The sequence below is a fragment of the Macaca thibetana genome, chromosome 4 (genome assembly GCF_024542745.1).
Source record: "Macaca thibetana thibetana isolate TM-01 chromosome 4, ASM2454274v1, whole genome shotgun sequence".
NCBI lineage: Eukaryota > Metazoa > Chordata > Mammalia > Primates > Cercopithecidae > Macaca > Macaca thibetana.
Window position 1 is genome coordinate 29,307,452 of NC_065581.1, and position 71,081 is coordinate 29,378,532.

The following is a 71,081-nucleotide window of genomic DNA, read 5'->3' on the forward strand; positions in this document are numbered from 1 at the left end:
AGGGGGCGGCGAGGAGGCTGCTGTGGAGTCTGGGGAGAGGCCAGGCTGTACAGTGAGTAGGTTGGGGAGGGGAGAAAGTATTAAGCCAGAACCCAAGGATGGAAATACCCATTAGTGAGTCAGTTTAGACTTCAGACTCTTCATTTTTGTATGATAATCTGCAAGATTTGTCCTAAGGAGTCCAATGGGGGAAATGTTTTCCTCCCGTGTGGAAATGTTTAGTTCTTGAGGGAAAATTCCTAAATCCTCTATATACACAGGTTTAAGGAAGGAAAACCTACCCCTCACGACTCCACGTGCAGGTAAGATGATGGACGTGATGACTGCCTTTAGCTTCCTCCCTATCTGATGGAAGACCGTGGAAGACCTCTTGATCTCTGCCATCAGAAGTCTCAAGTTGACAAGAAAACTCATAGTCCCTACTCTGCAGGAGAGGGTCATCCAGAAAAAGAGGCCATGGACTCTCTTCTCGGAAACCAGTCCAACCTAGTGCAGACCTTGCCAGGGGACCAGTGCCCTCCCCAGGGCATTTCACCCATAAGTGTGATGAGGAAAGCCCATAAGTGGTGGTGAATTTTGTTGAGTGGGGTTAAGATGGGAAACCCTCCTGCAGGAGTTGGTTCTTGAACAAGTTTTAAAGAAACAAGGAACTAGGACGAGTGTGGAAGAAGGCGGGCATGTCTCAGGCTGTGAAAAAAACTCACAGGTGATCAATAGTGAGACATGAGAGAGAGAGAGAGCAAGAGAGTCAGAAAGAGGAGTAAATGGAGGGAGGAAGATGGAGGAAGTTCTCAAGACAGGAACAGGGATCTACTCATGAAAAAAAGCAGAGAGAAAAATGCTCAATCAGCAGAACCTGAGCAGAATATTGAGGTCAATCCAGAAGCCAGCTCCTCACCCACCCTCGCCCAGACCAGCACCCTTATCATACGGAAGACCTGCTAGACCCTATGGCAGGTAGGAGAGAGGGTGGTCCACAGTCCCCCAGCTTCAGAAAGTTTGTTCTCTCCCGGTGTCCATCTACCCCTAGGAACCCCCACTAGTTACACACAATCACTAGATCCCTGTGGAAAATACCTTTCCTTGCCCACCAACATCCCCATAAATAATAACTATTTTAGTTGGGTGTGGGACATAGAGAGTGGGAGGGGGCATGGTGCCAGACTTCATTTCATACCAAATAGCCTTAAAGGAGAAGAGGGGGAAAGGAGCTCAATTTAGTTTCTAAAATGTTTAGTAATTTGATTATGATCATGTCAGAGCAACTAATTCATTTTAAAATAAATCATTTCACTATGCTCTGTAAGTAGAAATTCATTTTGATTCAACCATTATTGAGTGATATAAATAAAGCACTGGGCTTAACAAACACAGAAATTCAGAAATCAGTAGAACATGGATCCCAACCTAAAACTCTCTTGTCAAAAAGGAAAGGAGATAGGAGTTTTTCCATAAATAACAAGGTATCAAGAAAGAATTAAATTGCAAGCTGGCTTTGAATGCTCTATTTTGCCTTAAAATTTTATTTACTAGTCTCAGTAATACATTATTAAAAATCCTGCCACTTAATTAATTGTGTTAGAATCAAAGAAACAGAGTTGGACAATATTCTTCATCCTACCCATCCCACCCAAATCTTACTCTACTCATCTCATTCTCACGTTGATTACAAGATTAAAAGAAATAAGCTTTTTGGCCCTTGCCAACACCCCATCCCCAGGGTGGTCACCCTGCAATACAATAAGATGTCAGGAAGAGTAAGTTGCCCTTTCTGATTCCATAATCTGCCATCATCTTCCCATCTTCCAGTCTCTTTCCATTGCAATTCACAATCTGGGTCTCAGGGGTTACACCCGTCTTGGTCTCGATCATTGCTTTCACTTGTACCACTGAGCTGGACCTTCGCACCTGGAGGAGGTGCCTCTGCCCCTCATCAACTGACTCCACAAGATACAAGGGCAGCTCCTCATCACTGGGCTTCACCACTTTCAGGGTAAGGTGGATGGTCTTCTCCTTGTCAATGCCATAAGATGAGAGCCTTCTCCGTGGCTTTAGGATCTTGGAGCCCAGCAAAAGAACCTGGTCCTGCACAGGAACCTTGGTCTTAGACCGGACGTGTTCATTGATTTTTTTCACGCTGTCCTCTGGGTTGGCATCAAAGGTCATTAAATCCCATTCCTCAGAAAGAACATGCACCTGGGAAGTGAAAGCCACAAGACAGTTGCCTAGGATGCCTGCCTCACTTTACATTTCTGCTCCCCACCACAATGGCTCCCACCCTTCCGCTATCTATCTGGTCTCCTAGCTCCTGTTCAGTAGCCAGTGTCCCTCTCTTTCTTGGAACTTCTCCTTTGGAATTACCAAGTTGCAACACAAATAAGAAAATTTGTCCCATTCCTTTATAATCATACCTTTTTTTCAATCTTGAGAATGAAAAATAAAATCCTGAGCCCCCAACCAATTGAACGGACCCTCTCTTGCTCAGGGGGACCCTAGAGAAATTTTAAGAACTTAGTCATTGGGCCAAGGGCAGTGGCTTATACCTGTAATCCAAGAACTTTGGGAAGCTGAGGCAAGCTGATCACTTGAGGCTGGGAGTTCGAGACCAGCCTGGCCAACTTGGTGAAACCTCATCTCTACTAAAAATACAAAAATTAACCAGGCGTGGTGGTGAGTCCCTGTAATCCCAGCTACTCAGGAGGCTGAGGCATGAGAATCATTTGAACCCAGAAGGCAGAGGTTGCAGTAAGTGGAGATGGCACCACTGCACTCCAGCTGGGGTAACAGAGTGAGACTCTGTCTCAAAAAGATAAATAAATAAAATACCTCAGTCATGATGAAACAGGAGGCTGGACATGCCTCATTATATCTTCTCCCTTTTGCAGTTTAGACACAACTGACTAGCAACGTTAGAGATTATAAGACTGAAAGAATGGATTATTGGTGGCAATAAGATTTTTGTAGCAAATTTTAAACAAGACCTAAGGCTATAATAGGCAAGAGTTAAGTCATGCATCCCTACACTTAAAGAATAAACTATGTTCTAACTGCCACAAAGTATTTTTCTTTTTTCTGTAGCAGCTAAACAAGCACTGGCCTCGAGAGGAACAATATTAAAACAATTACAGTTCATCCACAGGCTAACTGACCCCCTGTTCCTCAAGCCATAACTACAGTTTTAATTGGACAAATGACTGATTTCAGTAATTTTCTCCTGATGAGAGACCACTGACCATGGACTGGTTCTGGCTAGTCTACAGAAGCTGCACATTTGAATGCCTTTGTGTCCCTGCTTCACCTTTTCATGTATAAGGCCTAACTGTAATGCAATTAAATGTTAAGTCTCCACCTCAGAGTGACCATGGGTGGTATATAACATGCAAGCTTATTCAACATGCATGCATTAGGACCCCCTTCATGAATATTCATTGCCTCTGCCATAACCTATTGGATATGTATACTTAGCAAACCCCTTCAGCATAAATTCCTGTGTCACTTTCCTCCTACAAAGCTTGCTTTTGGTTTTCAACCAGAAGCTGAGCTTCTCAGCTTGTCAGAATGGCTACCTTGCAGACTATAACCCTTCATAAGAAATAAAGTCTCCTTTCTAAATTTATAAATTGTGTGATTTTTTTTAGTTGACAATTTTTTATTTTGCTTTTCTGTGCATTTCAATAGATGTAAAAAACATACCTTTTATTCATCTCGAGATGTAATTAAAGATTTTCCACCTTATTTACCTGCCTCTCCTATCCAGATAAAGTTTGTCAAATGTCAAAAAAGTAAATACAGAGCTTCAAAAGATGTACACCAGACTCTAAAAACAACTGTCAAAGAGAATTTCTAAAATATGACAGCCTCATAAGATACAGCAATAGGATACCCTCTGTCAATACTTCAGAAGGAAATCCTGGGTAGGGCACATAATCACTGAACTGTTATTTTTTTTTCAAATCTCCCACTGCTTTACAATAATAACTTACATATTACAGTGACACTACGTTCAATGTTTCTTGTTAATTTATATTTCTTGTATTTTTATATCTATCTAATATAGAATACGATCTCCTTTGATTAGACCAGGGCCTCACTCACAGAAGGTAGGGACTATGTCTAAGTCTTACTTCAATAGCTGGAAAACCCTAAAAGACTGGAAAACTCACTCCTAATGGCCACTTGAAAGCCTGAGAAGACCTCCCTCATACTCCATTCAGAAATATTTTCCCAATCTAGATATTGCAGACATTTCTTCACTGGAGGATCTGTGTTAAGCATTGCCTTAATTCCAGGTTCTCTCCATAGTGCATACTTTCTTATATAATGTAATGTGTTAGATCATTAACAACTTCAGATAAATGAGTTTTGTGAAGCTCTCCTTTGAGAGGAAAGAGAAGATTAAGTTTAAGAACCCTAAAAAATGTTTCCGTAATTTCAAATCTCACCAGCCCTGTGGAACTCAAAGCTCACCCCCACTTTTTTTTTCTACCATTTATCCCTAAGAGTAGCTAGTCCAATGTTTGATTAAAAAAAGAACACAGAAGCCAGATAACCAGCTTCTCTTCAGACAATCCCTCTTCCCATTCTGCAAATGTCAATGCCAGCCTCTTCCCCTTAAGGATGCCTGCCCAGCCACCCAGAGCCCTGAGTACTGTCCATCCCCCGTTTCTAAGATCTCTCCCCAACTCTTGAAAGTGCTTTTCCTTTCCCCATCCCCTTTATCAAATCCCAACTTACAGAGAGGCAGGAAGCATTGGGAGCCATCTTTGCAGTCAAGGGGCCAGAAACCAGAGACAGAAAAAGGATTTTAACTCCAGCTTATATACCAGCGTTGAATTGGAAATCCCCTCCTGGATTGCTGTGTTTGTCCAGCTTTGCTGTGCCCTTTGTTCTTGCATGCTCCCATGAATTTTCTTTCACTTTTGCTGGGCAGGAGTTAATAAACAAAGAATGCTTTCTGATTACGTACTTCTCCCCTCAGGCAATCTATTTGCAATCCTCATTCCAAAAGGGATGGTCTTTCTGTGTTGAAAACTTTTCCCTGATTAAAAATCCACTCCTCCTCTCCCAGTTCTGACTTATTACTGTCCGTCCTGTGGCCTGGGCCCTCACTGGCGTGAAGACCTGTAATGCTTGCTGAACCTCTCATGCTGCCTTTAAGAGCACCCCATTACTCAGGGGCCGTCCTAAGAACGAGAGCACCCAGGCAGGATATGGCAGTCAGCATTGTGTGGAGTGCTGTGACTGTGAGCCTGACATGACTAGTCTGGCAGAAGGTGTAAAACATGCCTTAAGAAGACATAGGAGAAATAACCTCAGACTGAGAGGAGATACGAGTTAGAGTCCCAGGAGGGCCACTTGCTACATTACCTTGGGCAAATCCATTCATCTCCTTAGATGTTGGTTTCCCCGTCTATAAAATGAGATGACTGGAAAAGATTCCTAAGTGTCTTCCAGGCTCAGAAAACTTTGCTTGTAAAATTCCCTTTGCAAAATAACATTGGATTTCTGGGTCTTGAGCTCTCCAACATACGTCCTACCCTGTCCCAGAACCTGCAAACCAAATCCACTACTTGAGAACAATCCTAAGCCAACAATTAAATGCTGACTCCTCACTTCAACACACAAAGCAATCAACATCCACTCTCACACTGCGGGGCCTCTATTTCTCTACCTTTACTCCTGGATGCACCTCACCACTGTGATCTCAGACAAACCTAAAGGTGCCGCTCTCTCCCTCGCCCTTGAGACTTAGATGAAGACAAGAAAGGTGTGCCTGTCCCGGGGAAGTTTACTCCATCACTCTGATCCTCCTCGTATCCCAAATTAACTACTGCCCCCTCCCAAACTCTCAGGGCATTGCTATGGAACCAGTTTTTAAAAGCTTTTTTTTTTTTTTTTTGAAATGGAGTCTCACTTTGTTGCCCAGGCTGGAGTGCAATGGTGCGATCTCAGCTCACTGCAAGCTCCGCCTCCAGACTTCAAGTGATTCTCCTGCCTCAGCTTCCCGAGTAGCTGGGATAATAGGCACCTGCTAATTTTTGTATTTTTAGTAGAGACATGGTTTCACCATGCTGTCCAAGCTGGTCTCGAACTCCTGATCTCAGGCAACCTGCCCGCCTTGGCCTCCCAAAGTGCTGGGATTACAGATGTGAGACACCGTGTCCAGCCTAAAAGTATGTTTTCAAGTGCTTCAAATCTTTTCAAAGTAGGAAGCTCTTTAAAATGCCAAGTTATCATCTCTGTTTGCAGAGGCATTTACTGTACCTTCACTCACTGACAGATCGCAAATGACCCCATCTTATTCTAGGAGGTTCTGTCCTGGAGAATCGAATTTACAGAAGTACTGGATTGATGTAGAGTAATGAAATGCAACAGCTCATTTCTCTACTTCAAAAGCTTACTATAAATCATGTTCTTCTATATGAAGCTTTTATTAGATAGCTAATAAAATTGAAAACATTAATTATTATTTAAATGTATTTTGTGGAGTAGACATAATTTTTTTTTTTTTTTTTTTTTTTTTTTGAGATGGAGTCTCGCTCTGTCGCCCAGGCTGGAGTGCAGTGGCCGGATCTCAGCTCACTGCAAGCTCCGCCTCCCGGGTTCACGCCATTCACCAGCCTCAGCCTCCCGAGTAGCTGGGACTACAGGCGCCCGCCACCTCGCCCGGCTAGTTTTTTTTTTTTTTTTTTTTGGTATTTCTTAGTAGAGACGGGGTTTCTCTGTGTTAGCCAGGATAGTCTCAATCTCCTGACCTGGTGATCCACCCGTCTCGGCCTCCCAAAGTGCTGGGATTACAGGCTTGAGCCACCGTGCCCGGCCCTATTGTCTGTAATCTTTAGAAAACAGTAGGAATCTTGAGGGTCGTGATTGTGTCTTAATTAACTTGTATCTTTAGCACTGCTCCAGCATGCTGTCTGGCACAGGAAATAATTTATAAATGTTTACTAAATGAACAAATGAATTAATAAATGAATGAAAAGTACATAAATAACAAAAAAGGAAAAGTAATATTTAGTGAGTACTTAAATTTCAAGAACTGAACAATTTATTATTAAATATTACCTTATTTACTGTTTCAGCATTTTAATGAAGTAAGTACAGGTGCTCCTTAACTTATGATGGGGTTACATCCCAGTAAACCCATTGTACACTGAAAATATCCAAAATCAGAAATGCATTTAATACACTTAAACCACCAAACATCATAGCTTAACCTAACCTGCCTTAAACATGCTCAGAACACTTACATTAGCATACAGTTGGACAAAATTATCTAACAAAAAGCCTATTTTCTACTGAAGTGTGAAATATCTCATTTAAGTTATTAAATACTGTACTGAAAGTGAAAAGCAGACTGATTTATGGGAACTTGAAGTAGGTTTCTACTGAATATGTATTGCTTTGGCATCACTATTAAATAAAAAAATAGTAAGTGGAATCATTGTAAGTAAGGAACCACCTGTATTAGTATCCCCATCCACAATCATAGTAGTAGTAGCTGGTAAGCAAGGGTTCAAACGCTAATCTGTATTTCTATAGTCCTCGTATTCTTCCCATATTATTATATTCTTTCAGTGGGAAAAGGCGAGGAGAAAAGTGCTACTGGAGTTGGGTATTTCCAGCATGGGGTTACTGTGAGGGCAAATCTAATATACTCTCAGAAAAAACTAGTTCAGGGGATTTCCTACCCAGAGAGGACCTGGATTCCGGGAAATAGTGCCCTTTCAAGAAGACATATGAACAACAAATCTGAACTCTGACCTCTCTCTCTCTACTCTTCCCTTCCTATGAGAAATTCCCTCCCTGCCCAAAGCCAGGGCCAAGACTGTCCCAGACACCCTGGTGCCCCTTTGCTGACCACAGGCAGGATTTCTTCTTGGGACCTGGCCTCCTTGCTTCTTACCCAGTGTCAATCTGACTTTTTTCTCTCTCTCTATGTTACAATAAGTTCTTTCAGAGACAGATCTCTTTTAATTTGCTGTATTAGTCTGTTTTGCATACTATAAAGGAGTACTTGAGGCTGGGTAATTTATAAGGAAAAAAAGTTTAATTGGTTCATAGTTCCACCAACTGTACAAGAAGTATGGCACCAGCATCTGCTTCTGGTGAGGCCTCAAGAAGCTTCTACTCACGGTGGAAGGTGAAAGACAGCAGGCGTGTCATGTGGCGAGAGAGGGAGGTAAGAGACAGTGGGAAAAATGCCAGGCTCTTTTAAACAACCAACTCTCATGTGAGCTAATGGAGTGAGAACTCATTCATTACAATGATGACAGCCCCAAGCCATTCATGAGGGATCTGCCACCACAAGCCAAACACCTCCCAGTAGGTCCATTTCCAACACTGGGGGTCACATTTCAACATGAGATCTGGAGAGTACAAACATCCAAACTACATCATTTACCCCTCTGACAAGTTCAGAAAACCAGCTAAAGTGTCAGAGATGTTTGAACCAGAGCAACTCCATCTTGAATAGGGGCTGGGTAAAATAAGGCTGACACCTACTAGGCTGCATTCCCAGGAAGTTAGGCATTCTAAGTCACAGGATGAGAGAGGAGATCAGCACAAAGTACAGGTTATAAAGACCTTGCAAATAAAAGGAAGCAGTAAAGAAGCCAGCCAAAACCCACCAAAACCAAGATGGCAACGAAAGTGACCTCTGGTCATTCTCACTGCTCATTATATGCTAAATAAAACATTAACATGCTAAAAAATATTCCCACCAGGACATGACAGTTTACAGATGCCATGGCAATGTCCAGAAGTTACTCTATATAGTCTGAAAAGAGGAGGAGCCCTCAGTTCCAGGAATTGCCCACTTGTTTCCTGGAAAACTCATGAATAAGCCATCCCTTGTTTAGTGAAATAACCATAAAAATAGTCAATGAGCAGCACTCAGGGTTGCTCTGCCTATAAAGTAGCCATTCTTTTTTTCCCTTTACTTTCTTAATATCCTTGCTTTCCATTTACTCTATGGATTCACCCTGAATTCTTTCTTGTGCAAGATCCAGTAACGCTCTCTTGGGGTCTGGATCAGGATCCCTTTCCAGTAACAAAAGTAAAAGATGATGGTATGGAGATCTTGCCAAGTTATAAAACAATTGTTGCAGTTATGTACGAGTGTCCCACTGTGGCCCTGGCTGACGGGACGCTCTTGGGCCTGTCACTGCCCCCATTGAGGCCTACTTGGAACAGAGGTCTCTTTCTAGTCTCTTTAATAACTTCCATGAAAGAGTTTCTAAACTGCTTTGAGATCTGGAATATCGCTTCAAAAATGCCAACCAAACTCAGTCACAAAGTTACTGTGAATTCTCATTTATTGGTGATTGGGAAAAAAAGTCTACACTCAAAGAAGAACAGTTTGAAAATACCTATCGAAATTTAAAATGGACATACCAAACCAAGACAACCAAATGCCTATCAGTGTTAGGGAAATAGGTAACCAAATTGTAGAATATCATAAGCAGCATAAATAGAAGAATTATCCGTGAACAACAATGTGGATGAATGTGCTAGAACGTATTGAGTGAAAAAAGTTTTAGAAACAAATGCGTATTCCGCAGTGCTGCAAAGAAATAGCACTCAGACATAAATTTAATTTTCTCAGCAAGGAATTTTTACTTCTATAGAAGGGTGAGACTCGCAAATTGAGTAATGGCAAGAGCACACCTGGACAAGGGAGGGGAAGGAGTTCTTATTCCTGAGGCAGGTAGCCCCTACTGCTGTGTCGTTCCCCTATTGGCTAGGTTTGGACCGCACAATCTAAGCTAATTCCGATTGGCTATTTTAAAGAGCGCAGGGGTATGAGCCGGAGTGGCATGGTGGGTAGTTTGGCGGGAAGGGCGGTTACAGAACAGGTAACTCAGGATGATTCACGTCAAAGCAGGTGGCCAGGGGTGACTCACGATGGAGCAGGTGACCAGGGGAACAGATGTGAACTACTGATTAGAACTGACAGGAAAGTTGTTTACTGAAACTAGAGGCAAGAGGGTGAAGAGAACCCGGAAGTTCAACTTTAAAATCGAGAATCAAAGAGTAAAGAGCACCTTGGAGTTCACTATATCTAATAAAAGCAAGATGAATAAGACTACATAAAGTATGATACTCCCCATAAATCTCAAAAGCAAGCAAAACTACATAGTGAGACGAGAAAAAGAGGAACTACTTTGAAATTCAGGATATGTCTGCTTTTTAACAAAAATGAAGTCCAATCTAAATGCTGATACGAGCTACTTGAAGGAGATTTTCAACAGGAAGTAAGAGGGCATTAGAAGCCCTGATATTATTTCATCTTGCCATATTCAGAATCTGAAATTTAACCAAGAGAACTTAATGTTTGTTAAAGAAATGTATTACTTGACAGACATATTGTATATTCACTTTATTAAAGGTAAAGTAATATTATCTAAAACAAATGTTCCAAAGAAAAATAAACATAAGCAAAACTGAATATAGTATCTAAAACTACATATGTAAGCAATACGGCTGCTATAAAAATGTAAAAACCGTAAGTGTTCATTATGCTACTATTACGCTTTATAGTGTTACATTATATTATTCTATATGCATTATATTTATTTATCTGTGGTATCAAAGATTATAATAAAATATAATTTAAAACTTTTCATGTTCATATTCTCTAGCTCAGCAATTCTGCTTCTAGGAACTTATCCTATTAGTACACTTTTTTTTTTTAGAAGGAGTTTCACTCTTGCCTCCCAGCCTGGAGTGCAATGGCACGATCTCGCCTCTCTGCAACCTCCACCTCCTGGGTTCAAGCGATTCTCCTCCCTCAGCCTTCTGAGTAACTGGGATTGCAGGCATGTGCCACCATGCCTGACTATAATTTATTATTTATTTATTATTTTTATTTTTAGTAGAGATGGGGTTTCAGCATGTTGGTCAGGCTAGTCTCGAACTCCTGACCTCAGGTGATCTGCCTGCCTCAGCCTCCCAAAGTGCTAGCATTACAGGTATGAGCCACCATGCCTGGCCCTATTAGTACACTTATGTATGTGTGGAATAAGCCATGTACGAGAATATTCATGTGAAATAACTATTGGCAATCGAAATAAATGGGAACAACACTTATCAATAGACAAATAAATGCTGGTGTATACGGTTGAATTAAATTTAAAAGCCAAGTTGCAAAATATATGTATAATATTTTGTTATTTAGAAAGGAAGAAAATATACACATATGCTAACATGTGCATACAACATCTCTGTGAGGAGACACTGACTCTGCAAAGAGTAACTGAGTTGCCTGAGGAACAGGAATGAGAGGCGGACTATTTATTATACTTCTTATCTTATTATTGCTGTTATTTTCTAGTTTTGCAACCGTGCTTGTTTTACACATTCAGATAGGCAGATAGTATGGGAAGGGATAGTATTTTTTTTATATAGTCATCAGCTCAGAATGGAGCTGGCTATAAGCTATACACCAATGGGAACCAGTTTCAGTGCTCATCACTAGTTGACAGGCAAAGGGCCATGAAAAGTTGGTGGCTATAGTAAGTTAACTATCGTGATTCTGTGCCTTCCCTACTCCCCAGAATTTAATTTCCACTAATATTTTACATACCGCAAAACTTGGAAACATTGATAATATAGCCCATAATATATCTGAAAGCAAAGAAATTTATAATTAGCTAAAATCAGAGACCAAACCTAACGGAAAAAAAAAGTAATTCTGAGACAATTGCTGAGTCTGGTACTTGGGTCTGATGTCAATGTGCAAAAATTGTCTGACCTGACAAAGCAACTGGAATAACTAATGCAGTCATAGGTGCAGGATGATGTGTTGACCCATATCCACTTTGTAGCAGTCACGCCAACTTGGAGTGAATCCAGGCTCTGCCTCCTACTTCCCATGCAACTTATTTGGTACTTTCTTCTGTCAGCTGGGGATTTTGGATTTCACTTAGGATTAGGCTGTGCTACCATTAACAGAGACCTGAAAATAATGTGGCTTTAACTGAAACCCCAAAAGGACCAGATTTTAGAAGTCAAAATCACAACCAAGGCTTAAGGAATTCACCCTAGAACCAAGGAAAAACTGCAATGATCCATTCCAGCAAAATGTAAAGCCAGTTTTTCAGAAGTTCAAAGTGATCAGTGGGTAATATATCTGCTTATTATACAAGATTCAATATGCTTCAGAGAAAGATAATAGAATACGAAATAGATAAAGATAATAGAATACGAAATCTCTGTAACATATTACATCATCAAGTGTAAAACAGGAAATTACCAATCATGTGAAGAAACAGAAATATTAGACAAATAGTTTTAAATCCTCAATAAAAACAAACCCAAACGCCACCCAAATGTTAGAATTATCAGATGGAGACTTTAAGATCACTATAGTATTTTAAAGAATCTACAGGGAAAAATTTATACAATGGGTAACAAAATGACGAATTTTAGGAGAGAGATGTAGAAACTGCCATTTTAAAAGCCAAACGGAAACGCTGGAACTGAAAAATACAATAGAGTTGACCCTTGAACAACAAGGGTTTGAACTGCATGGGTCCATTAAATGTAGATTTTTTTTTCAGTAAATATACTGGAAAATTTTTTGTACATTTGTGACAGTTTGAAAAAACTCACAAACTTCATAGCTTAGAAATATCAAAATAATTAAGAAACATTAGGTATATCATAAATGCATAAAATACATGTAGATACTAGCATACTTTATCATTTACTATAAAATATACACAAATCTATTATAAAAAGTTAAAATTTATTAAAACACACACAAATACTTATAAACAATCATAAAATGCAGTATTAAATCAAAACTGCATAAAATTAGTCATAGTACATATTGTCCTACTATAATAATTGTGTAGCCAGCTCCTGTTACTAAGGGTGAGCTCAAGTGTTGGGAGTATGGGATTAAAATACCATGTAATACTAATCATTCCCATGTGAGTAGTTCATCTTCTCTTTAGGAAAAAGTGATGTCTCACAGTTCTTGTGGTTGTTCTGTTTTTGTTTTGTTTGTTTGTTTGTTACAGAGTTTTGCTCTGTCATCTAGGCTGGAGTGCAGTGGCACGATCTCGGCTCACTGCAACCTCTGCCTCCTGGGTTCAAGTGGTTATCCTGCCTCAGCCTCCCAAGTAGCTGGGATTAGAAGCATGCACCACCACGCCTGGCTAATTTTTGTATTTTTAGTAGAGACGGGGTTTCACCATGTTGGCCAGGCTGGTCTTGAACTCCTGACCTCAAGTGATCCACTCCCGTCGGCCTCCCAAAGTGCTGGGATTACAAGTGTGAGCCACCGCACCCAGGATCTTGTGTATTTTTAATTGTGTTTAGTGCAATTCCATAAAGCTTGAATAACACCATGAGACCCATATAGTGATGCTGGAAGTTCTCCCAGGAGACAAAGTCACAACATTACAGGAAAAAGTTGAATTGCTTGATATGTGCTGTAGATTGAGGTCTGCTGCTGCAGTTTCCTGCCATTTCTGACTGATGATTCATCTTCTTAAGAGATGACACAAACTTACATAATTGATACAGTATTGTACTGTCAGTGTATTTTCTCTTCCTTATAATTTTCTTAATAACATTTTATTTTCTCTCTCACGTTATTGTAAGAATACAGCATGTAATACATACAACATACAAAATATGTGTTAGTCAATTGTTTATATGATCAGTAAGGCTTCTGGTCAACAGTAGGTTATTAGTAGTTAAGGTTTACGTGAGTCAAAAGTTATTCATGGATTTCCAAATGTATGAGGGGGTCAGCACCTCTAACCCACACATTGTTCAAGGGTCGACTGTATATGATTTTCTGGTAAAAAGAACCAGGAGTCCTTGGAGAGATGGTTGATCCCAGAGAGAGGAAAGAGAACATACAAGATAACCCTGGAATACTGTATAGTGCTGGAAACTAAAGAAGTGATTTTAAAAAAAATGAGGACATATCAACAAATTCACAGTAATCAAGTTAAAGGATTTCCCCATAGCCAAATCTGGGAAAATTTAAGCAGCAAAGAAAATAATGAGAATAATGGAGAAAGAATAAAATAAATATCCAGGAGTCATTACTGGATATGAATAAAGAAAATAAACAGTAAACGAATAGGAGGAGAGGAACAGCTCTTACAGAATTCAAAATAACAAACATACGAGAAATGATGAAAGTTATCACTAGGCAAACAGCCCAATAGTAATTGTTACAGTCAAAACTCATTTGTGGATGCTAAAATTAGTAGGCAAAACTATAATGTGTAAAAGATACTTGCATAATCTCAAAGTATTACCATAAATACTTATTATATTACTTTATTATATTATTATAAGATATGACTACAGTTTTAATAAGACAAATAACACAGTTTAAAAAATGAAAAATAATTTGAATAAAAGACAGGTAAGGATCAATAAAGCACATGATAAGATGTTTAGCTGGGCGCGGTGGCTCAAGCCTGTAATCCCAGAACTTTGGGAGGCCGAGACGGGCGGATCACGAGGTCAGGAGATCGAGACCATCCTGACTAACACGGTGAAACCCCGTCTCTACTAAAAAATACAAAAAAAAAAAAAACTAGCTGGGCGCCTGTAGTCCCAGCTACTCGGGAGGCTGAGGCAGGAGAATGGCGTAAACCCGGGAGGCGGAGCTTGCAGTGAGCCTAGATCTGGTCACTGCACTCCAGCCTGGGCGACAGAGGGAGATTCTGTCTCAAAAATAAAAATAAAAATAAAAGATAAGATGTTTAACACCATTAACTATCGCAGAGCAAACTGAAACGACTTGAGGGAGCACTTCGCAGCCGACAGAATGCCTAAAACCAAGAGATTGACAATTCCAAGCATTACCAAGGATGTGGAACATCTGGAACTCTCATTGCTGTAGGGAGCGTAAATGGCACAATCACTCTGGAAAGCAGTTTAGCAGTTTCTTATAAAGATAAACAGACATCAAATGACTCAGAAATTCCAATTCTAGGTATTTACCCAAAATAAAGAGCACATGTGTTCACACAAAGATCAAAGAACTGTATACAACACAACTAACTGCTCACTTCTTCTTTTTTTTTTTTTTTTTTTTTTTTTTGTGTGACCCAGGCTATTGTGCAGTGGCATGATCATGGCTCACTATAGCCTCGACTTCCTGGGCTCAAGTGATCCTCCCATCTCAGCCCCACAAGTAGCTGAGACTACAGGATGCACCACCATGCCCGGTCAATATTTTGTATTTTTTTGTAGAGACAGGGTTTTATCATGTTTCCCAGGCTGGTCTCAAACTCCTGGGCTCAAGTGTCCTCCCACCTTGGCCTCCCAAAGTTCTGGGATTACAGGTGTGAGCCACCACACCCAACAATTGTGGCTTCTTTCATAGCAGCCCAAAACTAGACACAATCCAAATGCCCATCAATGAATGGATAAACTGTGGTATATTTACACAGTGAAATATTATTAGCAATAAAAAAGAGCAAATTACTAATATATGAAACACTATGAATAAGTTTCCATAACAAGTTGGATAACAGAAGCCAGAAATAAAGCATGAAGGCCAGGCACAATGGCTCATGCCTGTAATTCTAGAACTTTGGGAGTCTGAGGTGGGTGAATCACTTGAGCCCAAGAGTTCAAGACCAGTCCAGGCAACATAGCAAGACCCTGTCTCTACAAAAAGTACAAAAACTTAGCCATGTGTTGTGGCCTGCACCTGTAGTCCCAGCTACACGGGGGTTGAGTTGGGAAGATAATGTGCCCAGGAGGTTGAGCTGCAGTGAACTGTGATCATGCCACTGCACTCTAGCCTGGGTGACAGAGTAAGACCTTGTCTCAAAAAACATAAAAAAAGTAAACTTCATTGAAGTAAAAATTACAGGTAATAAAATGCACACATTTTAAGTATATCGTTCAACAAGTTTTGACAAGTGCATACACCTGGATAACCAATACCCAATTCAATATATAGAGCACGCATTTTTATTATTCTAGAAAATTCTCCTATGCCCTGTCCCAGACAACCAGTTGTCTGATTTTTATCTTGCTACATTTGTTTTTCCTGTTGTAGGAAAGTTATGTCAATGAAATCAGCTGGCATGAACGTATGAATGCTTTGTTTGTTTCTTTCTTTCTTTCTTTTTTTTTTTCTTTCTTTCTTTTTTTTTTTTTTTTTTGAGACAGGGTCTCACTCTGTCACCCAGGCTGGAGTGCAGTAGTGCAGTGGTGCAATCACGGCTCCCTACAGTCTTGACCTCCTAAGTATATTGAACAATATACTTAAAATATGTGCATTTTATTACATGTAAATTGTACGTTAAAGAAGTTTATTTTATGTTTTTTTGAAACAAGGTCTCACTCTGTCACCCAGGCTAGAGTGCAGTGGCATGATCACAGCTCACTGCAGCCTCAACCTCCTGGGCTTAGATTATTTTCCCAACTCAGCTCCCCAAGGAGCTGGGACTATAGGTACAGGCCACCACACACAGCTACGTTTTTGTACATTTTGTAGAGACACGGTCTCGCTATGTTGCTCAGGCTGGTCTCAAACTCCTGGCCTCAAGTGATCCACTCCTCTTGGCCTCTCAAAGTGCTGGGATTACAGATGTGAGCCACCATGCCCAGACTCAAGTTGATTTTAAAAGCGGAAATGAGCTACTGATACATGAAACAACATTAATAAATTGCAAAAGAATTACTCCTAGTGAAAGAATTCTGACTCAAAGGAGTACATATTGTATTATTCCATTTGTATGAAGTCCTAGAAGAGCCAAAACTGGTGATAGCAATCTTAATAGCAGTTGGCCTTGGGCAAAAATGGCAGGTATCAAGGAAAGAGGCAAGGGGAAGGTTTGTAGGATGATGGAAATCTTCTGTTTCTTCATTGAAGTCATCAAAATTCATCAAAGTGTATATCTCAAATCTGTGCATTTTATTGCATGTAAATTATATACAAATTTCAACAAGTAGAGAAGAAACAAGAAATAACGAAGTCTTAGATGGGTTCAAATGAGGCTTGAGAGAAAAGAATGGGACACACTCAGGAGAGGTGGCAATGAGAAAACATGACCTTGTGCTCCTCAATGACACAGAAGAGCAGAAAGTGACCCTTTTACTTACCACAGGGAGCACCAATACTGGCACGTTTCCTCTGAATCATCTCCTCCTTTCTTAATCATCATTAGCACCAGCGGCTAATTAACTGTCTGTGGGCTGTGAGGCTCTGGAGTCTTGAGAGAATTAACAAGCCATTTCTTTCCATGGGATGGGAGTCCTGGGATCCCCCCTCCATCACTTCACCACGTTTCCTTTTCTATCTCCACTACCACTAAAAGAGAGGTTAATTTACTGGACTGAAGAGGAGAGGTTGTGGGCATAGAGCAACCTCCTGCCTCATGGGTCCAGAAGATGGATGGTGATGGGGTATAGTTTGTGCCTGACTCTAGAGCCAGCCCACCTGGGTTCAAGTCTCAGCTCTGGCTATATAATTTTGAGCTAATTATTTAACCTGTCTATGTTTTAGTTTCTTCATCTGAAAATAAAAATAGAATATAGAAATAATATCTGGGTCATACAAAGGTTGTGAAGTGCTCTGAAAGGTGTGGCAGCAGCACTAGCAGTCAACATTACTACCTAAGCCCTAATCCACAACCTTTTCAAAGGTCCCAACACTCCTGACTTTGCTTGTAGATTTCATTGTGAGGATTAAGTAGAGGCTTACTCAGTCCAGAAGCTCCTTGTCAGGGAGAAGCTCCAGCAGCAGGCAATGGGGAGATTCTGACATGATTGAGGAAAAGTTATAAGTTTATTCTTCTCCTACTGCCCATTAATGTCCACATATCATCAATGGTAGAGCTACCCCATTAGCACCAGATTGGTAATCAAACAGGACTCAGACTCCAGGCATGGTCTTTATCAGCTATGTAACCTTGGGCAAGCTACTTAACCTCTCCTGCGACTGTTTCTTCTTCTGTAAAAGGAAGATGACACAACTACCTCAAAGAGTTATGAGAACCAGGTATTCAGAAAATGTTTAGCACAGTGCCTGGTGTATAGGAAGTACACAACAGATGGTAGCTGCCGAAGTATTAACATGGTTTTCACTAATGAATTGAGAAAAGAATTGATATTTCATTCCCTTGTAGCACCTAGTACACAACTAGGTCTTTGGTGATTAATAAAGAAATACATCCGTGAATATGAAATTAATAGGTAGAGAGTAAAGTTGTACTGGACTTTTGTCGGTGTCCAAGAAAACTAAAAAAGACCAGAAGAAAGAGAGTGAGAATAAAGACATGTTGCAAAACGCAAAACAAGAGAGAACAGAGAGTCAAAGAATTATGTAAATTGAAGAGACTGAAAAATGACACAGAGTTAAGCAATGAATTACCAAGAGTATAAGAGTGTAAAAGCAGGATGCAGAAAGCATATTAGAATGATGGTTGACAGATGAATAAGGAGCAGTTGGCTATTTTTTACCAACACAAAGGATGTAATGTTATAAGACAATACAGGAATGATTTTATAAAAATAATAATGGAAATAGTCAGTGCCTCTTCAGGAGTAGGTAGTGGGTATGATTAGGAAAGGGCACACAGAAGGCTTTTAAGATTTAAATAATCTTTTGTTAAAATATTTAACAATATTTTAAAGGAAAACTTTTTCTTAGAGTAAAAAGAATATAGGAGGAAGGAAAAGAAAAAAAGAGACAAATATAAACAGATTGAACAAATAAAAAGATGAGATGGGGCTTTTAAACACACAAAAAAGAGACACTGCAATGGGGAGACACTGCCAACCTATAGCCTTTCCAGCCACCTCCCCAACAACTTGCCCAGTTCCTGCCTCTCAGCTGCCACCATCCACCCACATCTGAGTTGGCCCTGTATGCTGAAACTCTCCTTCCCTTCTCAAAAGCACAGTCCCCTCCTCCAGGAAGCATTCCCTGATTCACTCAACCACCCTACTCATTTTCTTTACAGATCTGTTTCTCATCTCTACCCCGCTACCCCAATATTTTTGCCTTATTTGCCCGCAATGTTTCAAGTTTTCTGCTGATGCTGAATGTACTAGCCAGGGTTTTTCAACCCTGGGGAAGAAAGAAAGACTACTCTTTCTTCCAGGCCATAAGCTCCTCAACCTTGAATGACCACATTGTTCAGTAATTTGAAGTAGACTCCTTAGTTCAGTGACTTAGGATAGGCTACTAAAGAGGACAGTCAGACCTGACATCTAAGTACAATATGTGACTCTCGACTGGATCCTATGTGAAAAAAAATAAATAAATACTACAAAGAATATTATTGGGACATAGAGAAAATAGGAATATGGAATGTATGTTATAACAATATATAACAATACTGTATCAATTTTAAGTTTATTGAATTTAATTGCTGAATAGTGTTAATTAAGATCATCTTGTAGAAAATGCATACTAAGACAATAAGGAGAAAGAGGCATGATGTCCACAAGTTATTCCCAAGTGACTCAGAGTAAAAATGATGATACATAAACATATTGAGCATAATGATAGTGAAAATGAGTAAAAATACTAAAAATTGATGCATTTGATAAAGGTTATGTAGAAGTTCTTGGAACTACACTTGCAACTTTTCTCTAAGTTTCGACTTATTTCAAAATCAAACGTTTTTAATTGCATGTGAATAAAATTAACCAAGCATTGTCAAAACAAAATTTTATTTACATGTCCCAAACTCAACATGGTATGTTTTTACTACTATATTTTATCTTACATGAAAAGGAGAGGATATTGAAATCTATTTCAGCTTTCTATCGCCAAACATCAGTTCTTCAGGATTTTTTTGCATTTATAGAACCAGAAAATAATCTTTCTGACTGACATTATATTTTTTCTTATTTTTACATATTACACATAATGGAACATTTAGGTAGGACGTTTCATTTGCAGAAGAAATGTTTGTTCTTAGTTTAATAAGTCATCATTTTTTTGCAAGACCTAAATCACCAGACTGATCTTTCTAGCGGTTGAGTCATTTCACATACAGAAGAAATCTCCACAGTCCACATTTCTATCATTGGTCAAATCTCTTGCAAAAGTGTAAAGTAGATAGAATGTGAATGATTTGAGAAAATTTATGCCAACCACTAGAAAACATGATGAATTCTCTAGTAATGTTGACAATCAGGAAACTCACTGAACACACATTTCTTTATATTTCCTTCCACACATAACAAAGGGAAAATTCAGTAGTAGCATAGTGATTAGAACATATAGGTGCTTAATAAATTTTTTCAAAATTAATGAAAACTAACTAGTTAGCTGATCTATGGTTTACATCAGCCGTTTTGCATTCAACCAGGAAGTCAGAGGCACCAGTGTGAGGCTCCATCCGTTGTCGAGCACATTAATGGTTTCCTCACTCCCACTAGACAATGTTTGATCAGAAGGAACAGGGGATGAGAAGGAGCTGCTGGATGGTGATGAGCCTGGGAAAGGAAGGCTGGGTGAGCAGAGACAGAAGAGAAACACCCACCTACTGTGACATCACAAACACTCAGGCTGAGTTTTAATAAGACCATAGGCAGGTGGATGATTTTGTCTATGAGGTCCCAGTGCTAATTCGACTGTCCTGTGAAGACACCTCCTACAATGAGATCCAGTTGGCTGTTGCCAGTGTCTTCATCTTGGCTGTGCCTCAGCCTCATCCTTGTCTCTTATGGAGCCATTGCCTGGGCAGTGCTGAGGACTAACTCTGAAAAAGGGCGGAGGAAAGCTTATGGGACCTACTCCTCCCATCTCACTGTGGTCACCCTCTTCTACAGCTCAGTCATTGCTGTTTACCTCCAGCCCAAAACTCCCTATGCCCAAGAGAGGGGCAAGTTCTTTGGTCTCTTCTATGCAGTGGGCACTCCTTCACTGAACCCTCTCATATACACCCTGAGGAACAAGGAGGTAACCAGGGCATTCAGGAGATTGCTGGGGAAGGAAATGCGGCCCACACAAAGCTGGGGGAGAGCTGCTTAATGTGCTTTCTAAATTAAGAAGAAATTATGTATCCTTTGGTGAACAAGTTTGAACTCCCAAGTATACTACCTTTCATACACCCATCAAAGCCTTTACAATGGGTCACAGTACATTAGTGTGTGTGTGAGAGAGAAAGAGACAGAGAAAGACTAAGAGTCAGGTAAGAGGAGGTAGGTATCTTTAATTAACATCTAAAACTCAAAAAGATTATCATACTTGCCCATTTTAATATTTAATTTCTATATTTTTATTTTCTTTTCGATTTTTTAACTGTCTTCTCCATTACAGGTTCTCCAGATACACCACGCCTATTTCTGGTTATGTAACCTCTCTCTGATTCTTATATTATCATCATCACTTTACCATCACTTTTGATTTTTTTTTGGTTTTTTTTGTTTTGTTTTGTTTTGTTTTTGAGACAGAGTCTCACTCTGTCACCCAGGCTGGAGTGCAGTGGCGTGATCTCGGCTCACTGCAACCTCCGCTTCCCAGGTTTAAGCAATTCTCCTGCCTCAGCTTCCTGAGTAGCTGGGACTACAGGCGTGCGCCACCACGCCCAGCTAATTTTTATTTCAAGTAGAGACGGGGTTTCACCATGTTGGCCAGGCTGTTCTCAAACTCCTGACCTCAGGTGATCCACCCGCCTCGGCCTCCCAAAGTGCTGGGATTACAGGAGTGAACCATGGTGCCCAGCCACTTCTGATTCTTACAATCTTATTTCCTTTGACATCAGGATGGTTCATCTCCACTTGCTTGAGGTGGACTGACAGAAAGTGAAGCTCAGAGAATGTAGTAATTTCACCGAAGAACACACAGCAGTTTGTTAGACCTAAATTGAGATGCATATCTGTTAACTTACCAAGTGCATGCAGTTGCTTTTACACCATTATAAATATACCAACATCATTAGGATTTATACCCAAATGGGTTATCAGGCAGAAAACTCTATTTTTCCAGTCCTAGTAGGTTTCCTGATTATCCAGCTTTCCAGGGATCACAACACTAATCTCCTGCCAAACCCTGAAAATGTGTTCCCATTTCTGGAGATGATTTTCCTTTACCTCTTCTCAACCTCTGTATAACAGTGACCATGAGAAGGTGTGAGTCTGCTCTGCAGTGGCTATACAGTGGTAACAGCTGTCCTGCACCCATTTCCTAGTGCGGTTCTGAAATTCTGACCAACCTCTACTGGCCAGGCACAAAAATGAAATCCAGTTGTAAGTAATAAAGTGCTGCAGTGGAGCCTGGATGGAGCAAAGGCCTCAGAAGAAAGGGAGCAGCAGTGTAAGCCCCAACTTCTATGAAATCTTATTTCCTTTTTCAAGTTGATCTACGTTCATTACTTTCTCAAAGCCTCACATGAATGGAATGGAGAGTGTGATGGAAAATCTGTTTAGAATGGAACCATTCTCTCCTCTTTCCTCTTCTCATTGCCTTTATCCCCTCAGTAGCCTACACCATCTAGATGCTAATGCCTCCTTCAGAAGGAAAGAGCAGAGAATCTTGACCTTCAGGTCAAGGAAGAGGAGTGCAGGAATGTGTTAATCTACTGATGCTTCTAATCTTCATCTGTAACCCAGCTCTCTTGAGTTGCACACTTGTAAGTCCAGCTGTCCACCGGACACCTCCACCTGAACTTCAAATCCAGAATGTTCCACATTAAAGTCAGCATCTTTCTCTACCTGAACCTGTTTCTTCTCCTGCATTTCAGTCACTTTATCTGGTCAATTTTATCTCAACAGCCCTCACATCTATCCATTCCCCCCATTCCCACTGCTTCTACCTTACCTGCAGTCCACGTGCTGCTTATTTTTATTGCAATAGCTGCATTTCAGGTGTACCAGTCAGTATATACCAGGTTATACTGTGATAACAATACCAATCCTCAGTGACTTGAAACAGCATAGGTTTATTTCTTGCTGCTGCTGCATGCCCATTGTCATCCAACCAGAGATTCTGCCTTGTCATCCTCACCCCAAGATGTGGACTGACAGAACACCCACCATCTCAAACACTCCTAGGTGCTGGGAAAGAAGGAAATAATAAGCATGACAAATAGCAAACTAGCACTTAGTTTCCGATCAGAAGTGGCATAACACTTTGACTCATTGGTCATCTGCCAAAGCAAATCTCATGGCTACATATAACTTCAAGGTGAGGGGAAATAAACCAATCATGTGGCAGGAAAGGGAACCAGAAATATCTGGTGGATGATAGGAATGACTACTAACTGCCTCTTTGCCTGCAGTCTTGACCGATTCAAATTGATTATCCATGTTGAATCAGAGTAATCATTCTAAAACACAAATTTGACTATGTTACTCCCTTAGCCAAAAATAATATATAGCTTCCCCCTGCAATAAAATGTGGAGCCCAAACTCCTAGATCGGGTTCCTGTTTTCCAGACTTTACCATCCCCACTTCCTAAGGCTCAACCGCCTAGAATCCTGCAAGTTCACAGAACTATCTGCAAGTGCAAGTGTTTGAGCCACACCAGGCTCTTTGCCACCTTTAGCCTTTGAACGTGCTCCTCCCTCTTTTTGGAAGACTCTCCCCTCCAGCTCCTCTCTACCACCAACAAAAAGCACTTCCCATGAAGTAACAAGATCTTTTTAATTGTCTACCTCTCAAAGCACACAGTAAGGAAAGTGAGGGCCAGGGTTTTGGCTCACTTATCCTTATATTCTTAGTGCCTGGCATAGTATCTGGCACAGTAGGCATTTAATGAACATTTATTACAGTCATCCCTCAGTATCCCCAGGGCAGATACCAAAATCTGCAGATGCTGAAGTTCCAAAGTTGACCTTGCAGAACTCACAGATACAAAAAGTCGGTTCTCACATCCATGAGTTCAGCATCCTGAGAATATTGTATTTTCAATTCATGTTTGCTTGTAGATGCAGAACCTGTGGGAATGGAGGATAGACTATATTTATGGAAAGAAATCCTAGGCCCTGCGTCCTCATGAAAGCATTGGCCTCTGGTGCAGACTGACAGCAGAGCAGGGCGGAGCTGGCTCATGGTTGCAGACCTCTGTGCCAGCCTTCCCTAGACAAGGTTGCCGTGTCGAGAAGAAGAAATCGGCCCAAGCTCTGGGCCCGCGATGCCTGCTCCTGCCAAAGACCGTGGCAGATTACACCAACTGGGATCCGGCAGTCGCGAGGTCTACAGGAGTCGAGAAAGCCATCACCAATGTCTTTCAGCAGGAAGTAAAATCTCTTTGTGTCTTGGAAGCCTCCCAGGTTCCTGCAGAAGAAGCTGTTTCTGGAGCTGGTGAGCCCTATGACATCATTGACAGCTGTAACTTGAAGAAGAACAGACATGGAAGAGAAATCTGCTTTTCACTTTATATTTTTGCCTGTCTTTTAAATGTTACAGCGGTGTGTGCTTTACATATTCAAAATAGTGTGTATGTGTGTGCGTGTGTGTAAATTTTAAGCAGCTAATAGACTCAAGACAGAAGTGGCTACAAGTTTATGCCCCAGTAGGAATCAGTTCCAGTGCTCTTCATTAATTGCCAGGCAAAATAGCTAAGTAATGTAGTAACTAGAATAAAATTTAAATTAGGTTAGTTATAAACACCCTATCCATTATCTACTCCCAAAGCTGCTTCATCCATGAATATTTAATATGCCACAAAACTATCAGAGATTGCTAATATATCCCATAATATAATATGAAACCAAAAGATTTTTCAAAAAGCTAAACATGGGAGAGAATCATAGCAAAATGACATGTAATTCTGAGATCATCATTGAGTATGGTACTTGAGTCTATAGCCACATGTGAAAACCATCTGAATATAATCCAAAAAGCTATTGCAGTCATGGGCTGCAGAATAATGTGGTGGCCAAGAGGCTGTGATATTGTGATATAATAAGAAATACATATTTGGCCTTTGATCCCAGTTCCTGGCACAGAGTTCCTAAGGCCCTTGTAATTCCCTGAGCAATAGGAGTGCTAGGAGAGTCTTTTGTTCTAATATTTGGTCTTTGAGCAAATATGTCAGTTCCTAACATTGAGCTCTAATCCCTTGGAATTTCCTGGGTAACAGAAGCATCTTTTGTTCTAATGAGGTGACCCCTTGGTGGGCCCCTGAATGGGGACTCTGACTGGAAGGACCAAGCCATGATTAGAAGTTTGAAACTTTCAGCTCCACCCTCATCTTCCAGAAAATCGAGAGGGGCTAGACATTGAGTTAATAATCAACTATACCTATTTGAAGAAACCTCCACAAAAATCCCTGAACTACGGAGCTCAGAGAACTTCCAGGTTGGTGAACACACAGAAGTGCTGAGAGGGCGGCATGCCCCGGAAGCTCTGTGCCCCTTCCCACATACCTTTTCCTGTGCATCTCTTCTATTTCATTGTTCATCTGTATCCTTTGGAATATCCTTTATAATAAACTGGTAAATTGAAGTAAAGAGCTTTCATGTATTCTGTGAACTGCTCTAATAAATGATCAAACCCAAGGAGGGGATTGTGGGAACCCCCAATAGGATTCCCAGTAGGTCAGAAGTTCCAGAAGCTTGGACTTGTGATTGGCATCTGAAGTGGGAAGCAGTCTTATGGGATCCTTTAATCTGTGCGATCTCACTCTATCTCCAGGTGAATAATATCAGAGGTGAATTGAATTGAACTATAGGACACCTAATTGGTATCCACTGGAGAATATATTGGTCAGTCTGGGAGAAAAACCAATATGTTGGCCAGGCGCGGTGGCTCAGCCTTGTAATCCCAGCACGTTAGGAGGCCAAAGCAGGCGGATCACGAAGTCAGGAAATCGAGACCATCCTGGCTAACAAGGTGAAACCCCGTCTCTACTAAAAATACAAAAAATTAGCAGGGTGTGGTGGCGGGCGCCTGTAGTCCCAGCTACTCGGGAGACTGAAGCAGGAGAATGGCGTGAACCTGGGAGGCAGAGCTTGCAGTGAGCCGAGATCGCGCCACTGCACTCCAGCCTAGGCAACAGAGCAAAACTCCCATCTCAAAAAAAAATAACAATAATAAAATAAAATAAAATAAAACCCAACATGTTTTGGTGACTAGAAGTGTCGAATGTTGAGGATATAGGAGAAAATGGTCAGTTTGGGGGTTTTCTGCAAATACCCGGAGCCCTTTCCCATTGTGCAGCATCAGATGGTCTGGATTCAAATCCATTTTGGAGAAGCTGCTTAGTGTGAACTGGCCTGTAGTCACTGTTTACTTGGTTGTTTAGAGCCCCTTCTATTGTGGATGCTCTCTAGTGGGCATTAGCATGCAAAACAAAGATATTCACAATTTTCCCATTTTCATAAATAAAAAAAGATTTCCCATTTTCATAAATCCATCCAAGTGCCTCTTCCTCAAATTTCATTGTTCTTCATCTTCTAAACCTCCTCCTTCCAAGCCCTTGACCAGCCAACCAAGCCATTTGCCACTGCCCATGTATTCACAATATTCTTCCATTAGGCCATTATTCTTTCCACACAAAATAGATAATCAGGTGCACTACGCAAAGCTTTGCCCATTGGGAGGATTTACAATTTCTATTGTCTTCCAGAACTACTCTTGAGTGCGGCTATAATGCAGCAGCTGTCCATTTTCAGCTCACACCAATGTGTTGAGCAGATACATCCATGAACCAAGGTCATCTTATTTTTCCTCCATTAGCCAATTATAAACTACCCCTCACCCCATGACAGATTAAAGATGGCTACAAACTATCGGACAATCATCCCATCAGGAGGGCTATCTATTTCCCCTCCCCTTGAATCTGTGCTAGTCTATGACTGTTTTGACAAAAACAGTGTGGCAGAAGTGACACCATGCCGGCTCTGGGGCCAGCCTGTAGGAGAACTGGCTGTTCCTCATTGCTATCTTGGAGTCCTGAGTTTCCAAGTAAAAAGTTTGACTATCATGCTGGGCAGACTATGTAGAAAGGCCCTGAGATAGCATGAAGACAGAGAATAGTCAAGATGAGCCCAAACTTACAGCGAACCCACCAAGGTGTCAGGCATGTGAGTGAAGCTGTCTCGGACCCTCTAGAGCAGTCCATCTGCCAGCTGAATACTTCCAAGGGATCCCAGCTGATACAACATGGAATATAAGAAAACCCAGCCAATTTCTTCCCAAATTCTTGGCCCACAACATGTGAGATACAAAGAAGTTTGTGTTCATTTAAGCCCATTAAATTTGGGGAGATTTTGTTATGCAGCAATAAATAACTAGAACACTCCCATGAGCTACTGGTATGAGCAAGTTGGGAAGTACCAAGGCCACAGTGTGCGGGACATGGGAACCTGATCCCCCACTTCAGCACCTTGCATTTGCCCTCCAGTTCTGCCCACGATTGATCCAGGATATACTACTTCTCTCTTCCAATTGATGATGTTGTAACCACCAGACCTCATCATTTGATTGATTTGACAGGACCCAGTTCATGATGGACAGTCCTAGCCTCATGGCCATTTGATGTCTCATGATCAGGAGCTCTGTCTCTATTAAGGCCCAAGAGCAGGCTAGGACTTGTTTCCTAATGGAGTTCACTTTCCTGCAACAGACAGTATAGCTTTGATCAAGAACCCCGGGGATCTATGTTGTGATTTTCCTTTTGAGGCTTGCCCAAAATGCCACACTGTATCTTTTCCCACCACTGATACCTTTAGTGCTTATTAGGTCTATTAAGTCACATGGCCAAAGCAGTACCACATGGCTGATATGACAGCCTAGAACAACTGCAGACCCCATGTCTGCTCTGGGCTTCAGTCAGTCGCTAGTAAACTGTTCCATGTGGTATTCCCATGAGTGTGGAATATGCTCCCTCTAGAAACTAAATAGGACAACCAAGCATTCTCTACCCTGGAGAAGAGGAAGAAGACCAAGATTCACTAGTGGAAGAAGAAACGGCTCATGAGGCTACAGAAGCAGGCGGAAAAGAACGTGGAGAAGAAAATTGACAAATACACACAGGTCTCCCCGAGACCTATGGATTTCTGGTCTGAGCCTAATAAAGACTGTTTATTCCAAAACACACACAAACAAAAAACACTCCTGTATTATAAATTATTCTGTGTAATGGTGTGTTACTGTGTATCTCTTTCCAGTTCTGCATTAGTAGTGTTACATGTGAAATGCAATAATGTGTTCTTACTTTAGAGGGATATCCTGGCACGAAGTTTAAAAACTTCGAAGATGTGGAGGATGCTGAATCTTCACAGGGTATATCTCCCACTCTCTGGAGTGCATTTGTCTTACCAGTGTCGCCAATATGCTTGCCCTCATGGCTCATTCTGTTCGATTAATAAGATATTGTTGATACAGTGGAACAATGTGATGTTTTGCTGAATGTCCAGAAGGTCCAAGTTCAGTGGTGTGTTGCAGCTAGTTCATACTGCCTCATAGAGCCAACAGTTAAATTTTCAGAAATTGTGTAAATCAGTTGTTAAACATGACTATTATTTTAAGAAGTTATTTTAAGACATAGGTAACAAATCCCTAAGCTCTTCATTTTCTAGGTATTTATCTTACCATATTTTCTATACTATTCTGGTTATTTATATCTGTTATGTCTGTATAATAAAAATACTAAATAATGTTGTCTGTATAATAAAAATATTCTGGATCGGTGCAACAATCACCATCTTTCGTTTGAGTTTCATGGCCATGAGACCAACCCCATGCACTGCTGCTCTGAGACCCGCCAGCCACTCCCATTCCTTGAGTGCGGTCCTCCTGGCTCAGAAGTGATTTTCCATTAGCCTGTCTTTTCATTGAAACATGAACTCCGCTCTGCCCATCACTGTCTGGGTGCAGTCACAGGTAGAGGGAGAGCCTTCAGGTGGCACCCTCAGCACTTCCCAACCCTTTCCCTCCTTCTAGGCCAGAAGGTGGTGGTCGTGCGCTGCGAGAGCATCAACATTTCTGGCAATTTCTACAGAAACAAGTTGAAGTACCTGGCCTTTCCACAGGCCTTTCTCCGCAAGCAGATGAACATCAACCCTTCTCGAGGCCCTGCTATTTCTCGGCCCCAGAGGCATCTTCTGGTGGATGGTGCAAGGCCGGCTGCCCCAAAAGACCCAGCGAGGCCAGGCCACCCTGAACCACCTCAAGGTGTCTGATGGCATTCCGCCGCCCTATGACAAGAAAAAGCGATAGTGGTTCCTGCTGCCCTCAGGGCTGTGTGTCTGAAGCCTACGAGAAAGTTTGTCTGCCTAGACACCCGGCTCATGAAGTTAGCTGGAAGTACCAGGCAGTGACAGCCGCCCTGGAGAAGAGGAAGAAGAAGGCCAAGATCCACTACCAGAAGAAGACACAGCTTACGAGGCTGCAGAAATAGGCGGAAAAGAACATGAAAAAGAAAACTGACAAATACACACAGGTCTCCTCAAGACCCATGGACTTCTGGTCTGAGCCTAATAAAGACCGTTTGTTTATTCAAAAAAAACCACAAAACCCTCTGTATTATAAATTCTTCTGTGTAATGGTGTGTTACCGTACATTTCTCTACAACTCTGCATTTTCAGTAATCTCACATTGACAGTTTAAAATTGGCCATGGTGAGAATATTTACACTATAGAAATCAAGGCTTTTTTGCCGGAGTTGCAGCACATCCATGTCCCTATTATATGGACCCTATTATAATGGGAGAGTTTTAACATGGTACTGAAGCAAAAATGTAAATGTAAATGTACACTTATATTCATACCCTGTAAATTTAAACTGCCTTTGGTCTTTCTTCCTGACAGTATTTGAAAAGAACACATTCATCCAGGCGCAGTGGCTCACGTCTGTAATCCCAGCACTTTGGGAGGCTGAGGCAGGCAGATCACAAGGTCAGGAGTTAGACCAGCCTGACAATATGGTGAAACCCTCTACTAAAAATACAAAAATTAGCCGGGCGTGGTGGCGTTCGCCTGCAGTCCCAGCTACTCAGGAGGCTGAGGCAGGAGAATTGCTTGAACTCGGGAGGCAGAGGTTGCAGAGAGCCAAGATCGCGCCGTTGCACTCCAGCCTGGACAACAAAGTGAGATTCCATCTCAAAAAGAAAAGAAAAGAACACACTATTCAACAGATTAATAGCTATAAAACATGGACCTGAAACCGTGTTAATCAGGCACAACAGCTGCAATTACAGCTATTTCCTGGTTGGGTTTGTGCTAGTCTGGTCACCTTTCAAGATGCCTCTGATTTTTGTAGTGACCAGACAGGTGAATTAAATGTGAAATATGATAGGAATGAACCCTCACATCCATTAAAGGTGGCATCAATCAGCCATTTCCCTTGAATTGTGATATTTTTCTTGATTTACTGTCTTTGTGGTAAGAGGTGTAGATTCAGGTCTTCCACTTGAATCTGTAGTTCTTACTCCACAGATTAAAGAACTATGTGGGGATTCTGCCAACTGCCAAGCATGTGCATTCCAGTTACAGATTTAAAGGCCACAGAAATGACTACTGAGTAGATCCATGGACGTAGTACATGCCATTTATTAGCTGACCCCGTAGGCTTCCTTTCTAATGGAAGAGAAGCATAACAATTCAGTTATATGAAGCCTGGCTAAATGTCCTAAGTACTCTCCACATCCAGAGCTTTATAATTCTGTTACTACAATGTGATCCATCGCAGAAGAATTAAATAGAAAAGGAGGAAGCTGAGAACTTAAAAAACTGAGGTTCTGAATGGATGAATCATAAGCTTGAGAGGACTATCAGGATGCCCGGGACTCACTGGATGTGGTGGGGAAGAGAGACACTGTCCTTTTTCTTCCTATTGACAGAAAGAAGCAGTGAGGGACCTCTTTTACCTACCACAGTGATGACTATTGTTGGCATATTTCCTATAGATATTCCCCTGCCCCCTTTACCATAATTAGTGGCTAATGAATTGTCTATGGGCTATGGAACCTAGGGTCTCAGCAGAATTAATGAGCTCTTTCCCTCTGTGGGATCCCTCTCTCTACCACCATACCATGTCAACATTTCTACCTCCAATGCCACTAAAACACGGGCATACCTCTCCTTAGACGGAGGGGAAAAATTGTTGGCAAAGAACTCGATGTCAAAGAACTCAATGGCAAAGTTCTGACCTTGGCCTCATCCTCCCCGCAGAGATTTGGTGGGCTTTGGTTGATGCACACCCTCTACAGTTAGCAGATTTGGGTTCAATCATCAGCTCTGGTGCTTACTTACTGCCTTGGGAAAGTTATTTACATTTCTTTGTTTCAACTTCTTCATATTGGAAGGAAGAGAATAATATGTAGAGTTGTGAAGGACAATCAGCAGTGTAGGCTAAATGTTTAATAAATATCTTGGTTGGTGGCAGATGGGGAGAGCCCTAATTTGTAGTGTTTGCCAATTTTCATAGTGTAAATATTCCTGCCATGGCTGTCTCAAGCCACTGATGGTTTAATAACTGTCTCACAAAATTCCTAAATTTTACTAATCAAGAGATAGTCTCAGCCAGCTCCAGCTCATCACACACATGTGTGCTTAGAAAAGTGCCAGATGGCCAACATTAGCAATCCCTATTGTGACCAGAGATGCAGTTGCCCATTCAAGGATGCCCATTCCTCTTTATTTATTTATTTTTTTTTGTTTCTTCCTGATGTACAAGTGGAGGCTGGGTGCTAATTAAGAGCTCTGTTATGGGTATTGCTGGTAGCAGAAGAGATTTTTATTTGATTGAAGGTAAGTAGAACCTTTGCTCTTTGGCTCTGAGATATCAGTTTCCACCTATCCTCAACACTGGAGCACCAGATTTGGAGTTAAATGTACTCTAAAATCCTAGTCCTAGCACTTATTGGCTAGGTAACCTTACACAAGTCTCTTATCTTGTCTGTGACTGTTCACTTTTTGGTAAAATTGGAATAATTATATGTCTTTGTAGGGTCACTGTGAGAACCAGATGTTCAGGGAGCTGTTTATCACCATGCTTGGCACACAGGAAGCACCTTACTAACAGCAAGGGTAGGTCATGGTCACTAGCCTATCATAAACCCCTTTCAAGGGACCTCCCAACTCCTTCCCCAGCTCCTAACACAATGCTGGCACTTTGGAGTTTGATAAATGAATAAATGCACAGACCAATGCATGAATATATCAGAAGGAAAAGGAGTAGGAGAAAAATAATGAGAGTAGAAAAGACAGAGATCAAAGAGGGAAAGGGAAACAAAGAGTCACTAAGAAAGGTGTAATCTAAAGAGATTCAGCAATATAGCAGAGAAAGGAAAGGAGTAAAATGCCAAGATAATGACAAAGTTAGAAATGTAGAAAATTAATTAGGATGACACATAATGGATGAATAAGAAACAGTTGGCTATTGTTTAAGGTTACATGCAAAGAATTTTATATTACAAAGGAAACAAAGGAGGGGGGTGGCAGCTAATGAGCATGAGGTTTCTTTTGGGGGTGATGAAATGTTCTGGAAGTAAATGATGTTGGTTGCACAACTTGTGAATATACTTTAAACCACTAAATTACACACTTCAAAAGGGCAAATTTTATGGTATGTGAAATACACCTTAAAAAATGAAAGTGAAGGCATAATTAAAATTTTAGAGGCCAGGCACGGTGGCTCATGTCTGTAATCCCAGCACTTTGGGCAGCTGATGCGGACAGATCACCTGAGGTCAGGAGTCTGAGACCAGCCTGACCAACACGGCAAAAACCCATCTCTACTAAAAATACAAAAATTAGCTGAGCATGGTCATGAGTGCCTGTAATCCCTGCTACTTGCAAGGCTGAGGCAGGAGAATAGCTTGAGCCCTGGAGGTGGAGGTTGCAGTGAGCAGAGATCACACCATTGCACTCCAGCCTGGGCTACAGAATGTGACTCCATCTAAAAAAAAAAACAGAATAGTGGTGACGTCTTGAGGGGTGAGGAATTGAGAGAGCAGGGAGGGGCACACAGGAGCTTCTAAAATACTTGAAACATTTGCTCAGTTCCTTAATCTGCTTGATGGGCATACCAGGGGTTGACGTTCTTCTTCTTTTTTTTTTTTTTTTTTTTTTTTTTAGACAGAATTTTGCTCTCGCTGCCCAGGCTAGAGTGCAGTGGCGCAATCTCGGCTCACTGCAACCTCCGCCTTCCAGTTTCAAGATTCTCTTGCCTCAGCCTCCCAAGTAGCTGGGATTACAGGCACCCTCCACCAAGCCCAGCTAATTTTTTTGTATTTTCAGTAGAGACAGGGTTTCACTATGTTGGTCAGGCTGGTCTTGAACTGTTGACCTCGTGATCCACCCGCCTCGGCCTCTCAAAGTGCTGGGATTACAGGCATGAGCCACCGCGCCCGGCCCTAACATTATTATTCTTTAAACTGCAATTTGCCTTACTCATACTTATGTTTAAATATGTAACAATATTTTAAAAATTAAAAATATATTTTAAGCAAGAAAAGAATAATGGGAGAAAGAGGAAGAAGAGACAATGGCAGAGAGTCCTGGCAAAAAGGGAGATGTGATAGAACTGAATACAAGATGGAGACCCTGTAAGAGGAAGACACTCCTGCCATCCTCTGAGCTCCATGGCACATTTGTGGGTGGCCCACCATCTCCTCTGCTCCCCTCATGGCCTTCCTAAGGTCCTGTAAGACCCTGAGTCCTTGTCTCTGACCTGCCAGAGTGGCTTCAGTCTCCCACCTCCAGCTCTCAGCTGACCTTCTATGCCCCAATACATCTCTATTTTAAGGAAAAAACCCAGCCACCTCCTCTAGGAAGCTTTCCCTGACATATCCGACCAAATAGGTCAGTCATCCTACAGAACCTTTACTCTCATTCACCCAGTACATTGCTGTTACTGGCCTTTAAAATTTGGATTCTTTTTTTGGTGGTGTCTGAAAGACTACAGGATTTAAGGAGAGTGACTCTTGGAGTCTTTCGATAATGTTCCTGTGAACTCCTGGTGATTTTAACATGCTTGTGGTCACTCTCGCCTCCTACTTGTAAGCTACTCATGGCAAGGACGAAGCACGTGGACCAATTTCCACCCCTCCCTTCAGGTCAGTTGGTTCAGCAACTTAGGTTGCTAAAAAGGCCGGGGCAACCAACCTGGTCTCTCTGCAAGTGGGGACATCTTAAAACAAAACAAAATCTCTCTTAGATAAAACACTGTCTCTGATAAGCTCACTTGCAAATGAAAAAATACAAAACAAATGGAATATACAGAGTTCTATAAAATTCATTCAACCAATAGAGCAATAATTGAGCCTACAGAGATCACTTATCAGAAAATTCATTCAATATACATTACAAGATCATCCAATAAATAAGAGACAACTCTAGAACAGCATTCAGAACATAGTGGCACTCAGTAAGTTTCCCTTGAATGAATGAATTAATTAATGCATATTTTAAATCAGCCTCCTCTGCCCTCACCCAGGAAGTCAGAGGCACCAGTGTGAGTCTCCATCCGCTGTCCAGTACATTCATGGTTTCCTCATTCTCACTAGGCAATGTTTGACCAGAAAGAACAGGGAACGAGAAGGAGCTGCTGGATGGTGATGAGCCTGGGAAATGGAGGCTGGGTGAGCAGAGACAGAAGAGAAACACCCACCTGCTGTGACCTCACAAACACCCAGGCTGAGTTTTGATAAGACAAGTTGAATCACACTGGGGCGACAGCCTCATCCTTCCAGGTACAAACAAGAACAGGCCATGGTTAACCAAAGCTCCCCCATGGGCTTCCTCCTTCTGGGCTTCTCTGAACACCCAGCACTGGAAAGGACTCTCTTTGTGGTTGTCTTCACTTCCTACCTCCTAACCCTGGTGGCAACACACTCATCATCCTGCTGTCTGTGCTGGACCCCAGGCTCCACTCTCCAATGTACTTTTTCCTCTCCAACCTCTCCTTCTTGGACCTCTGCTTCACCACGACTTGTGTCCCCCAGATGCTGGTTAACCTCTGGGGCCCAAAGAAGACCATCAGCTTCCTGGGCTGCTCTGTCCAGCTCTTCATCTTCCTGTCCCTGGGGACCACTGAGTGCATCCTCTTGACAGTGATGGCTTTTGATCGCTACGTGGCTGTCTGCCAGCCTCTCCATTATGCCACCATCATCCACCCCCGCCTGTGCTGGCAGCTGGCATCTGTGGCCTGGGTCATTGGGCTGGTGGAGTCAGTGGTCCAGACACCATCCACCCTGCGCCTGCCCTTCTGCCCCCATCGGCAAGTGGATGATTTTGTCTGTGAGGTCCCAGCTCTAATTCGACTCTCCTGTGGGGACACCTCCTACAATGAGATCCAGATGGCTGTTGCCAGTGTCTTCATCTTGGTTGTGCCTTCAGCCTCATCCTTGTCTCTTATGGAGCCATTACCCAGGCAGTGCTGAGGATTAACTCTGCAAAAGGGCGGAGGAAAGCTTTTGGGACCTGCTCCTCCCATCTCGCTGTGGTCACCCTCTTCTACAGCTCAGTCATTGCTGTTTACCTCCAGCCCAAAAATCCCTATGCCCAAGAGAGGGGCAAGTTCTTTGGTCTCTTCTATGCAGTGGGCACTCCTTCACTGAACCCTCTCATATACACCCTGAGGAACAAGGAGGTAACCAGGGCATTCAGGAGATTGCTGGGGAAGGAAATGGGGCTCACACAAAGCTGAGGGAGAGCTGCTTAATGTGCTTTAAAAGAGAGGAGATTCCATGTGCTTTTATCAGAAAGTTTGAGTTCCCTGCCCCTCTGCCTTCCTCACACCCATTACATTGCGAGAATGGATGAAAGCCACATGTCTGTGTGTATGCGTGCAAGACACAGCATCTGAAATGTAGTAAAGGCAGGTATCTTTATGTGAAAAATTATAGGCATTAAGTATAATATTTTATATTTTTCTATTTTGTCTTCGCCTCCATAGTCATGTTCCTACCTTTATCATTTCCATTTTTAATTCCCCTCCCTTGCCGTATGCCCACTATTCCTTCACCTCCAATTCTAATTCCTACCATATCTTCTTTGCTTCTCCCTCATGTTTTTCCACTTCGTTATATGTCTGTTTTGCATTCTCATTCTATTTTATTCCTCAAATAACAGCAAAAGAGAAGGGGAAGCTGAAACTCAGTTAAGTTCAGAAACTCACCCAGGAACACACAGCGTCCACAGCATCAGAACTAAAATCCAGGCCCCATAATTTTCAGTCAGGCAACTCTCAAATACACACTGTTGCTTTCACACCATAATCAAATATCTCAGTATTTCAGGCTTGAGCCTTACAAAGGAAATTTGTAGATTAGCTTTAATAATGTAAATTAGCTTCTTTAGTCCTATTTCTTCTCTTACAATGCCCACAAATCGCAGATAAAGGATCAGCTAGAAAGACACAAAAATATCTTAATGTTTCGGCTGGCACAATTTCGACATTGTGGACCTTGGTGTCATCTACCGGCCAAATATGGTATTGCATGTGACATCCCAGACTTCTGCTCCAGGGTCATCCGAACTGTACTTTGCTCAAAGACATAGGTATTGTTATGATACTACAAAGCATTTATGTAATCGTTATGATAACCCAAGTAACACTTAAAGAACAGATGCTCCTTGACTTATGATGATGTTACCTCCCGATAAACCTATCATATACTGAAAATATTGTAAGTTGAATATGCATTTCATACACCTAACCTATCAACATCATAGCTTAGCCTCGCCTACCTTAAACATATTCAGAACACTTACATTAGCCTGCAGTTCAGCAAAATCCTCAACACAAAGTCTATTTTATAATAAAGTTTTGAATAGCTCATGTAATTTGCTGAATACTGTACTGAAAGTGAAAAACAGAATGGTTATATTGGTACTCAAAGTACGGTTTCCACTGAATGTACTTCTTTTGCATCATCATAAAGTCAAAAAATGGTCAAAGTCAGGAACCGCCTGTAATTTACACATATTGACTCATTTAATCCTTATAACAACACTATGAAACAGATAATATTATTATTCTTTTTCAGAGGTAAAAACTAAAACACAGAATTTATGTTACCAATTGAAAATGTGCAAGCCAGGATTTGAACCCAGGAAAACTGGCTCCAGACTCCATGCTCTTAACCTTGCCTTTTGGTACAAATAATGCCTCCCGAGCCCAGGTGAAAAGCTTCAACTTCTCAACAAGCTTTGAGGAAATCATTTTAATCTAAAACTATATCTAAATGATCCCCCAGCCGAAGGGGTTTTGCTTCCTTAAAATAAGAGTTTTTCAAATACTTCAAAGCATAAGAAACAATAGAACAATAAAACTTTTGGAAAAAGTTGTGTTACAGTTCATTGTGTATGTGTTTCTGGCTTAGTTCACCCACTAGATTTCAGGCTCTCAGAAGGCAAGGACCAGAATTTTGCATAAAACTGGCACCCAGTTTTATAAATGTATGAATGAATGAATGAATGAATGAATGAATGAATGAATGAATGAATCCTACTCTCCAAAGAGAATATCTAAAAGGTTCTGGGGTTCTAATCCCACAGATGCTGTCTCCCAGCTTTTCCCTGGCAAGGGCAGCAATACCAAATTCCCTTTGAGTACACACTGATAAAATAAGAAAAAGGAAAATCTTAGTTTTATTTCTAGTTCCAACATAAAATGATTTTGATTCAACATTTAGCCTGGCATTGGCACAGAACAACAATATTAATTATTTTATAATCCTAATCTTTATCCTAGCCATCCTTGTGTTAATCTTATTGTCTCCTTGACCTCATTAGAGCATATCCTAATCTTAATGTAGAGCCCCCATTTTATATTTAATAATCCTAATCAGCCAGGCACGGTGGCTCACGCCTATAATCCTATAAACTTTGGGAGGCCAAGGCAGGCAATCATAAGGTCTGGAGTTCGGGACCAGCCTGACCAACATGGTGAAACCCCGTCTCTACTGAAAATACAAAAAACAAAAACAAAAACAAAATAACCTAGCTGGGCGTGGTGGCACACGCCTGTAATCCCAGCTACTTAGGAGGCTGAGGCAGGAGAACCTGGGAGGCGGAGGTTGCAGTGAGCCGAGATCATGCCACTGAACTCCAGCCTGGGCGACACAGCGAGACTCCGTCTCAAATAATCATATCATAATCTCAGCCCGATAGGTAAGGCTAACCTTAATTCCACTTTTCAAATCACTGTAGTAAGACCTTTTTTTATGACCCCCTCTATCTTATTTCTCTTACTGGCACCTAGAAATGTCTATACTTTTCTCCTGTTTATCAGTTCCCTACAGCCAGAGGCTATAATGTTTGTGTATAGTAAAATCATTTCTAGACAGACTCTACAGAAAGTGCAACAGAGAATTAAATAAAGCAGTCTAAAAGAATCTGCTTTGTTGAATAAATGGTTTAACATAGGCCTTAAGACTAACATCTCTTATCCCAAATTCATTCAGTTTCCATGTAATAGTCATCTATTGGATACTCTGTGAGAAAATCCAATATAAGGTTACTCAGTCACAACCCCCACAATGTCCAATGAAAACAGGGATGGTCAGACACATAGTTCCAGCATGCATGACAGTTACACAACTGAATTGGAGCAAATAAGAGTCTACAGGAATACAGAATTGAAGAAAAAAGTGTGTGAGTGCTTGGAGCGGCAGTGATCATAGACATCTTCTTAGAGGTTTGAACCACAGAAGAGTAAACAAAATTAATAAAAAATATTTGCTGACTGTGTGGAAATGAGATGCAGAGACCCCCTTTTTAGGGGCCTGTGAACCCCCCCAAGCATGGAAATAAAGCAAAATCCTGAGTTTCTTCAAGGAAAATTCCAGGCACCTAGCTAGCTCTGAGAAATAAGTAGCAACTTGATAAGCAAGAAGGTAATAGCAGCCTAAGACAATAGCCAAGGAAGTTAAGCATTCGGAATAGGTTTGATTTCCTCATAGAAACTAAAGATAACATCTTAACATATGTCTCTGAGTTGTCTCAGAAACCCGGAACCCCACCAAATGGATCTGATGGCATAGACCTCAGAGGACAGGAAAATGACGACTGAACTTTAACCGTCATTCCTTGTTCTAAGTTTCTTCCTGAGGGGCTTGGAGAAAGTAACACCTCCTAGCCAGTTAACATTTTTCTACTGGACCCCAAATTTTTAAACAAAGCTTCTCTTCCTTAACCAGCTGCAAATTTTGGGACTTTTTTTGTTTTTGCTTTTTTGAGACAGGCTTTTGCTCCGTTACCCAAGCCGGAATGCAGTTGCAATCGTAGCTCACTGCAGCTCAACCTCCCAGGCTCAAGCAGTTCTCCTGCCTCAGCCTCTAATTTAAAAAAATTTTGTATGTGTAGATACAGGGTCTTGTTATGTTTCCCAGGCTGGTCTCAAACTCTTGGTCTTAAGGGATCCTCTCTCCTTGGCCTCCCAAAGCACTGGGATTACAGGCATGACCCACCATACCTGACCGGAAAAATCTCTGAATCTATCTATAACCTGTAAGCCCGATTCAAGATATCCCACCCTTTAGATCAAAACCAATGTGGAAGCTGGGCGCGGTGGCTCACGCCTGTAATCCCAGCACTTTGGGAGGTCGATGTGGGCAGATAATGAGGTCAGGAGATCAAGACCATCCTGGCTAACACAGTGAAATCCTGTCTCTACTAAAAATACAAAAAAAAAAAAAAAAAAAAATTAACAGGCCTGGTGGCGGGAGCCTGTAGTCCCAGCTACTCGGGAGGCTGAGGCAGGAGAATGGCCTGATCCTGGGAGGCAGAGCTTGCAGTGAGCCAAGATCGCACCACTGCACTCCAACCTGGGTGACAGAGTGAGACTCCATCTCAAAAAAAAAAAAAAGTGGAACCTCCATGCATTGATTTACAATGTTCCTTGTAGCTTCTGCTTTTCTGAAGTTTACCCCTGCCTTTTGTTTTGTTTTGTTTTCTGTTTTTTGAGACAGGGTCTTGCCATGTTGTCCAGGTTGGAGTGCAGTGGCACAATCATGGCTCAGTGCAGCCTCGACCTCCTGGGCCCAAGGGATCCTCTCACCTCAGCCTTCTGAGTGGCTGGGAGTACAGGCATGTGCCACCATGTTTGGCTAATTTTTTGATTTCTTGTAGAGTTGCGTCTCACTTTGTTGCCCAGGCTGTTCTTGAACTCCTGGGTTCAAGTGATCTTCCTGCCTCAGCCTCTCAAAGTGCTGGGATTACAGGTGTGAGCCACTGCACACTGCCTTACCCCTGCCTTTAAAAACTGTGCTACAGTAGTTAGTCAGACACGAGCAGGGCAGGAAAGGGCCTCCTTCCCCACCAGGAATGACAGGCAACCATCAGGTGATAGGCAGTTGTTAAGCTGTCTCTAAAATAATAATTGGTCACAGCCCGTGCCAGGAAAAAACAGTCTCCCAATAAATAGAAAAAACTGAAACTGATAAGATCTCAGGAGTTGGGCAAGTGGGCTCATGCATGGGGACTAAGAGGGGAAATGGCAGCGTTAACTGGTTTATAACCTTATAATAAGACTCCCTGGTAAGGGAAGAATGCCTCAAGGGAGCATGCCTACAACTCCAGTAAACATACCATGCATGTGGCCCCTCCCAAGCACTAGCAGGCCACTGTCCATGCAGACAGCCCACCCCAAGGGAAGAATCAGGGAGAAGGGACCCTGGAAGTATGTCAACATATAAAACCCTAAGTCAAGGTCAAGCCATGCACTTGATCTCCCAAGATGCTCGCTTCGCCCCTTCCAAGTGGGCTTTACTTCCTTTTGTTCCTGCTGTAAAGCTTTTTAATAAACTTTTACTCCTGTTCTAAAATTTGCCTCCGTCTCTTACTCTGCCTTATGCCCCTCAGTCAGATTCTTTCTTCTGAGGAGGCAAAAACTGAGGTTGCTGCAGACCCATACAGATTCCCAGCTGCTAACATACTTTTTATGCCATGTAAGTCTGATACATTCTGCCACTAACACCCGTGCCTGCAAGACATCAGGGAGGCCAGATTTGAGCATTTAGCTGCCTGGTCCTCCCTGCGTGGTGTCCTGCAATCAATGCCTTTCTTTCTGTTGGCGCAATCCTTGGTGTAGGTATCTGGTTTTATTGCACCAGGCAAGCAGACCCCAGCTTGGTTCTATAACAGAAAAGGCTAAAGACAGAAATAAGCATGTTGTGCATTAAGATAGGGAGATGTAGGGGAAGGAGTTACACCAGGGAGCAAAATGATTAAGGAGGAAGGCAGAGATTATTTCAGAAAGATACAGAAACTACTGAATTGAACACAACTAGAAAAAAAAAAAAAAAAGATGCCTTACAGACGTTTCAAACCTACATGATTTAAGTCTCCTGAGGGCAGGCACTTAACTATTCATTCCAACATGACATGTGAGTTGGAAACCTTAAAGGAACATTATTCAAGAACCTCATGTCTACTAAAAATATGAAGTCTCTAATAAAAATTTTTAAAACCTCTACTAAAAATACAAATAATAATAATAATAGCCAGGGCTGGTGGCAGGTGCCTGTATCCCCTTACTTGGGAGGCTGAGGTAGGAGAACCACTTGAACCCAGGAGGTGGAGGTTTCAGTGAACTGAGATCATGCCACTGCATTCTAGCCTGGGAGACAGAGTGAACTCCATCTCAAAAAAAAAAAAAAAAAAAAAAAAAACTCAAACGTCTGAAGGGCTCACTGAATCATGGATAGATACTTACCTGTAGGGCCCAACCCTGTCTTATCCCTCTTTCTCCCAGGGAAGGGGAAACCTTCTAGCTCCTCCTATGCAGAATTAATCGCTCACCCTTGAAGGGTACCAGGATATGCCACCTCAAACTATCTTTAGCATATGGATTATTTTGAGCTAACAATTGAAAATTATCAGACTAGGGAATACTGTAAAACAGGGTACAAGTTTTCCTTTTGTAAATAAATTTACATCTGTAAAGGTACAACTCTTACTAATGGAGAAGACATCAGTTTAAATCTGCATAACAAACCTTACTAAACCACTTTGTTCCATATTTTCCTGGTCACTTTCCCATAACTTGCCTCCCCATCTATCACTCACCCAGAAGCCCCAAACTCCTTTTCCTTTACCTAGCCAAGATGGTATACAGTTGCTAAGAACAACATGAGTTTGAACTCCATGGATTCACTCACACATGACTTTTTTCAGTAAGTATATTGAAAAAGTTTTTGGAGATTTGTGACAATTTGAAAAAACAGACAAACCCCATAGCCTAGACACATTGGAAAAATTAACAGGCCAGGTGCTGTGGCACACTCCTGTAATCCCAGAACTTTGGGAGGCCAAGATGGATGCATTGCTTGAGCTCAGGAGTTGGAGACCAGCCTGGGTAACATGGGAAAACCTCATCTCTACAAAAAAAAAAAAAAATTAACTGGACATGGTGGCACGCACCTGTAGTCCCAGCTACTAGGAAGGCTGAGGTGGGAGGCTCTCTGGAGCCCAGGTGGTTGAGGCTGCAGTAAGCCGTGATTGTGCCACCTCACTCCAGCCTCAATTTAAATAAATAAATAAATAAATAAATAAGAGAAAAGTATGTCATGTATAAACCAAAAATAAAATTCTCAGCTCCCCATCTGACAGGAAGAGAGGTAAGACATGCCAGTGATACCCTCCTTCCTTTGGAGTTTAGGGACAACTGACCAGCATAACATTAAAATAGAGATCATAAGACTGACAAAAGATTCTCTGTGGCAATAAAATAGTCAACTCCAACCTGACTCTGGTATAGCATCACATCACAGATAGCAGGCCCTGAAGAAAATCAAAGTATTTACCCCAAAATATATTTGACATATTTTGAAATGACTCTGCAAAGCCATCTCTTGTCGTGGGGATTTGCATTTTGCAGAGAATCCCCTTCCCCTTCCAGGTATTTTTCTGATCCGGAGAGATTTTACTAATAAGAGTCTGACGTCTTTTAAGGTGCGATAAGAAACATTTATCATCTATTATTTCTGAGGCCTGGAAGCTTCAACTACATAACAAGAATCTTTGCGTCCACAAACATCTCCCCCAACGCCACCTACATGCCCCCTTATCTTAACTCAAGCATTTCTTTCTGCTGACCTCAACTCTTTAGGTAGAGCTTAACTTTCTCAACCAATTGGCAGTCAGAAAATCTGAATAACCCCTATGACCTATGAGCTCCCTTGCTTTGAGATGTCCCGCCTTTCTGAGCTGAACCAATGTATACCTTACATGTATTGATTTATGTCTTTGTCAGCAACTTACGGCTCCCTAAAATGTACGAAACCAAGCTGTAACCCAACCATCTTGGGAACCTCTTCTCAGGATCTCCTCAGGCTGTGTCACAGGCCATGGTCACCCATAAATGGCTCAGAATAAACCTCTTCAAATATTTTACATATTTGGCTTTTTTCATCAACACATAAGTGTATAAAATATATGTAGATACTACCAAAAAATATACACAAATCTACTATAAAAAACAAAAATTTGGCCAGGCACTTTGGGAGGCTGAGGTGGGCAGATTGCTTGAATCCAGGATCCATGACCAATCTGAGCAACATAGTAAAACCCCATCTCTACTAAAAATACAAAAAATTTGCTGGGCATGGTGGCATGTACCTACAGTCCCAGCTACCCAGGAGGCTGAGGTAGGAGGATCACCTGAGCCTGGGAGGTTGAGGCTGAAGTGAGCCAAGATCATGCCACTGCACTCTAGCATGGGGAACAGAGTGAGACCTTGTCTCAAAAAATAAATAGAATTTATCAAAACTTATGCACACACTTACAGACCACACATGAGCCATTCGAAGTCAAGAGAAAGCTTAACAAAAGATGCAGAATTAAATCATAATGGCAAAAAATTAACTGTAATGTATACTGTTCTACTGTAATTTGATAGCCACTTCCTCTTACTATTGCAATGAGCTCAATTGTTGCAAGTATCTGCCTAAAATGCCATGTGACACTAATCATCTCTGCATGAGCAGCTCATCTATCCAGTAAATTGTGTATAGCAGTAAAGAGTGATCGCTCAAGATTCTTGCATATATTTCATCATGTCTAGAGCAATACCATAAACCTTAAATAACACCATAGGACCCAAATGAAGTGTCAATAGTGATGCTGGAAGTTCTCCCAAGAAGCAGAGAAGAGTCATGACTCTATAAAAAGTTGAATTGCTTGATATACACCATAGATTGAGGTCCACTGAGGTCCATTAGCTGGGGTTGCTGCCATTTCAGATAGACAATTCATCCTGTAAATGATGTAAACTTAAGGTATCAATAAACACAGTATAGTGCCCTATATGTATTTTCCTTATGATTTTCTTGATAACATTTCCTTTTCTCTAGCTTACTTTATTGTAAGAATACATATATAAGACGTATAGCATACAAAATATGTGTTGATCAACTGTTTATGTTACTGGTAAGACTTTCAGTCAACAGTAAGCTATTAGACTTTCAAGTCCTCCCAGAACTGCCAAGTGGTTAAGGGCTCATGGCTGGGCGTGGTGGCACATGCCTGTAATGCCAGCACTTTGGGAGGCCAAAGCAGGGGATCACTTGAGGTCAGGAGTTTTAGACCAGCCTGGGCAACATGGTGAAACCTCATCTCTACTAAAAATACAAAAATTAGCCGGTTGTGGAGGCAGGAGAATTGCTTGAATCCGGGAGGCAGAGGTTGCAGTGAGCAAAGACTGCGCCGTTGTACTCCAGCCTGGGTGACAAAACGAGACTCTGACTCAAAAAACGAAAAAAAAAAAAAGGGAATTTGGAGCTCATACAGTTGCCCCTTGAACAACTTGGGGCTTAGGGTTGCCAACCCCACACACACACGAAAATCTGCACATAACTTTTGCCTACCTTACGGTAGCTTCATGTCAAGTGATAGATTCCCTCAAGGGCAAAGTCACAGAATTACCTGCTTCAAAAGCCTGAGTGGATAAACAAAATGTTGCCTATCCAGGGTATCCTAAAGTTACCAAGGACTGTGGGAGAAGCAATTGGCAGGACCATCTTCAACACTTCCCATTTTCTGCTGGGGTGAGATCACAGCTGGCCCCAAAGCATCCAGAGGAATCTAGGGCCTAGTAAGAGGCTGCATGACAGCAAATCTACAAGGATAGGGTGTTCAGCTCAGAGGGCGGACAAAGAACGTGGTAAGATGAAGTGAACACTGGCTTTGTAGCAGGCAGACCAGATGCAGCAGATTGCTTTTACCAAAGAAGCCTGCAACACACATTTGTCCAATTCCACATGTTCTCTTTACAGTGTGACTTACGCTCATCCCACTAAGAGGTGAAGTGTTTCCTCTCCTGAACCTAGGCATGGCCTTGCGACTGCCTGGACCAGTGGAATACCTCAGAAGTGATGCTATGTGACTTTCAAGGCTTTGTGAGGAAAAATAAATAAATAAATACAGCTTAAACCTGGCTGGCTCTCTACAACTGCCTCCACTTGCCATTGGAACTGTCATTAGGTCATGAGGAATACGAGGCCACATGGAAAGGCCATGTGTAGGGGTTTCAGCTGACAGCCCTCGCTGAGGTCTCTGCCAACAGCCAACACCCCCATTAGACGCTGAGTGAAGGACCCTTTGGACAACAACAGCCCCCAGATTTCTGACCTTCCAGATGCTATGGAGCAGGGTGAACCCTCCCCACCGTACCCTATCTGAATTTCTAGCCCACAAAAACCATGATAATAAATGATTATTGTTGTCTGAAGCCATTTAGGGTAACAGGTTTTGTGGCAATAGATAATATATGCAGTTTGAATGCTTGCTTTGCTCCTTAGTAGCTCTGTGACCCCAGAAAATGACACACAATTCCCTCGCTTTTAGAGTTGTCCTTCACACCAGAGCTAATGGTTGTGAGATGCCTAACACTCCTGGTTGCTCTCTTAAGTGATCTCATTTATTTATTTACATGTCAAGAAGGTACAACCCTTGAAAGCCATCTTACTCCCCATTTTGCCTCAGTGCCAAGCAAAGCACCTGCCACAGCAACTCACCATCAACACTTGTTGAAGATAACCCAACTAATGTAGCAACCAAGTGCACACAAAATGCTCTCCACTGGTAGACAACCAACAGGAGGGCAGGGAGGCAACAGGCTAAGTCAGGGAAAAGCAGGGGACATGGAAGCCTGCAGGAAGTCTACATTCCAGGACATTCCAAAGTCAGAAAGTGATCTGAACCCTACCCTAAGGCAGGGCTGGAAACGCAAAGCGTGCCTCACAGAGCCCAGGGAGCAAGTCCTCCCAGAACTGCCAAGTGGTAGCCTCTCCACCTGGCAACACATCTCCTTTGCGCCTCTTGGGGTACAATTATACATTAATTAAATATCTTTGAGTGTGTGTGTGTGTGTGTGTGTATCTCATTGTAATTATATATAATTAATACCTTAATAATTAGTATTAGTGCTAATCAATAGCACCTTTCTCCCTGAAAAGACACTTTCAAAAATGGATACATGAAGTCTGATTGTAGATGAGCATTGACAGATGTACATTTGCAACTGATCTTAATCATCAGGAACATTAACTGTGAACTCAAACAAGCAGTTATCTCAAAATTGTTTTTCTTATTAGTAGGAGGCCTGTATGAAAAACAGTGCTCAGTCATGTTTTAAATTTGGCCAGTAAAAATCTTACAAGTTCTCTTCTAAGTACCTTTATAATATCCTCAATCTCACTCCTTCCCATCCCTTTGCACTGGGCACTCTGCTAGTCCCACCATCTGGCTTGAGACTCCTGCACTCCTGCTAGCAGTGTCTGGCTCACCTTTGACCCCAGTAGAACTGTTCACCCTTTGTTTATAATTTATAGCCCACCTAAGTGCAATGCAAGTTTGAGATGATAATTTGGGTCTTTTAGGTTCTACCCATGGCTATTCTATAGGTTCTGCTACTGTTTCTTTTCTTCTTTTTTTTTTTTTTTTTTTTTTTGAGATGGAGTTTCACTCTGTCGCCCAGGCTGGAGTACAATGGCACAAACTCACTGCAACCTCTGTCTCCTGGGTTCAAGCAATTATCTGCCTCAGCCTCCGGAGCAGCTGGGATTACACCATCATGCCCAGCTAATTCCTGTATTTTTAGTAGAGACAGGGTTTCACCATCTCGGCCAGGCTGGTCTTGAACTCCTGACCTCGTGATCCACCCATCTCAGCCTCCCAAAGTGCTGGGATTACAGGCGTGAGCCACCGCGCCCAGCCTCCTGCTGCTGTTCTGATGCCAACTATTCATTTTCCACACTGCAGGCTTATCTACTCCATTGGCTTCTTCTCTTTCCCTAGAGGATATTCCACTGTGGGAAGAAGAGAGACTCAAATTAAGTCCAACTGGTCCCAGGTGGATAATCACTGTGGAACGTTTTTCAAGTACTGGTCTAAGATTCACCACCTCATGCTTTAGTGGAAGTTCAGAAATTGGCACTTAACAGGTCAATGAATGACAGGGCCCATCCAACCCTTGCAGCTCTCTTACAAAAATCTGAGAATCATTTTAAAAATCAGTGCCAAAGTAAAAGAAAAGTTGAGCTTCAAAAAAGCACTCTCCAAGACGACACAAAAAAATGTTTAAAGTCTCAGGCAAGTGTTTCGGCCCTTGCCCATTCAAAATTTTTTTCATTTTGATAGCAAATTATTTCCAAAATGCTCAGAGTTCCTAGACAAAGATGTTTCAGTTTGGAAGCACTCAGTGGCCATCTCATCCATTACCTTCCAGCAGTCATCATTCTTTTACTGTTCTTAGTTTCTGGGAAGGAGCGTCCCTAGAGGGGACGCTTAGGCACTTGCTCCAGGCTCCCAATTCATGCCCACTACTGTCGAGGTACTCATTAAACAGCAGGGACAGAGGCTAACATTCACGCAACATATACCATGGCCCAAGGGCTATCCTAGGCACCTGAATGCACAATTTATATAGTCTTTGTACCCAACATATGGAGGAATGTATTATTATTGTTATTCTCACTTTTATAGATGAGGACATGGGGAATAGAGACTAAGAAAATGTTTGCATGTGGTTGGATCTGATGCCCTGGCAGTCTGACTCCAGAGCCCACACTTTTAACCAGTAGTGTCCTCACTCACTAATCTCAGACTTAATCATGTCCTGCTTTATTCTGCTAAGCCCTCAATGGATCAATAAAACACCTCTTTTCACCCTCTGCTTCAATGCCTTTTCATGAACTTGGAGTCCTCTGAGCCTTCCTTCTTGGATTGAAGCCCATTCTGTTCACAGGAAGAGTGCAAGGTGCCGAGTCACACTGTTCACTGGTTTATTGAGATTCGGGGAGATCCTTCCCCAAGAGACACCACAGTGTGAAAGGGACGCCACCTCCTGCCCCGTAGGTCCATCTGTCTATCCCAACAGTCAAGGGTGCCTTCCTTTAGTCAGGATTCTCATCAACTATCCACTGGAAGCAGCCCTCCAAACCTGCCCCCACTGATTTTTCCTTAATTCCCCTCAAAAAAAAAACACAAAACAAAAGGGAGCAGTCTTGGGAGAAGATGACTGTGAGTGTAGACTGAGGGTGGTACATGAATGCAATGGAGATGGGGGGAGTCTGAGCAGAAATGGAGATTCTGCGATGAGGAGAGGGTGTGGATGGCCCCACCAGACATGAATTGGGGAAAAGTGCATAACAATGTGCAGGGTAGGGTGCATATGGCTCTGTTAGAAGAATACCATGATTTAAGGGAAGAAGGTACACAAGGTACATGGAGGGTACACAGGGAAAGTACATGGATGTGTGCAAACAGGAAAGACACGACTCAGCATGCTAGACAAATTGCACATGCCTACCCAAACACGCTCGAGGGCAGACCCATAACCGTGAGTGGGGCACACGTAGCTGTGAATGCAGGGCGCCTGAGAGCACATGTGACTGAACATGAAGAAAGCACATGGGAAAAACGCGGTGCACACGAGCATGTTCAGTGGGCACACGCAGGAGAGGGGAGGATGCATGTGTGCTGAGCATGAGTGCACAAAGAGCAGAGGCAAGGAGCATGTGAGCCTTGGTGAAAAGAATGAGCCCCCAAAGGAAGCAAAATTCAGGGGGAGACAAATGTGAGAAAGTGTGGAAGGGCAAGTAAGATAGAAAGAGATTATGACAGTGGAGAAAAGGAGAGGCCCCTTTGGGGTGGAAAGAGCACTTGTGGGGAGACCTCTGCTGGACAGGAACAGAGCACAAAGGCAGAGGAGCTGCAGGGGTTGCCGTGGTAACTAGAAGAGGGTGTTGCATGGGAAGAGAAAGATGCAGTGAGGCTGCTGAGGAGGCAGCGCGTGAGCAGTGAGCAGCTTCAAGCCAGGTACGAACTAAATTGTGAAGAGGTGATACAAAATTACATGAAGCAGTAAGAGAGAAAAAGGTCTGTTTCCCAGAGGTATGAGAGACCCAAATCAGCCCAGGACTCACAGGGGGACATGTATTTACAAGAGATGAGATTGGATAGCATGTTCTTCCCAGCTGGGGATGGGGACCCCCTGCTTCCTGAGTCCCCTGCCCTTCCCCGTCTCCCTTTCCCGCCCCCTACTGGCCTGTCCTCCCTCACCCTGCCCTCACTTATAAAGCAAATGCACTCGACTCCCATCACAGCTAAGCCGGTCGGGGGGCTCAGGGGGTCCCCTGGGCAGGCCCCCAGAGGGGTCTGGGGGTGTCGGCGGGTGGCGCCGGGAGCGGAGCTGCTGCCGAGACTGGAGTTGATGGCGCAGTTCAGAGACACGCTCCTCTTTCTGGAGGAAGAAGCACAATTGGGAGAGTAGGGGAAGAGGAAGTAATGAAGGGGTGGGGAGGAGAGAAAGAGAGGAAGGGCATAGAAAAATGTAGGGGGGAGGACATAGGGTAAGTGGACAGAAGAAATTAAAAGGAGAAATCAAAATAGAACAAGAAAAGCCAGAGAACATAATGGGGATACCAATAAAAAAATGAGATCAAGAAAATAAGAGAGAATTTAAAAACAAAAGGAAAAAGTGCAGAAGGAGAGAAAAGTCAGTGCACAGAGCTTCCAATAAATCAGGGAGATTTGTGTCAACCCAGTTGGAACATCCTTCTCTTTGGCATTGCACCAGCCCCTAATGACAGCCTAGGGCACAGTGAACGCCTGCCCAGGTCCTTTATGCTGGGGCTGCATGCGACACCCAGCTGCTGTGAGTGTTGACTACTAGAGGCTCACTGCTGCCTCTCTTCAGTTGCCACCCACGGCCAACAGCCATCCTCTTGCCTTAAGGAGGCTGAGTCAACCACATAGCTCCCACTCCAGAGCCCCTCCACCTGTCAGGCCAACACTGGATTTTGCCTGAGACAGAATCTTGCTCAGCCCTTTCCCCTCCCCTATCCTGCTCCACTCACTCCTTACAGGTTGTTCTCCTAGGACCCTCCCCTCCATGAACCAAGAACATCTGACCCTGTACCTCAGGCTTGGCTTCAGACAACCCAAGCTAAGACACAAGCCTCCTGGACCCCACCACTCCAACACCCCACCCTGACACCCACCCCCGCACCTCAGCAATGATCTTTTCCAGTTCGCGGTTCTCCTTCTCCAAGAGCCGGGACTTCTCCTCCTCATTGTTGTTGGTCGATGACCCTGTCTTCATGGTGTCCTGCGCCTCCGACTGCCATTCCCCTCGGGTGATCAGCCTGCGCATCTGGGGGCAAATGTTTGGGTGTGGGGTGGCCCAGCAGTGACTGTACTAGTGAATGGCTGATGGAAAGTTGGAGGTGGAAAGAATGCTAAGAGAGTTGGGCCCAAACAAGGGGAGGAGTGAAAGGAGGGTGAATGGAAGGGCAGAGGAACTCAGTACTGTAGGAAGGAGGGAGGGAGGGAACATGGGACTAAAGAGGGTGAGAGAAAAAATAGAACCTCACCTTGGGCACAAATAGCACAACAAGAGTAATATAGGAGGAGAAAACTATGGCAAGAGAGGCAAAGGCAAAGGCTGCATCCTGCTGGCTGGACAGAATCATGGTGACAGGAGCGGTGATGAGGCACAGGACCTAGAGGGAAAGACACATTGAGGGAGTCTCAGGTCTGCAGGCTCAGACAAGATCCAGAGTTTACTTCCCATGGGAGGGAGCCTATGCAGTTTCCTGGTGAACTTTCCCTTTGAAAAGGATCCAAATTCAGGATCATCCTGAAATACAGATTGAGAAAAATCTCAAACGGTCCCAAACCAGTTTTCACTCTTGGTAGACCATTCCCCTCAAGGCAGGAACTCCCAGGATCTCTATGCACACATTCCAGGTCCTCCAGAGTCGGTCCCTGGTAGGAAATGTCAACAGAGTCCAGTCCATCAACCACAGACAAGCAATTTAACTTCTCTGTGTTTTTGTTTTCTCACCTATAAAGTAGGGATACTAATATCTACTTCATTGGGTAGCTGTAAGATTAATGATACAATGTCTACAGTGAGCTTAGTAAACTGTAAAGTGCTTTGTAAACCTGAAGAATTAACAAACTTTTTAAGACTCCTAAGCAACCGATCCCAGATCTAGCATTGATTCTTCCTAGTCCATCACATCTGGGCTGTGGTGGTCAACCCACAGGGTCAATGCCAGGGGGTCAATGCTCACGGCCACATTGTAGATAGCCATGCCTACAGCCCGGTGGTCATTGATCTTCTCAGTGGACACACTCTTGGTCTCATAAGCAAGGAAGATTCCCAGCAGCAGCAGCAGTCCCTTGTAACCATAGAAAATGCCTAGAATGGCAGGAGAGAGTCACTTGAGCAACAAGGACCACAACGCTCCTCACTCAATCCCCGTCCCCTCTCTGCCCTTCACCTACTCTGCAATGGAAAGGGGGCCCTCCTCTCCAATCCAGCCCCTCTGACCTAGCAAACCTCACCCTGTATCCCCTACCCGCTATGTCCACCCAACTTGCCCAGACCTCATCACTTTTTCCTGGGATTCACACAGGAAGGCAATGGTGGCGAGCTGCTGTCAGTCAGGCAAGAGCTTGCTGAATATCTAGAAATAGGCCAGTCTGGGCCACACATGCCTCACCCTTACCCTCCAGTGGGGAAGGTGGTTTTCCAGGCAGAGGGTAGGTTTGCCATTTGTGACCATGAATCGAACAATGTTAATAAGGTCAAGGGGGATCTAGAAGATAACGTCGGGTCTGGCGGTGGATTACCCTCACTTGTCCCTCTGCTGAACACAAGTTCTTCATCTGTGCTTTGGGCCCTAAGCTCCTCATAGCAAAAGAGCAACTCTCCCCTATTCTCAGAAAAGATTAGTGCAATAATAAAGAGTAGGGTGTTCAAACTGGGTTGAGACGCTCTCTACCTCCTCTTCCAAAGACCCCTCTCCCTCCAAGCCCTCTGCCCTTGCCTTCCCTCCTGCCTTTGTGCATCCCTGCCCTCCTTTGCCCACATCCCACACACCAAGCCATGTATTCATCTTCCTGGAGCTGCAATGCTCCAGCTGGGGCAGAATAGAGACGTCGATATCTTCCTTTGGTTCTTCCTTGGCAAATGTCTAGGGGAGAAACAAGGTCACAAGAAAGATGGCTGCCAGCCTCCCCTCCTCTCCTCAATGCTTCTCTGGCTTCCAGCTGTTCTCCTATGAGACCCTCAATGCTGATGCCAAATCTCACTCCAGGCCTGAGAATGTTTTCCTGAACCCTTGCAGGTGCTTGTTCCCCACTTGCCCTGATGCCTTGAAGTTCTACACACCCTTCCCAGATCCCCACCCCTTCCTTTCTTCAGTTTTCTGGAGGAATCTTTCTTTCTTCAGAATCTGGAGGCCTATGAGGGGCTCCTTCCAGGAAGGAAAGGAAGAGCTTCCAATATGAGGAAGGCACTCTCACCAAGTAGCTTCATCCCTCAAGACCACACACAACCCCGGGCCCTGATGGCCACTGAGTCCTGCTCATTCTCCTGACCACAGCACCTCCTCTCCAGCGGTACCTCAATGGTTCGATGCAAAGGGTCCACAATCTGCCAGATGGCAAGAGTGAGGACATCCATGCCCACCAGCAGGCCCACTGTGGCATACAGCTTCCAGGGTTCCAGAGTCTGGATAAATATGTGGGGAGAACAGGCACATCAGGCAAAAATGCTCTGTGCCCCAGGAGCCAAGGATCTGGGGGCTAAGTATTGGGCAGCAACTCACCTTTCTCCACTCCTTCTTTTCTTCCTTCTTTGTGAAGACCGTGTGGACCCACCAAATCTTGGTGAACATGGAGCCATAGCCCAGACTAAAGCCCAGGCCCAGGAGCCAGAGGCGGGCCTAGAAAAGAAGAGAGGGCACAGGCAGAATAGGGTAGGCTAGTAGCAGGGACTTCAGTAAGGATGGGCAGAACCCTAAGGGAGTGTGGGCAGGGAGCACATGGTGACACAGGGAGGATGGGAAAATGTTAACAGGACAGGGAGCGGCAGGGAGAGGGCAGTCTCCCCACCTTGAACAGTTCCTCCCATCCACCTCTACTTCCACACCACCAAGGTGATCTTGCTAAAACCTCCTGGCTTTAGTGGCCAAAAACCTCCAACCACTCCCCAGTATCTATAAGTTACAGCCTGAACACTTCTGGATGTGACACAGACCCTTCACAACATGCTCCCACCAACCTGTCCAGCTAGGCTCATCTCCCAGCCCTGCATCTACCCCACGCTCCAGCCATGCTGAACTACCCACTTTCTCTTCATCTACTCTCTTTCAAGTATTTTCTAGCCACACAATGCTCCCTATGCCCCTGAAGTAGCCTTCCCCTATTTCTCTAGCTGATAAAATCCTATTTGTCCTTCAGTATTCAAATGCACCTCCTCACGGAGGTCCACCCAATCACACCAACAGTGAGCTGCATTCCCTTCTTTGCCCCCAAAGCACTCTGTGCAGATCTCTACTCTGGAACCTCTCCTACTGCACTGCAGCTAATTGTCTGCTTCTCCAGCTGCACTCTGGCCTCACTGGGAACAGAGGATTCCTGATGAACTGCATGTGCATGTGCATGGAAATGCCATGTGCACAGATGTATGATCAGGACAGCACAGAGCAGAGGAAAAAGAGAGAGCAAGGACAGGCAGGCAGATCAGGAGAAAAGAGTGGGTGTTTCCACCAGTGCAAAAGAGAACCAATCAACTACCACTGTTGAAGCTGGCCTCTCCCCACAGCACTAGAACCTTCCATGTACCAATAGTCCCAGAGCCCCTCCTCCCTGTGTGGCAGTGGTCCCTTCCCCCCAACTCTCTCTGCTGTCTGTTTTGATCTCTGCTTCCATCCTTCCAAACCCAACAGAGGCTCCCAAGGGAGGTCCACAGTTCTGATTCTCAGCCCCCACACCACAGACAAGCAACCATTGTTCAGGAGACCTTTGAGCAAATCCCCTTCCTTTGCCTTCAATGGCTCCCTCTTCTCTGCAAGGCCTGCCATGGCAACCTTGGAACTGACAAGTGAACTACAGAATGAAAATGGCCTGCAGGCACAGAAAGAAGGGACAGAGCCAAACAGAGACCAGAGGGGTGATGCTAGAAGGAAAGAACAGGGACAAGAGTCAGGGAAAGCTGAGGAGGAAAGGCAGAGAACCATAAATCATGGAAGGCGCTCCTGAGACGGGTGGGAGAGCCACATTCTGTGAGGAATTTGCCCACCACCTCCTCACCTGGCAGACGAAAGGGAACTGGTTCCTCCCAATGTGGTAACCATCCAGCCCCAGGGGGAAGACAGCAGCTAATGCCAGTGAGCAGCCCACAGCAGTCAGGTTGTTCAGGTTGGGCTGTGAGTTCTGGATATAACTAGGGCAGAGGTGGAGAGGGTGACAGGGAGAGATAATTACCCCTCTTCTCCAGGGAGGCTGAGCTCTCCAAATACCATGCAACGGCATGACCCTAATTTCAGGGCCAGGGGCTAAAGGAAGACAGGATTGGAGAAGACAGTGGAGCCTTGAGAGGCAAAGCAATGCAGTCATGGGGCTGAAGATGGAGTTGCAGAGGGCTTCTCAAGCACAGGCTCCCACTAGAATACAGGCTATCTATGTAGAGTCCAAGACTGTGAGACCTGGCCCCAAAGGTTGTTTTTTTCTCTTCTTTTCTTTTTCCTTCCAGTTAGCTACTTTGGAGTAGGAGTGGGGGTTATATCTGGTTTCCCTGTTTTCATTCTTAACAAGTCAGAATGAAAAACTCCATGATACATGGCTATGCACGTTACACAGGTTTCATTCTCATCCTGTCCAGGAACATGATCAGTATCTCAGAGAGGCAGACAAGGAAAACGTCAGAAGAGAAACTTACCGGACATGTGAGTTGTAGATGTTAAAGGACAGACAGACAACAGCTAGGACAATGCCCAGGCTGGAGAGAACCGAGACGGAGATAAAGAGTTTCTGTGACAGGAAGCGGAATGTCTTGATGACCAGGGTCTGGTCAGCTGGGGGGGACCCTCCTGCATGGCACAGGGGAGGAGGAGGGGAAGGGAAAAGAGAAGGGAAGGAGGACAAAGGAATGAAGACGGGATAGGAGAAAAGGGCAAAGAACTAGATTGCTGACAGGCTTCAGTCATTGGCTGGGGACATGAGGCCCTAACTGCACTGAACAGAGGTTACCGCAGGCAGAATGCTCAGTGCCACTGGGGCCGTTAGGAAGCAACCAGAAACGAGATGAGAAGATGGAGTGAATGGTCTATCCATAGGTTGGGAAATGCTGAGGCATGTCACCAAAGTTGTAGTCTTTGTTTTTGTTTGTTCTTTAAGTTTTTCTGTCTTTCTTACAGCAAAGGAAAATGGGAAGAGAAAGAAGGGGATAACTAAAAAATGTTATAAGGTCTCTTATAACCCAAATCAAAGTTTCGAACGACAATTATTGAATCATAAAGCTAAAAAGGCCTTGAAGTATCTAGGGTGGACACCTAATCTTAAGACAAAAAAAAAAAAAGAAGGAAAACTAATCTGAAATTTTAATCCTGGCAGGGTGATATTCCCAAAGATGTTTTCCAGTTATTATTACGGGTTCAAATTTGTCAGAGTTCACCAAAAAAACTAATTGCAATTTGCTTAGTTTTTTTTTTTTTTTTTAAGAATAATTTAGGCCATGCAGCATTTATAGCAACCCAGAACACTGTCCTAAATTCAAATTGTAAAAAAAAAAAAAGGGCAAAACTCCAGCAGTGCTGGGAATGACTAGATTTCCACTGGGCAGGGCAGATGGCAGCCGTCTTCAATGGCTGGGCCTCCCCTTCATTCTCAAGGAGCCTTTCTTTTATCAGTAGGTCCCTCCTTTTGTCCCCCTTCAGTTTCTCTCCCATGTCCTATCATTAAGGCCAAGTACACAAAGAATAACTGCTTACTTTCCCTCTTTAAAAAGTATATTTTGCGGGATGAAGTACTACCTATTAGGTACAATGTACACGATTTGGGTGACAGGCGCACTAAACGCCCAGACTTCACCACTATGCAATATATTCATGTAACACAACTGCATGTGTACCTCTAAAATTATATAAAAATAGGAAAATTTTTAAAAATGCATATAAAAATAACAAGCACATTTTGGCAGATGACAATTACATGAGGTTTTCCCTCCTCCTCCATAGTTTAAGCAACCGTTAAACTAAAGAGACAGACAAAGAGACAGCTCTGGGCTTGAAGTAGCTGGTTCAAATATATCAAGACACCAGGACATCTGGGAAACCCAAATGGAGTTTCCATTTCCCGCCCTCTGCCCACCCCCTGCCTCTAATCCCCAGTTACCCCAGCAATGTACTATTAAAAATAGTATAACCACCGCCTATTCCCTCTCCAAATACACCAGTCTCCCCTACCCACGCCTTAGGGGTTGTATTCACTCTCACTTAACCCTTTCTCCTAGCCCAGCTGCCAGCCACATACCAACCTAATAGTCTCCACCATTCCATCCTCACTCAAAGGCATGACTTTTTCCCTTGATTGTCCAGAGGGGCTGAAGGAAAATACAAACAAGATCCACTCACCAATCCACTTATCTGTTTTGGACCAGGAAAGATCATCCTTCGTGCTGTCATAGTAGCCAATCTTCTTGTAGCTGCCACCTGGGCAGACGACAATAAAAGGAGTGACCACAGGGAGCCAAAGAGCTGATCCTAGGCATTTTCAACTTCCCACTTCCCTAGCTTTGCATGGCTGTATCTGATTTTATTTTCACCTGAGGCCCTAAAGGATGCTTGGAAGGACCTACGAGTCGCTTGAATCAGCAACATGACTTAAAAGCAATATAAGGTGGTTCCCAAGGCAACTCAAATAAATAAGAATATCTATGTTTAAAAGTCTTCAGTGAGGAGGCTCCACAACATGTCTGCCACCTATTCCATTCCTCACACCTCTCTCGGCGAGATGTCTCTCACTTTGATTTTGGCTTCTAAAGCTTTACACATATTTCTGCTTATTCTTCCTCTCATGATGGGCAGGCTCTATTTTCCCAGTGGCTTTCATTTTAATTTTAGAACATTCTCTTCCGTTGGCTTAGGTTTTAATTCCTTGGATAAGTTATATCTGCCTCTTAAAGCGCCATTGAGTAAAATTTGGTCACTTCTAAGATTTCTGTTCTAGAACTGTTTCCGTTACCATAACTTTTCCTTCAAAAGCCAACTCACACTCCTTTCACCATGGCTGAAGTCCACTTCCTCTTGTCCTGGATACAAAGAGGAGCTGAGAGGATGTGGAGGTGGGGAGAAAGGAAGAAAGAAACTTTTCACAGGAGGCCAAGAAATAGCTCTCTTGGCCATGCCGTAAAAGACTGAGAGCTGGGTGGAGCAGAAAAATTAACTCCTAGAAGTTCTGCAAATACCTAAGTGTGCTAAGTTTCAAGAAAATACAATCTACAAAAGCCAAGCTATACACACTGAAGATAAATTAGAAATGATAGTTTACACAGCAAGGAAATTTGGCGTATTCCCTTAAAAAAAAGTAGCAGTTCTCCTAGATTCAGCTTTCTTGAGTCTAACTGACAAGTCATCAACCTCTCAACCCAAGCCACTCAAGGGGAAATTTGTGAAATGAATGGAAGCCACTGGGAAAGAGAGTAGCTGTTTTTAATTTACATGCCTCTTTTCTTTTCTTTTTTCTTTGAGACAGAGTCTCACTCTATCACCCAGGCCGGAGTGCAGTGACATGATCTCGGCTCACTACAACCTCTGCCTCCTGGGTTCAAATGATTCTCCTGCCTCAGTCTTCCAAGTAGCTGGGACTACAGGCGCCTGCCACCACACCCAGCTAATTTTTTTCTTTTTTTTTTTTTTTTTTTTTTGTATTTTTGGTAGAGACAGGGTTTCACCATGCTGGTCAGGTTGGTCTCAAACTCCTGACCTCATGATCTGCCCGCCTTGGCCTCCCAAAAGTGCTGGGATTACAGGGGTGAGCCACCACACCCAGCCTACACACCTCCTTTCGAGAGCAAAACCAGTGCAATTCAAAGACATCAATCTACTTGTAGCTAAGCTTTTTATTATTATTATTTACAAGCTTGATGAACAGGGTTAAAAGAGAAGGGCAGAAGTGGGGAGGTGCCAGGGCAATCTTGTGATGTCTGTGATATTCTTCCCCAGGTGGCATCCCAGCCCAGCCCCAGCTGGGCCCCCATGTCCAGTCCCCTCCTGCCCCAGTACTCACCCTGCAGCTGCTCGATAAGCGTCCATGCCATCCGAGAGCCACTGGCATCAAACACCACATGGCCCTGAGGGAAGGAACATGTGGAGGAAGGCAAAGGGGATAAAAGCAGGAGTGAAAGAGAACATCAGGGACTCTTTAAATCCTTCTGTTTTTGATGTAATTGAGCCTCTGAATGAATGCTATTTATGGCATTTGCCTGCATATAGGACATACCCCAGATGCCCATACCCTAGATTTTAGAAACATTATTCTTTGGAGAAGGAGCTTCACTCATGAGATTTGAATGGGAAAAAATCCCCAGACAGAACACCAGCAGGTTTCTGGTTGTGTGGCCTAAGCAAGTCAGCAAATCTCTCTGGAAACTAATCTTTCCATTTTAAAAGGAATAACAAGATGACCTTTCAGACTGTTTTGTCTTTCAAAATCCTACAATTCTCATCTGACTCATGAATACTCGGACTAGTTTGAAAAGAAATGAGGGGAGGGGTTTAAAAAAATGGAATACATCCTTTTTTTCCCTCTAGTCTTTGATGGGTTTTTCGAATTTGAAGATCCCTACTTCTCTGGTCGGAGACTGATTATTGCAAAGAAGTAACTAAGAGAAACAGAGAATGCATGTTTGTAGAAGGTGCTTCTAGGGAGTCTCTCTTGAGATTGGGAAGACAAGGGAGTATGAAGGAAGTTGTAACTCACAGAGACACCCTCAAAGGACGAGGAGTTCATTGCCCGGTAGATTTGGTCGGTAATGGTCTGGTTGTTGTAGTTGAAGTCCTCCAGGCGCACGCCAGAACGGCCGCCTCCTCCAGATGTCTTGTTCAGGGCCAATGCCAAGGCCCAGATGGCATCATAGGCCAGCGGTGCCTCCTGGAAACCTCCTGTCTCCTCAGGGTGTCTTTTCAGTCGCTTGGTTAGTTTCTCCACAAATTCCTGGGATGTCTTAGGAGGAAAAAATCATGAGGAAAGAACTGAAATGTGTGTGGGTGTGGGGGAAGGGGTGCAATCCAATTCTGGCTCAAACACTTCTACTTGAATGGATGGTTTGTGTTACTGTTGTCAGATTGGGCATATGTACATTCAAAATCTTTAACTATACCCATGTGTCTGCCTTAGATCGGAAGCTACTAGACTAGAGCAGGGATTAGCTGTGTCCGATGGTCTTAGTGTGTATAGTTGCTAGCTCAGAACTGCAAACAGAGAAGTTTAACAAATAAACACTCTGGATAATGAGTGGCAAAGGATGGAAGGTAGAGCTAGAGTAAAGGGGGAGACATGGATATTCCAATGAAGAGTTGTGACATTGATGTTCTCTGATCCTTCTGACTTTCTTCATAGAGTTAACCGAGGAACTAACAGCTCCTACAGTTCTGAAAGATTCTAGAAAAGGTGATAGCACAGTCTTCTCACTCTGCTTGCCAACCAGGAGGAATTTTCTTCAGCGTGCTAACTTCTTGCCATTCTTGTGTGCTTTCAGTTCACTTCCTCTTAGAGGGCTTTCGGAAGACTGAAAACTACAGAAATATCCTTCACATTTTTGAAGTCCATTACTCAATCCTACCCACACCCCTCCTAACATTCAACCTTCTTTTTCCAAGAAAGCTAAAAAGAATTATAGTTCCTTTAACTCTCTCATGAACTGGGTTAAGAGACCGGACTTCGGGCCGGGCGCGGTGGCTCACGCCTGTAATCCCAGCACTTTGTTGGTAGCCGAGGCGCGGTGGCTCACGCCTGTAATCCCAGCACTTTGGGAGGCCGAGACGGTCGGATCACAAGGTCAGGAGATCGAGACCATCCTGGCTAACACGGTGAAACCCCGTCTCTACTAAAAGTACAAAAAAAACTAGCCGGGCGAGGTGGCGGGCGCCTGTAGTCCCAGCTACTCGGGAGGCTGAGGTTGGAGAATGGCGTAAACCCAGGAGGCGGAGCTTGTAGTGAGCCGAGTTCGCGCCACTGCACCCCAGCCTGGGTGACAGAGCAAAGACTCCGTCTCAAAAAAAAAAAAAAAAAAAGAGACCGGACTTCATATACCTTGCAGTAACCTTGTTTGGCTAAATAACTGTAGGTAAATTATTTAACCTCTTGGAACTACATTCTACATACTGGAAAAAATCACATCATTCCTTCCTTACCAGAAACCATACAAGGAAAAGCTTAGCAACTACTTCTTGGCAAACCACAAGTAACACACAGGGGACCATACAAATAATTGTTTGGGTTTGGAATGTATTAACACATACACTAATGAAAGAATAAATAGATGAATGAAGAACAAACAAATAACTTTGTTCCTCATGACTTGCTCACTTTTTCTCCAACTTTCTAGAGAGATGGAGAAGTGAGATATGCAAAGGGCACAGGCAGTGTAGAGCAGTGGCTACTACATTGGGATTTGAAGCAGCCTGGGCTTTGAAGATGCCTGGGTTCTACCCTTGGGTAGAAGGGGCCTGGGTTCTACCCTTGAGGACAAGATCAAATCCCATCCCTTTCTTAATCATCAGCATCTAGCACTGTGCCCAACCATAATGAAGTAACAATAAATGTCCATTGGATAAGGCCAGTGAAAATACTCTGTAAAGTATTTAACGGTACATATACACATCATTATACATTTGTCCAAACCCACAGAATATATAACACCAAGGGTGAACTCTAACGTAAACTATGGACTTTGGGTGATTATGATGTATCAATGTCGATTCATCAGTTGTAACAAATGTACCACTCTAGTGGAGGATGTTGATAATGTGGAAGGCTGAGTATGTGAGGAGTATATGGGAAGTCTCTGTACCTTCATCTCAATTCTGCTGTGAAACTAAAACTGCTCTTTAAAAAAAAAAAAAAAAAAAAAAATGCCAGGCACAGTGGCTCATGCCTGTAATCCTAGCACTTTGGGAGGCTGAGGTGGGCAGACTGCCTGAGCTCAGCAGTTCAAGACCAGCTGGGCAACATGATGAAACCCCATCTCTACCAAAATACAAAAAATTAGCTGGGTATGGTGGTGTGCACTTGTAGTCCCAACTACTCAGTAGGCTGAGGGCTGAGGAGAGAGAATCACTTCAATTCGGGAGGCGGAGGTTACAGTGGGCTGAGATGATGCCACCGCACTCCAGCCCGGGCAACAGAGCAAGGCTCTGTCTTTAAAAAAAAAAAAAAAAAAAAAAATTTTTTTTTTTTTTAAAGGCTTTATAAAAAACAAGTCAGGCTGGGCACAGTGGCTCGGTGGCTCATGCTTGTAATCCCAGCACTTTGGGCAGCTAAGGCAGGTGGATCACCTGAGGTCAGGAATTCCAGAGAGCCTGGCCAACCTGGTGAAACCTCATCTCTACTAAAAATACAAAAATTAGCTGGGTGTGTTGGTGGGCTCCCGTAATCCCAGCTACTTGGGAGGCTGAGGTAGGAGAATCGTTTGAACCCAAAAAGCAGAGGTTGCAGTGAGCGGAGATCATGCCAATTGCACTCCAGCCTGGGCAACAGAGCGAGACTCCATCTCAAAAAAAAAAAAAAATTAGCCGGACTTGGCTAGGTGCAGTGGCTCATGCCTGTAATCCCAGCACTTCAGGAGGCCGAGGAGAGAATCACAAGGTTAGGTGTTCAAGACCAACCTGACCAACATGGTGAAACCCCATCTTTACCAAAAATACAAAAAAAATTAGCTGGGCATGGTGGTATGCGCCTATAATCGCAGCTATTCAGAAGGCTGAGGCAGGGGAATCGCTTGAACCCAGGAGGCAGAGGTTGCAGTGAGCTGAGATTGCACCACTGCACTCCAGCCTAGGCAACAGAGCAAGACTCCATCTCAAGAAAAAAAAAAAAAAAAAAATTAGCCAGACTTGGTGGCATATACCAGTGATCCCAGCTTACTTAGGAGGGGCTGAGGTGGATGGATGGCTTGAGCCCAGGAGGTCAAGACTGCAGTGATTGCACCACTGCACTCCTGCCTGGGCAACAGAGGGATACTCTATCTCAAAAAAAATAAAAATAAAAGTCTGTTGGATAGATAAAGGGATGAATACATATTCTAATCATTTTACCTGCTATGAAATCTCAAACAAGTTATTAAACCTCACTAGTTGGTTATTCAGCTTTAAAATGAGAATAATACTATCTAAAATAGTGTGAAATGAAATTAGAACATGTATAAAAATGCTGGGTATAAAATAAGTTGCATTTTTTCAATGTGAATTTCCTTGACTCTCAACCTCATCTTTGTTACTGATACTCAGTTCTATAATTTCAGCCAAATATTTCAATATTTCAAGTCCATATTTCTTTTCTTTTTTTTCTTCTTTCTTTCTTTTTTTTTTTTTTTTTTTTTTTTTTGAGATGGAGTCTTGCTCTGTTGCCAGGCTGGAGTGCAGTGGTGCGATCTTGGCTCACTGCAACCTCTTAGTTTCAAGAGATTCTTGTGCCTTAGCCTCCCAAGTAGCTGGGATTACAGGCACGCAACACCACACCCAGCTGATTTGTGTATTTTTAGCAGATACAGGGTTTCACCATGTTAGCCGGGCTGGTCTTGAACTCCTGACCTTGTGATCCGCCTGCGTCGGCCTCCCAAAGTACTGGGATTACAGGCGTGAGCCACTGCGCCTGGCCTCAAGTCCATATTTCTAACTGACTCTGAGGCATTTATAAATGTATGATGAATAATCTCAAAATCAAAATATCCAAGACGAAGCCATTTTTCCTTACTCCCAAACAGTTCCCAGTAAACGAGACTGAAGCCTTGGAATCACAATAGACCCTTTCAAATCACTGAGTCCTCTTAACTCTTTTGTTGAAATGCTTCATTGATATTGAACCCTCCTTACACAGGATGATGATGGTGATGGTGATGATGATGACGATGATGATGATGATGACGATGGCTAACATTTACGGTGCTTAGTATGTATCAAGCATTTTCCTAGGGAACCTATATCACCTTATTTAATCTTCAAACAATCCAATGAGGTGTTATTATCCCCATTTTAGAGATAAGAAAACTGAGGCAGAGAAGAGTTACATAACTTGCCTGAAAAAAATTATACTCCTAGTGAGTAGCAGAGCTAATCCATACTTTTACCAGCCACACTACACAGTCTCTGTACGTGAGACTGCCTCTCTCCAAGAGCACCTGCACAAATAGCGGCTAGGCTAATACTTTGAGCAGTCCTTAGTTTCAAATTGAAAGATTGGTCTATTCAATCTTCAGTTCAACGTAAATACGGCATAAAAAAAAAATCACCCAGATGGAAAGGGATTAATCTGCTCAGCATGATGCGGTCCCCTGCCCAGGTCGTCATACTCTGTACTCACGCCAGGTCACTACCACAAACACACCTAACCACTGGGGGCACCATTGCTCCTGCCACCCCAAGAGTAGAGAAGAGTAGAATGCTTCCCCCTTGAGTCAGTAAAGATACAGTTATAGATTGTCAAACAGAAACTCTACTCTGCAGCTTAAGGAAATCTGAACAATAAAGACCCCTCAACCCATAGCAATTAGTTAACCAGCCAAGTGCAAATCCTCGTCTGGCTCTCAAGAATGAATGCTTGACAGTGGGCTAGAATGTGTATCTTGAGGTAGCTTTTTAGTTTGTATTGGTCCTAGGTCTGATGGGATCTCTACCCCAATAGGATTTCCTCACAATCTTATCTCCAGGATGCCACCTCCCACATTCCCGTCTATCCCACAGTTACATTTCTCTAAAACCACCCTAACCTACTCTCCAATTCCACATATGGCCCCTAAAGATGTTTTCTCTAAACTAGGGTTTCTCACTCTCTGCACTATTTATTAACATTTTGAGCAAGATAATTCTTTGTTGTCAGGGGCTGTGCTTTGTAGGATGTTTAGAATCATCTTTGGCTTCAACACATTAGATATCAGGAGCATGTATCCCTCCCCATCCCCTACCCTCAACTGTAACAACCAAAAATGCCTCCAGATAGTGTAGCCTCTGGTTGAAAACCACTACCCCAACTAATAGTTCTCAAGGTGTGATCCCCAGACCAGTAGCATCAGCATCCCCAGGAACTTGCTAGAAATATCAGTTCTCAGGCGCTAGCCCAGATCTACTGAATCAGAATTTCCAGGGGAAGGGCCTGGTAACCTGTATACTACCTTTCCAGATGGTTCTGACGGACGTTAAAGTTTGAGAACTGCTGATCTAAACGTAAGGCCATCCTTAGGGAATAAAAGCAACTCTGCTTCTTTTCTAAGTCTCCATGGCTCCGGCCCCCTAAGTCCAACCCTTGCTTTGATCCACTTCTGTTGGTGCTGTTTGATTCATCTGTAATCTCTCCGGCCCCTAACCTGTTGTCAAGACTGCTTCTCTCCTCTTCAGAAAATATTGGCTTCCCCACTGGCATTTTAGGCTGGTCCTACTGGAAGCCCTACGGACTCTATCTTTCTCTAGAGACAAAAAGCCAGAAAGGGACCTTCCAAGTCTTCCTGCCCTAACGCTCAGGTGTCCCTCTGTGTTCCTAACCAACTCTCTGTTCTCTCTCTTTTTGTTTAGAGCTGGGGGTCTCACTATATCGCCCAGGCTGGTCTTGAACTCCTGGGCTCCAGTGATCTTTCTGCCTTGGCTTCCCAAGGTGCTGGGATTACAGGTGTGAGCCACCAGACCCAGCCAAATCCCTGTTTTCTGTCAGCCTCCTCTAGCTCCATGCTATAAGACAGAATCAATGATCGGCGGGTCCTGGGCTCAGGGCACCAACAAGCCTTTCGGGCTTTGGTAGCCAGTTCCAATACTTTCCCAGGTTTTAGGGATGACTCACCTCTTGGGTACTCTATGGGAAAGTGATCTTCCAAAACTTTTTCATTGTATTTTTCAACTAACATACCTTAAAACATAGAGTCCACTTAGAATGTCCCAAAACAGTGTGTATGACCAGAGTCCATGTGGCAGCAGATCTTTCATCACAACGCACCACCAGAGTCAACTTCCTAAATCTTATTTCTCCTTTGCTCAGAAACTGCCAGTAGCTAAAAAGTGTTAGCAGATAAAAGTACAAACTTTTTAGTCAGGCTTTATAGTTTTCCATGTGAAGTGATGAGGCAGAGCAGTTTGGAGTCAGATTTAACTAGGATTCAACTCCAGCTGGACTGCTGAGTAGCTGCATGACCTGAGACAAGTTATTAAACCACTCTGAGTCTCATTTTCCTGGTCTACAAAATGTAAATAATAAGTCCATATCAGAGTATTGCTGTTAGGATCCCTGAAATCATGAATCTAAGCTCCACATAAATGCCACTGTTAGTAAAACTTTTTAAATTAAGCTATTTGGGGGCTTTACAACCATTAACTCACCCCTAGCATGTTCTCCAAAGCAGGTACACACTTGGTATAATAAGTAGACACATAGGTGGACATAACAAGCTTATCCCAAATTCCTGTACTCTTTACAATGTAGTGCTGAGCGACAAAGAAGCCTCTTCCCCTACGCCCACGCCCACACTCACTTCTGCCCCTCAGCTGCAGGACTGCCCCAGCCCTCCCAAATCAGAGAATGCGCCTGCTCGCTCCAAGTCTGTCATTAACCAGCTGTCTGGGGCTAAATGATTTCAAAAGCCCCTTCTCCATATAAAATTCTAAAAAAAGAATCATTAAAAAAAGCAACAGGATCCAAGCTAATTGCATATCAATCATGAGTGAATATTAAGCAACTCTAAAGTACTAACGTAAATCACCAAGAAAATAAAATGCAATCCTGCCCAGACACAGCGCTCCTGTAAAGGTGTGCTTGCGTATACAGCATCCATATTATCTTAACGCCGGTTCCTCCTCTGACTTCTCACCAACTGCTCCTCGTCTCCATGGTAACAGCCCTTCCACTCATTAGGAACCTACTGAACATACAACTCTATCGTTTTTTTTTTTTTTTCTTTCTCCTACCCAAGGAAGTCAGAGCAAAGGTAGGATCCACAGGAAACATAATGCAGACAAGTCCAGGGTGGGCACAGTGCCCTCTTCTCCTTTATATCCAAATTCCACACCCTCTCCCTGGCCCCCTCTCCCCTGCAAGCCTCCCTCAGTCCCCTCCACCCTCCCAGATGCCAGCCTGCAAGTCCCCACACTCTCACCATGTTGGAAATGCTGCGGGTGTTGGCAGGATTCAGCATGACAATCTCAGTGGTGATGTGGCCCTCCACGGCCTCAGTCATCTCATCTACTGTGCAGTTGATAGAAGGGTCGTAGATCTTGAACCAATTGTCAGCATACCACCCAATGAGGAACCAGACGTACTTCTTCCCAAAGAGACGCTCCTTGTACACCTGAATACAGAGGAGGATGGCTGGGTTTTTGTTTGCTCGTTTGTTTGTTTTTGTCTTATCTCACTTGACACTATTTAGCCTCTTGGGAATCAGGGAAGAGCAGCAGAACTACAAAGAGAAATCTGCAAGTATTGGGGATGGTAGGAAAGGCTGACAATTCCTCCTTCTAAGTTACTCCCCAGTCCCTGTAGTTCTGAGTGGCCTTTTCCAGTCAGTCAGGACAGATGGAATTCATAGGCTTCTCGGGAAACACAAAGCAGTAGAAAAACGAGATGTGAAGAAAGTATCATGTGTGTGCAGACAAGGGATGCAGTCAGAGCCAACAGACAGAGACATCCTATGAATCGTCACCTCGGATCATATGCTATCAACTCAGGCACAGATGCCGAAAGGAGGCCCCACAAGAAAACCAAGGGGAATTCCCACCCAGTGCCCCTCCCTCTTCAGATCCAACTCCACCTCACAAAAAACTTTCCGGGCTTCAGTCTCATAGAAAAGTCCCACGATGATTCGGGCATCCTGGCGCTACAGAACAGAGAGAGAAACAGCTCCTGAGGGATGTCTGGGAATGCCTGAGGGGCTAAGCCAGGCATCTTCGCAGCTTTGATTTCCCATCCCAAAGTGCTTAGTGCAGGGTAACGCTCAATGCATAGTGGATAAACGTCAATTGGAAGATGGAGCTAAACTTCCCCAGGAGATGCTATTGCCTCAGAGAATCAAAACCTGCCCCCGCCTGGCTTTCCTCTCCAACCAGCCACTGTCCCCCAGCTTGGTCCCTCTGCAAACAGAGCCCACCACTTCCGGCCATCTGACCTTCAGGTTTTTGACAGGCACAGCCGGATCTGAGAAGAAACTCTGGCGGAAAGTAATCTCAATTCCAGCCTCCTTCACTCGTTCCTCCAGGTCGTCCAGAGTCTTGGGTGGGAATGACAAACAAGTTGGAAAAACACAGGTGCATGAGGGAATAAAGACCAGAGAGGTTAACTGGGGATTTCAGAGCAATACTCAGACAGAGCAAAGAAACAGCCATTCTGAACCTTCCTTCAACAGCTTCTGTCCCTGGAGTGAGGAGTTCAGGAAGGCCTCTGGTCTTAGGATATGACTTCCAAGTGGGAAGGTGAATGATGAGCCCCTGCTGAGGCTCTGTGTGGGGGAAGCCACTCCATTCACCCACTCCTACCACTGAAGGCAAAGATGGGGGAAGGAAACATAGAGGAACCAGGAAAAGACAAGGCGAGGACTAGGACAGACAGCATGATGTCAACCTCAAGAGGCAAGTGGGCAGACAGACAAAGAATGGTCTGAATCAGAGTGAAAGTGGGGGAGGATTAAAGGGCCACTGAACACAGTGGATAGAAGACCCAAAGAATAGAATAAAAGGAAGGGAGCAGACTGCCTTCTTCAGATGTAGAGCCTGTATTTCCTCTCTACCTCCCCAAATCTCCCTCTCCCCACTCAACCTTTCCTTGTCTGTTGGCTTCTCTCTCTTAGTGCCAACTACCAGACCGATGCAGCTGTCCGTCTGCCCCTCTCTCTCCTCTCCCCCATTCTCTTCTCTCTCTCTCTCTCTCTCTCTCTCTCTCTCTCTCTCCTCTCCCTCTCTCCCCTGTAATCCACTGGCTCCATCCCCTGTTCCCATTCGCACCCACCCACCACCCCCCTTGAGAGCCTCTGGAATCTGCTGCCTTCCTGGATTCCTATCTCATCTTCCCTCCCATCTCTTGCCTCCACTTTGGATTGAACCTACTTTAACAGAACTGAGTCATTCGGGGTCTGTCTGTCGGGAACAGGGCATTAAACAGGGGAAAAAAATCATAAAATCATAAAGACAAAGAGGATCCCAAAAACTCAACTCATTCTTTCCCCTGGCTACAGAAAGAACATGCACTTAATCCACATGAAATGCATTCTCTTTTAATGAAGAATCAAGCTCTCGCCTCTAAAAGTGAATCTCGCATCACATCTCCCTGGGTTGGAATGTGAGCTTATGTCCCTTTAGCCCTTGCCCAACCCCTCCTCACCGAAGTGAAGACCTCAGTGGTCTGCTGGATGGTAGCAATCTTCTTCCAGCCCCACTTTTCAAAGAGTTTCACGCGGGTAGGGTTGTGGAGTGTGGCTGATGGGTGCGTTCGGAAGAAAGTGGGGAAACGCTGCCGGTTTGACAGGGCTGGTGAGCTGGAGCCATAGGAAAGCTGTGGGGCAGGGAGAGTGAGTGCAACAGGGTCTGTTGACTGAGGACACCAAGAGTGGCTAAGAGTTCCTTTAACCCTCTTCCTGTCTTTCAGTTTCTCTACCTTACTCTCTCCAAACCTCCCCACCTCTGGTCTGCCTAAGGAAAAGTGATTCTCAAAGGCCCACGCACCCCTCATAATCGGGATGCTCTTTCACTGATCTAATTTCAATTCCTTCTGAAGAAGGAGGTCAGCTGCAGTACTGTCAGGCCACTGTTGCTAGGAGGCTGCCTAGCTCAGGTCTGCAGAGGACTCTGAATCTTAGAAGCAGGTCCCCCACAATCTTTTCAATACAAACCCGCAATCCCTTTAGTAGAGCTCAAAAGGGAATGACCCCATCTTTTGACCCCCATAGCCCTGCTTACCACAATGAGGTTCCACATCCTAGCAGCCTCAGCCACCAGCGTGGAGACAGAGCTGCAGCCAGGCATAAGGATGATCTTGATAGGGTCGTTGTAGAGCAGCTCATACAGGTACTTGGTGGCTTGGCCTGGATCACACTGAAAGACAAGAGAAGAGATGAGGGCAAGCTCTCCTGGGGCCCCTCCCCTGTCTACAATTCCTACTCTTACCTTTCTCGAACAAATTAGTTCCTTTCTCAATTACTCACTTTCATCATTAATTACCATTTTCTTCTCCTTTCTGGCATCTCTTCCTGTCAAGAGTCTTTTTTCTCCTCTTTCATTAAACTTCCTTCTCTGTCTTCCATTTGGAGCCTTACCCATCACCTCTCCTGCACACCCCTCCTTTGGTATTAATGAATATACTACCTTACCTCCTTTCAGCTCACCCTCAGACCCTTCCCTTTGTCACCAGGCCCTTTACCCCATGTTTCTATGCTCCAAACACCAGTGGGTAGAAAAGAGTCAGTAGGAATATGGTAAACTCTTTCCATGTCCCCAGGCAGCTTGCTCAAAGCCATATTATGAAAATTCCTTCCTCACCTCTGCAAACCCCTTCTCCCCACCTTCCATTTGTTTCCTCCCTCTTCTCTTTTCAGAGCTAGGGATAAGTAAAGAGAACAGGAACAAGACCAGCAGGGGGTCCTGCTCAGTGATCCATCCCTCCTGCTGGGCCCTGACATTTGACAGGTCCATTAGAAACAAAGACACTGGGGGGTGGAAGTGGGGAAGAATGTAGGATGAGGAAAGAAACAGAGAAATGAATAGAATGGAACTCTCAAGAAACCAGACAATTTGAGAGGTGCCTTAAAGAGAGGCTTGGAGCTAGGGAAAGTAAACAAGCAGAAAGCTGGAGAAGAAAGGAAGCCTGGGAGGAGGGGAAATGGGGGAGGAAGAGCCAGCCTTGGGTCTCCCACTGCCTGTTCCCCTCCTGCTGATATATGACATTTCAGAAGCTGCTGGAACCTCAGTGCCTGTGAAGACAAAATGGCAGCCAGTGGGGAGCCAGGGCAGAGGGGACACAGACAGGGGGCTCAGGGGACTGAGGAGGGTGAAATGTTGCGGGGAGGAGAGGATAAGTAGAAAGGAAATAAAGAAAGCACTCTGGAGCCTGCTTACCTCCCACTGAGGCCTGACATTTGGGACACGGTGGGAAGTTGGAGAAGGGGGAAACAGGGGAAGCTGTTGGAATCTGAAGAACCAGCACTCACTGAGAACTCTGTTGCCCACCCTACCCTCACCCTGGCCAAGGGCAGTGTTCAACAACATTAGAAGGTTTTCTCTTTATGCCTCCCACTAAGGCAACTTTGTGAATCTTTACCATTCTCAGGACCCACCTTCCTGCACTCTCCCCACATCTATTACTCCAGATCCTGCTCCCAGCTTCTCCCACAGCCCCTCGGTGCCCCTCCACTTCTCCTCTAAAGACAGGGTTAATAGGAATAATGAGGACATACAAGAACATATAAGATACATATCAACAGGGCAATGCATGCCCCCCATTTTGTTTCCTGATTTCTTATCTACCTTTTCTTGCAACCCTTTCCCTCTTCCACACACTGTTCATCACTGCAGATTCTCTCCACCACGTGATTCTCTCCCCCTCCCCAATAGACTTCCTTAGTTCTCCTCCCTCTCTTTGCTCTTGCAATGATCTGGATTTGCAGGCAGGAAACCGACTCATTCCAGTTGACACATTCCGGTTCCTCTGCCTTCCCATCCAACCCGGCTTGCTGCCTCTGGTATGTTCTCCTCCAGTT

General features: G+C 43.5%; 4 protein-coding genes, 1 non-coding gene and 1 pseudogene across 5 annotated transcripts in view; 4 read left to right on the forward strand and 2 right to left on the reverse strand.

The window, feature by feature from the left end:
- LOC126953347 (putative olfactory receptor 2I1) overlaps positions 1 to 1,455 on the forward strand; it is a 4,739-nt gene extending 3,284 nt beyond the window's left edge. Inside the window, exon 2 of the mRNA XM_050788831.1 lies at positions 1 to 1,455. This exon is cut by the window's left edge and continues 886 nt beyond it. Within this exon, the coding sequence (XP_050644788.1) occupies positions 1 to 56 (56 nt within the window). The 3' untranslated portion in view covers positions 57 to 1,455.
- A 50-nt stretch (positions 1,456 to 1,505) lies between these two features.
- UBD (ubiquitin D) lies at positions 1,506 to 4,890 on the reverse strand. The gene is made up of 2 exons (XM_050788540.1): positions 4,735 to 4,890; positions 1,506 to 2,196 (listed from the first exon to the last, which is right to left on the reverse strand). The coding sequence occupies exons 1-2, from the start codon at positions 4,759 to 4,761 to the stop codon at positions 1,726 to 1,728; spliced, it is 498 nt and encodes a 165-aa protein (XP_050644497.1). The 5' UTR covers positions 4,762 to 4,890; the 3' UTR covers positions 1,506 to 1,725.
- A 9,913-nt stretch (positions 4,891 to 14,803) lies between these two features.
- On the forward strand, positions 14,804 to 29,374 carry LOC126953348 (60S ribosomal protein L13a-like; annotated as a pseudogene).
- Positions 28,583 to 28,664, forward strand: LOC126954049 (small nucleolar RNA Z195/SNORD33/SNORD32 family). Its single transcript, XR_007725500.1, has one exon. It is a non-coding gene; the product is annotated as a small nucleolar RNA Z195/SNORD33/SNORD32 family (small nucleolar RNA).
- Positions 29,375 to 34,133: 4,759 nt separating the features above from the next.
- Positions 34,134 to 35,670, forward strand: LOC126953114 (olfactory receptor 2H2). Its single transcript, XM_050788486.1, is given in 3 exon segments — positions 34,134 to 34,724; positions 34,727 to 35,236; positions 35,239 to 35,670. Coding segments are annotated over 3 exon segments (933 nt in total). The 5' UTR covers positions 34,134 to 34,615; the 3' UTR covers positions 35,553 to 35,670.
- Positions 35,671 to 48,118: 12,448 nt separating this feature from the next.
- The window catches only part of GABBR1 (gamma-aminobutyric acid type B receptor subunit 1), a 30,447-nt gene continuing 7,484 nt past the window's right edge, over positions 48,119 to 71,081 (reverse strand). The window contains exons 7-23 of the mRNA XM_050788357.1: positions 69,286 to 69,420; positions 68,711 to 68,881; positions 67,503 to 67,604; positions 67,149 to 67,214; positions 66,498 to 66,689; positions 59,126 to 59,368; positions 58,433 to 58,496; positions 56,779 to 56,856; positions 55,086 to 55,236; positions 54,458 to 54,590; positions 52,972 to 53,088; positions 52,767 to 52,874; positions 52,242 to 52,335; positions 51,430 to 51,557; positions 50,725 to 50,853; positions 50,361 to 50,504; positions 48,119 to 49,592 (exon numbers count right to left, since the gene is read on the reverse strand). Of these exons, the coding sequence (XP_050644314.1) occupies positions 49,419 to 49,592; positions 50,361 to 50,504; positions 50,725 to 50,853; positions 51,430 to 51,557; positions 52,242 to 52,335; positions 52,767 to 52,874; positions 52,972 to 53,088; positions 54,458 to 54,590; positions 55,086 to 55,236; positions 56,779 to 56,856; positions 58,433 to 58,496; positions 59,126 to 59,368; positions 66,498 to 66,689; positions 67,149 to 67,214; positions 67,503 to 67,604; positions 68,711 to 68,881; positions 69,286 to 69,420 (2,229 nt within the window). The 3' untranslated portion in view covers positions 48,119 to 49,418. The remainder of the gene's footprint in view (positions 49,593 to 50,360; positions 50,505 to 50,724; positions 50,854 to 51,429; positions 51,558 to 52,241; positions 52,336 to 52,766; positions 52,875 to 52,971; positions 53,089 to 54,457; positions 54,591 to 55,085; positions 55,237 to 56,778; positions 56,857 to 58,432; positions 58,497 to 59,125; positions 59,369 to 66,497; positions 66,690 to 67,148; positions 67,215 to 67,502; positions 67,605 to 68,710; positions 68,882 to 69,285; positions 69,421 to 71,081) is intronic.

Coding starts and splice junctions, on each gene's coding strand:
- UBD (XM_050788540.1), bottom strand. CDS start 4,761: ATGGCTCCCAATGCTTCCTGCCTCTCT. Junction 2,197..4,734: donor CCAATGCTTCCTGCCTCTCT/GTAAGTTGGGAT, acceptor TTCACTTCCCAG/GTGCATGTTCTTTCTGAGGA.